This window comes from Choloepus didactylus, chromosome 4, assembly GCF_015220235.1.
Source record: "Choloepus didactylus isolate mChoDid1 chromosome 4, mChoDid1.pri, whole genome shotgun sequence".
Lineage (NCBI taxonomy): Eukaryota > Metazoa > Chordata > Mammalia > Pilosa > Megalonychidae > Choloepus > Choloepus didactylus.
The window spans coordinates 175,515,948-175,588,036 of NC_051310.1; the positions used below are offsets into that span (position 1 = coordinate 175,515,948).

Here is a 72,089-nt window from a genome sequence, read left to right on the forward strand (position 1 = left end):
AAATTTCATTAGCTCCTATTTTCTGGAAAGGCTGTTTAAAAGATCTCGTCTTTGCAAGAGCCTTAAAATGTCACATAATTAGAGTACTTCTTGCTTTTTAGCATTTTACTTTCTCATATTGGGACAAATGCCTGTATGGAGTCAAAGCTTACCAATGGCAAGGTCAAAAGCTTCAGTGTTAAGAAAGACTGTAAGGAAGTTGGTTATGTGACATAATAGAGTTTCTCAAATGATGAAGTGACAGATCATGCCTATTGAATAGACTCATGCCTGCTGAAAGTAAAGCAAGATAGTCAAAATAAAATATTTTCTTAACAAAAAGGAATGAAGGTCTCTGGGGGGAGTTGGAGGTGAAAGATCTGAATTCAGAAAGGAAGAAGAGAACTACCACCAGAGAATAATCTCATAAGCATTATTTACTCCTGTGGTCTTCACACTTTTTGATAGCTTACCTCCTAAAATAGCTTAAAAACAAAAACAAACAAACAAAAAACATATGTACACTTATATACACTCTTAGGTTGACATTTAAAATTTTCCATCATAATTTTCCATCATAATTAGTAGCTGAAAATAATAGAAATTTCAGAATATTATAAATATGGGAATTTAAATACAATGGTCAAACATATACAATAAGTGTTTTTAAGTGTATCTAAGAAAGCCAAAATAATAGCCAAATATAATAGCTTATTGAAATCACCATCATTTTAAAGATATAGGAGCAAGCCTTTTTTCAACAGTTCAAAATTTTTCATCATTCCATTTCCTTTTCAAACTTGTATTCCATTTCACTTCTGCCACAGAATTTTATCCTAATGCAATATGCTTTTTTCCCCTGCAATTTTATTGAGATGTAGTCATATGCCATACACTTATCCAATGTGCACAATCAGTTGTTCACAGTATCATCATATAGTTGTGCATTCATCACCACAATCAGTTTTTGAACACTTTCATGTAATATGCTTTTGTGCTTGGGAGTTTTTTGTTGGTTACTCCTTAATACTTTTCAGCAAATAAAATGTCTATAAAAATTGAAATTGTTTCTTGTGCTAACAGCATCCTAAATACTAAATTTTCTTTTTCTGAATTAAGTCATCAATACAATTGTTACTACAATTGAGCCAAACAACATAAATAAATTACCAATTTTGGTAAATAATTTTGTCATGGATAGATTATGTATTCCAATTTAGAAATGTTTTTGATCTTGATTTGCATTCCTGTCGGAGTGAACTAATGGTAAATAAGACCTCTTAAAGGCATTATTTTAGTTAAGGTGTGGCCTCAGTGACTCAGGTGTGGCTTAAGCAAATAGCAATATATCTGAACTCAGAACATGTCTGCATCAACCAATCACTCCATTTTTAATGTCATGCTTCACTCTGAACAGATATGTATAAGACAGGGAAAGACAAAGCCATTTGCTGGGTTTATGACTTATTGCTTAAAGGAGGCTCTAGTTACATTCAGTTACAAGTTGTCCTGTTCAGCTTTGTGGAGATTTTTAACACCACAGGTCAATGCACCATTTTATTTTTGTTTTGTGAAACAAGAGATGGGTGATTGTGAAAGGGTAGTTGGAAAGGAGAACCAATATGATGTCCCAATGTAGGAGTGTTTGTAAGCACATGTGCTTTGGAAAAAAGTGTAGATGGCATTTGGGGTTTCAGCAATTGATTTCCTTAAAACTATGCCCTTGTAGTCTTAGGAAAATCTTCACAAACACAGAGGATACTTACTGTGCCGGTTTGAGTGTATTGTGTCCCCCAAATGCCATTATCTTTGTAGTCTTGTGTGGGGCAGAAGTTTTGGTGTTGGTTAGATTTGCTTGGAGTGTGCCCCACCCAGCTGTGGGAGATAATTTTGATGAGATGTTCCCATGGAGGTGTGGCCCCACCCATTCGGGGTGGGCCTTGATCAGTGGAGCTATATAAATGAGCTGACTCGAAGAGAGAAAAAAGAGTGCAGCTGGGAGTGATGTTTTGAAGAGGAGCAAGCTTGCTAGAGAGGAACATCCTGGGAGAAAGCCGTTTTGAGGCCGGAGCTTTGGAGCAGACACCAGCTGCCTTCCTAGCTAGCAGAGGTTTTCCGGAGGCCATTGGCCATCCTCCGGTGAGGGTACCTGATTGCTGATGTGTTACCTTGGACGCTTTGTGGCCTTAAGACTGTAATTGTGTAGTGAAATAAACCCCTGTTTTATAAAAGCCTATCCATCTCTGGTGTTTTGCATTCTGCAGCATTAGCAAACTAGGACACTTACCTTCTGTTTAACGACCACTGGCTTATACGACTTAAATATATCACGTCAGTCAAAACCTTGCTTTTAAATTCTTTCTTTCATTTTTTCACATCAGGATCTGCTTGTTTTCTCTAATATGTGGGATATTTGCTGTGTTTTGATGAAAAAGATTTCCTGGAAACTATAATTTAAAATAAAATAGGCATTTACCAAGTGATGTCTGCAAATCTCACATTGTCAGGGAGAGTAGGGGGAAAGAGGAGAAGCAGGAAGATTATTTCAAGTTTCTGAAAGAGGGAAGAAAAATAATTTCTTTTTGTCTCCATTTTCTGTTTCTTAAATACTTTTTAGGGAGGGATCTCCACCCCACCCCCCACCCCCTTGATTGGAAGGATATTAATTAATTTTTAAAAATACCAAGATAGACAGATTTTCATTTTCATTCTGCAGTGGTGTCCTTAAAGTGTCACAACTACTTTATTAAAGAGGAGAAATATCCTGTAGTAGGTTGATTATATGCCCCTGCCCCCACCCCACAACCAAAACAACAACAACAATGCATGCTCTTGGTCTTTGTTCCTGTGGGGGTTAGGGTACAGCCCAATTGAGTGAGAGTGGCTCTTCATCTGATTACTGGAGTCCTTTGTAAGTAGAAGAAATTCAGACATATTTAGAGAAAGTCACAAGGAGGAGCCAGAAGCAGGAAGTCAGAGGGAACCTGGAAGAGAAAGTAGAGGACATTGCCATGTGACAGGAAAGCCAAGGAGCCCAAGGATTGCCAGCCAGCCAGAAAACTACCACTACCAACCACAGGAAGAAGCAAGCCTTCTAGCCTCAAAACCATGAGCCATTAAATTCCTGCTGTTAAGTGAACCCATTGTGTGAAATTTGTCCTAGTAGCCAGGAAACTAAGACATAGGATTAATGAATGTTAAAATGAGGAAATGTTACATGTTGTACAATTGTACAGGCATAAATATTATAGTCCTAGACTCTAAGAAGCAGCATGATATTGTGAAAAAATCCAGGGTTTTGCAGGCAGTTAAAAGCACTAACTCTAAATGGTGATAGCATTACGTGATGAAAAATTTCTTAAGTGCTTTAAGCCTTAGTGTCTTCATCTATAAAATGAGCAACATTGTCTACATTGCAGGGTAGTTTTGAAGATCAAATAAGATGATGTCTACAAAGCCCTTGGCACAGTGTCTGGCATGGGGTAGGCATTCAATAAATGGTGGCTATTATCAAAGAATTCTCTTTAATGTCTTTCACATTATGGGCATAGACTATTGATTGTAATAGTCTGGTGGGATGTACCCAATTCATCTTGATGCCCTGCTAATCCTCTTCTCAGTGTCCTTATTGTTTTTGCCCTGTGCTATTCTTCTTTGGGACATATTTCATTTCCATTTATCAGGACCTCATATCTATTCCTGTAGTCAGAGTGCAGTCTTTATACAGTTGTCCTTCTACAGAAGTTTTGTTTCCCTCTAACACATCATCAAATTGTTTGTCTTTCTTCTGTTGTATACTTCTGCATATCTCTTCTATGACTGTTTAACCATTTCATGCTCACTAATCACACAAACAGTAGATATATTAGAGTCTTTAATTTCAGGGCAGAATATGGCACAAGATGTGACTTTGATATAACTATGTCCTTTCCCCCTTAAAACAAATGATGGGCTCATGTTCTCCTATGCAATGAAATATCAGGGTGTTCTTATCTCTGTGTATCTTTACCTGCTATATCATCACTTTTTCCAAGTTAACAGAGGAGAAAAAAATTAAAGTTGATAATCTGAATATTTGTTGTCTAAAGACAATTTATATTATTTTTAGACACAGTTGAAAAATGACTAGTTTTTTTGTTTGTTTTGAAAAAGTGTTTTGAGAATTTACTGTACAGTTTTTTTAACTATATGCTGACTTGTATATGCTCTTACATGTATAAAATATTTCTACATATTCTGTACAATTTGTACATATATTAAATGGCTGCATTTTAAACACTGTTCTATGGGATTTTATAAAGAAAAAATCAAGTGGGGAAAATTACTTATAAAACATTATCAAAAACCCATGATATTAAAGAACAAGATGTTCTCATATTCATGTTCATTTGATTTCCTCATCTATTTATTTTTTGGTTTCATTTTACTTAGGCTGGCCTAGACTTTCCATTTTCTGTAATATAGTTATTGAGTCAGAAAAATGAAAGCAGCAGAGATAATGTAGTAAGGCAACTCTGAGAAATTTGTCTGCTAGGGTAAGATATTCTGTGGATATGCGAGTGTTTAGGTTTAAAGCTGACGGTGTGTCAAGATTCTGTTTTGCTTTTTGGCACTAACTAAAAATACTGGTAATCAGAAAAGGTTTGTCTGACATCTAGGATATAATCAGGAAAAACACCACACTGTCTTTTTTCCTAAACATAAAAGCCCTGGGATTACTGCACATTTTCCATGTTGCCACCCTTGTCCAAGATCTGGAAACCAGTCCCTAACTATTCCATTTGGTGAGGAGGGACAGATTTCCTGCCTACAATGTGGTTTCCGTCTTTTCAGATAATACCAGTTGGCCTGCTAGTCCACAGTCCAAACCAAGTGGCAAATCATGTTATCACCAGCATTTCTCATCTGTCAGATGGAATAGCTTAAGAATAAAAACAAGAGAATGGGGCAATGAGGAGTGCTATGCCCTGACAGCACTTGCTAGCACAGATATCAGTTAAGGCTGCCCTATCCCCAGGAGCCAAAGGATGGCAATTTCTTAAAACTCCTCTAACTCTTCTGACTTCTTTCTACACAAAACATGCCTTAGCCATGATTAGGAAGGAAGTGCAGAGAGAGAAAACACTGTTCCTCCTGTAGGAATGCATCAAAAAGAACCCCGAGGATAGAGGGTAGGAAGGGGAGCCAGGAAGGGGACTGATGACAATCTGCTCACCAGGCGGCAGGAGTGCGTGACAGCACCCCGGGCCCCTCGCTGCCTCCTCCCTCCTGAAAATGTGAGCCCTTGAGTCACAAATATGGAAGTGAAAGGTATGCAGAGCTTCCTAAATAGACAGGAATCCCCAAAGGACTGAAGTTACAAAAATACACAAACGTATATAATTTTTATTTTGACAGATTTCATATTTTTAAGAAAACAATTAGTAATTATCTTACATTGGGGAAGACCTAGAAGATTGTGGGGGACTTATAAATTAAGATTCTATGTAAAATATCGGGGGGGGGGGCAAATCCCTAATTTTCCATTCAAAATTCTGATAACTTGAAGTACTTTCCAAAAATAGAGACACTTTCCATTGCTTTAAATATTGGAAGCAGAAATGAACAAACGAAGACCATCCTAAATACTTGATGCTTTTGGGCTGGTTAATAAAGTAAACACGAAATTTTTTGCAACTCTACTTTTTGGTTTACTTTTTCCCTTTCCTTTGTGTGTGGTGTGGTGTGGTGTGGTGTGGTGTGTGTGTGTGTGTGTGTGTGTGTGTGTGTGTGTGTGCGCGCGCGCGCGTGTGTGTTATACAGAGGGAAAATAAAAACGACAATTTTAAATTGCATTGCCCCAAGTCAGAAAAGAAGCACTTCGGAGTTTTCTTCATGTTAGGTTCTGTTCTACATAACTGGAAAGCGGCTGAGGACCTGCCTCAGCTTTTTGGCAATCCTTTCCTTAAACTGAACTTGCTGCTCTAGGTACAGGCGGATGACGCTATTGTAATCATAGATCCGGTTACTATGAAAATGATTATCTCAGCTTGCAGTGCATATGACATTGTGCCAACTCGCTTTACCATGGTCTGCTTCTCTTGTGGGGTGATTTTACTAGTGGCAACTAGTTTATCACTTTCTTTCACTTTTTCTATTGCTCCCTTGTGGGCGCCAGTAGTATCAGGGAAGCAGCCAAGGAAACCTTTGTATTCACAATTGCATTCCATCAGGAAATGGAGATCTTTCTTTGGCTGTTCTGCCACCAGATTGGCAATTTCTTCATAAGTCTTTCCTGCTTGTTACTGCGTCATTGAGATCTGTTTCACCTTGATAACCACTAGAACTAAACACTGTTGCTAAACTCTGCAAAGTCTTTCCTATCTTCTGGTATTCCTTCGGCAATGCCAAAAATTCTCGATGAAATGCGCCGTGGCCGTGATGCCCGCCACAACGGGTTCTGTGTTCGTGCCCCGCAGTCGCTGTGTAAACACCAGAAAAATGACTAGTTTTTGAACTCTAATTTCTTTCCTTTGTTTGTACTCAGGGTGACTTTTAACTCTCTTTTAATTCCTTCTCAAAAGTTGATATATGGGAATTTTTAAAACTAAGATACCTGATTTAGGAAAACTTCAGCACTGTCAATGTTTAGGTTAGAATCACAGATAAATTAATTTTCTGTTCTCTCACAAATTCCTTTTTTGTATCATCACTCTCACGCTTCTTTTGGACAAGAGATTTCTCTTGTTCTTGCTTTTTCTAGAGAGACATTTCCAGAATGGCCTGACAGAAAGACAGTGAACTTAATGTAATTTTCTCCTTTAAGTTAAAGGAGCAACCACACCAGAGAATAACCCTGACTTTTTACTTTAACTGTATGCAGTACCCCAGTAGAGTCAGCTCTTTTTAAGGAAAAAAATTCTCCATGAGCATCACTAAGAAATTAAGGGGAAAGGAGGAAAACTTTGGAGGAATTTATGGTAAGCATCTATGTGTGTTATGAACCTAGGATTTTTTTTTTTTAAATTTGAAGTAAAATTGACTTTTTAGAATTACATTTTCAGAGACATCAAAGAAAACCTGTTTTTCAGTTCTTGAAATAGCTCATGTGAATTCCTCTGATATCTCTCAAATTTGCATACTGATTCCACTTCTCTCACATTTGCTAGGTGTACAGATAATGTTTTCCCTTCAAAGTGCAGTACATTAAAAATGAAAATAATTACCATGAAAGCCCTTCCTTTTGTTTCAAGAGGATCACAACGTTTCCAGCTCCATGGTTTCTATTTCAATTTATCTTTAGAAATCAAATTAAATCTTTTTCTTTCTTTGAAATGCCAGGTTCCATTTGTGGTAATAGTTTCTGACAGTTCTCAGCTTTTACCAAACCTTTCAGGGAAAATATATTAGATGATTTCTTTGTTCTTCATATTGTTATTTAAAAACGGAAAACAAGGAGAAGTATCTTTTTCTTTTTACCAGAAAGTCTAACAGAACACTGACATTTTCTAGTAATGAGAATCTGGTATTTTTCTCAACAATTTACTTAAACATATAAGATCTAAGTCTAAATATGTTTTTGGATATACTGCAAATGAAAAAATTCAATTATTACTGCAATCACACTGAAAACTTAAAATGAGTGCTTAAATGTGCATAATCACAACCAGTTACAAGCTTTGTGTATTTTCTTCTTGGAGATTAGAAAGTACATCATTGTTTTACCTAACAAACTTTTTCAGACTTACCTGTTTTTGCGTTTTTACTCTGTGAAAATGCTGGTATATGTTTCATTAATCTTCTAAGTGAATATATGTGTGTGTGTATACAAACATACATATCCACATATGCCTGCACACATTTGGTTGAGTTTACATGCATTTCTTACACAATTAAATTAAATGATGTTTTTAAAAGTATTACCTAAATGAGGGAAGAGAGATTATGGCTAATTTTGTAAAATTCATATTTGACCTTGCATTACAGTCAGAACTGTTTAGATGATTCATAGTTTCTTTATTTGGTCTTATCTAGTGCTGCTTTAGAGATCGTGAATATTTTGATGGTTGGGAATTTAACTGCATCATGGTAGCCATAATATTTTACCAATTTTTCTTTTTCTTCTGGTCTACACTTTTCTTCTTGTTGCCTAACTGGCATATTAAACTAATGGCACAGCCAACAAGTCTCTTGATAAAGGGACTAGAAGACTTCATAAATACAGGGTTTAAGTTTAACCATTAAGTCTCTAGTGCTCAAAAGTTTCCTCTGGTCTCTGTACCTGAGCTCAAGAAGTAGAACTTTCTATAATTCTTTCAGTTACTTCTGAAAATATTTGGATTCTATAATGGATGCTAAAATATTTTTTATCAAAATGTGTGAATCAATGGCTAAATTCTAGCATTGTGTAAGGCTTGCTTATAGAGTCACAGGGAGAAATTGAGAAAGGAGTATTTTAAAAAGTATCAGAAAAGTTGCAAATTAAAGTCCTAGAAAGTTAAAGTCTGAAGGAATTAAAATAGAAAATCAAATTTTCTTGCCCATATGTATTAAAATTGCAAATAAATTTTCATGCTCTACGATTTCCTATTTGCTTAGTGTTAGCTGAGGGGTTTGTGATGTCTGGGGAGAACTGAAGTTCTTTCAGCAGCTGTAGATACGACTATCTTCCGCTTGACTGGGGATAGCTTTTTCAGAACATCCAAAGATAAATAATTCTCTCCTTTGTCTCATTTTTAAAGAGATCAAAGATTGAATGGAACTACAAGATTATCATATAATCTCTACATTGCAATGAGCAGAATTGCCTGAATCATGAGTTAGCTGGGACTGGGCCACTTATCCCTGAAGGAGGATAGCACCCAGCTTTGCTTCCCATGGGATCATATCGTCTCCTTTCTGACAGGCTGGAATGACACAGGCCCCAAGGCCTCTGGCTGCTGGGTTTTAGATATTCCCCCAATGGCTGGCTCCACAGCCCCAGACTGCTGGTCTATTTCCCCAGTGACAAGGCTGCTTCCTCACACTTGCCCTATTCAAAGGGCAAAGACTCAGCAGGTGGCAGTGAGGGGTGAGGAGAAGGGAGAGGAGTCCCCCCACTGGAATGCAGACCCACACTCCGGACCCAGATCCTGGCATACCCGCCTAAGTGATGCTGGGAGTTTCAAGGGCCCAAGACTTCTCTTTCTCTGTTGAACCCTGGTCTATTTTGTGATCCTCTTTATTCATTAAATCTATCCCTTAATCATTTTAACAATGAGGAATTTGTCTTGAACCTTGGTTCATGGTGAGTGAAGAACTAGATATTACCCACCTTTTAAGACAATGGCCCCTTCTCCCCACCCCAAATTTGAGAAAACAGAACATCTAGCTTCAAAAATGCCCAGCTCCTAATACAGCTCAAACCCATTTCACTATTGAAACTCAACAGAATATAAAGGAAAGATAGTAGTCAGAGAAAAAGTTGATTTTACCTGTGTTATGTGCCAGTCAGTTTGTTTCAGTTTTTGGAATAGATGATCTATGAGCTCAATTATAAATGAGGAAAAATACTCCATTTAAGGGATTAACTATTATACTGGGTTTCCATATCTGGGGGAAATCTGCTTTTGCATGTTCTCACTTCTCTCATTGGAGACCTTATCTTATTGAGAAGTTGAGAAATGTACAGTGGTCACAGTCACAGTTACTGGCTTTATTAGAGGAAGTTTTCCAGCATATTCAACATTTCTTAATTTCTGTCCTGCCCCTATGCCCTGGGATGCCGGTGTCCTAGTTCTGTGTTGAATACAATGACATCACCTCCATGTTCTCCTGTAAACAGGCATTTAGTTTGGGTAATTTGCTTTTTAGGAGATATTTTTCCCTGTTCCCCATATATTTTCCAGCTGATTTCTGGACTGGAGAGCCATTGATGCTTCTGAAGCCTGTGTCTACAGGACCCTAGTGAGGGCCAATTACCTCTGTCAGGTGTTTTCCTGGCACTGCCTTTTCTCAGCTTTTGAGAATTTCAGGCTTGAGGAGTGCTTCTTTCTTCTCTATCTTTTTCTCAAGTAGTGAGAGCAAGGTGTCTTAACATTTGGTTTCCCTCAGTTCTTCCTCTATTCCTTGCTGACTGTCATTCTTAAGTTTGTCTCTTTTCTTCTCTCCTAAATGTAGAGTAACTATCATTTGCCAGATCTAAGTATTCTCTTTCCTTTTGCCTTCCCTTGTGCTTTCTGGCCCAGACATTTGTTTCTCTAGAATTTTTTATTTTAGTTTCAGGGTCTCCCATAGTGAGAGATGAAATTAAAGGGTTCTATGTCTGCTAAAAGCATCTTTTGTTCAAGCAAATCCTGTCCACCCTAACCATGCTAAATTGGATAATCTCACCTGAAAGAGAGTCTCCCATCAGACCAATATCTAGGCCAGGCTTGGATTTGCTCCTTGTCCTTCCTGGCTATCCTTTAATATATCGCCTCCTCTTTTTGGTGCCTTTTATTAAATTTCTAATTCCTGATGTTCTCATGCATGTTCTTTAAGAGCATAGGCCCATATTATCTGAAAACACATCCAATAATTCTTTGAAAATTTTATGCTGATCTTCCCATGATTCTCCTTTCCAATTATATATTTTATGTACCGTACTCTTTAGCTTCCACAAACTTCAAAGGGTGTGTGACTAATTGTTCTTACTGTGGCCTTTATCTGCTATTTTACAGGGTTTCCTCTTTGTGGTTGCCTCGGTCCTGACTCCTTCTGGAAGAGTTATTCTAGTGTTCTCACTGGCTTCCTACTGCCTGCCTCCTGTGTCCTTAGGGCCATATCAATCACAATTTCTGTCTGGGAACAACTAAAACATTTTCCCCTTTACTCATATCCTCTCTTAAAAAAGTTAGGGCTGTGGCATCTTTTTTTTTTTTTTTTTTGCCTTTTATGTCTGCCTGTTCTTGCCTTCAGGATCTCACTTTTCCTTTAGTGTCTGTTTAGACTGTCTTTCCTTTATCCTAAGGAAATCTCTTTCTTCCTCAAGTTTAACCAACCAATCTCTCTCCCTCCCTCTTCCTTTCTTTCTTTTCATTTTACCACTGCTCCTATTGTGATAGTAATACTGAAGCCCATTTTTATATTACTCTAGTTCCTTCTGCATTTCTTAGCTGATATGACCCTAAAGAGATAGAGCTTTAGTGGTGCAGGCACTGTCCTTTTTAATTGATTTTTTTTTGGACCTGTGGATTTTCTGTAGTTTCATCTCCACCCCCCAAAAGGTAGTATATTCTCTTTAAGATTAGTGCCCTAATGCCTCATATTTTGTTTATCCATATAACCTACTTAGGGTGAAGTGACAGATTGGGTCTCTGAAATGAAAGACAGAGGCAAAACTTACAAAATTAACACATTCAATCCTGACATGAGACTAAGTGGTGCACGTTAACCCTTCAGAGCCACATAAATCTAAGAGGTTATCTCACCTCAGCTACCTGTGTTGGCCCTGAGCAAGATTAAAGCATAAATTGAAATGGAATTTGGAGTGATTCATCTGTAGCCTACTAGGGTCTAGCACTAACAATTTGAAAAACTTGAATCCCATGAGGGCACCATAGTATGTGCCACTGAAGGATTTTATGGCTGAGGCCAGTGCAGCCACAACTCACTCCAGGCCAGTAAAGAAAAAATCCTGAAGGGGTAGAACATCTGTTAGGAAAGCAAAACTTTTCCATAAATCCACAGCAGCCTTCTGCTTCAGTTTATTGGCCAGAGTGGGTCCTGTTGTCACTCCAGCAACAAGAAAGGGTGGCTGGGAAATATAGTTTTTGTTGTTTGATTTTAAGCTGGGCATGTCACCATCTAGGGTTCTGTAGATGAGGATGAAGAAAGGAATTAATGGGTGGGCAAACTGATATTTGCAACAGGTTTCATTTTTTCAGTTGGCATATCTCAAACTTCTTCAGCAGAATTCTTTAAAAGTTTGTGGCATGTGGACATTCTCTTCTCCAGTGTCAAGTATTGCTATTTGATTTTCCTTATTTCTGGGGATGGACAGTAGGGTGCAGGGGCCAATGAGAGCTGAGGTAGGATGGGTACTTATGCCTATTCCATGTTTTTCCTGGGAGTCTATAAAATGTACTTTTGGACTATATCTTCAATGACAAATTGATTTTCTTTTTTCTGACTAAGAAGAATTTACTCCATTATTTCAAGTTTTACATATTTGGATGAGTTTCTGTCATAACCATGGGAACTCCATAGAGCACTGAGCATCCTACCTATGCTATAACCAACATTTAGTTATCTGGATGCTAGAGCTCCCTGCCAATGGCCTCCCACATTAAACAGGGTGTACCTACTTGTGCATCCTACAATGCTACCTCAGACCTTGCTCCCCACCTGCTTTCCTTGCAAATCCATTCTCTTCCTCCTTAATCTGGTTTGGATGCTTGGACACTAAATATGGCTGCTTATCGGGAACACTCTTGTCTGGTCCTACTTTTCTCTATAAAATCACTGAACTTGAATTTCCTTTCCAAAGCATACAACTTTGCTTTGCCTTCTTTAATATAGTGGGCTTCTGATGCCAAGATATTACAAGAGTTGTGACTTTTTACATATTATCTTTGATATTGAGTTATGAAAAAAAAATTAAACAGAAGAAAAATTCAGTTCCAAAGGTAAGACAATAAATAGAGAAAAATAACAAGTGTTTTTCTATGTTTGTTGGAATTTGATAGTTAAAAAGTCTTAAAAACAATATATATTGGTTTTTGATTTTCCTGATATTGGGTCTTAAATAAAGTAAATTATATTACCTCTGTGTATAAGAATTTCTCATATATTTATAGTAAATCATTTTATAGCCTTTAATTTTGTTCCATTTAATTGTATTCCTTGCTACCCTTTGAACCTTTTTTGGCTATTTTCTATTACCCTGAAGTTATGGAAATAATGCCTTGTGCAGCTTCCTGTTTCTGCATGGCCCTCACAGCATGACAATTTATCTTAACATGGAAATTTCAATCTCTACATCCCCTAGCCCTGGGAACAGTAGGGCCCTTAATAAGGAGAAATTCAAGAAATTTGAGTGTTGTAACCCACATTTTTATCCTCTTGGCTTATTTTAATCTGTTTGTGTTCCTTAATCCAAGACCTGGAACTTGGATTTTTTCCTTTTCTTTTTGTTTTTTTCTTTATGCACAACCCCCCATTTTAAACTCTATTTCAAGAAACACAAGTCCCTCTTTCTCATTCCCTTCCAAATGCACTGGTTTCTCTGGGATTAACTTCCTCTGCTAAATTCTGGGCCTCAGCAGCTGATTCTCCCTATATTTGGATAGCCTTTATTTCATATATGCATTATGGAAACATAGCCTTCTGTTCTAGTTTGCTAATGCTGCTGGAATGCAAAACACCAGAAATGGATTGGCTTTTATCAAAGGGGGTTTACTTGGTTACACAGTTACAGTCTTAAGGCCATAAAATGTCCAAGGTAACACATCAGCAATCAGGTACCTTCACTAGAGGATGGCCAATGGTGTCCGGAAAACCTCTGTTAGCTTGGAAGGTACGTGGCTGGCATCTGCTCCAAAGTTCTGGTTTCAAAATGGCTTTCTCCCAGGACATTCCTCTCTAGGCTGCAGTTCCTCAAAAATGCCACTCTTAGTTGCTCTTGGGGTATTTGTCCTCTCTTAGCTTCTCCAGAGCAAGAGTCTGCTTTCAATGGCCGTCTTCAAACTGTCTCCCATCTGCAGCTCCTGTGCTTTCTTCAAAGTGTCCCTTTTGGCTGTTGCTCCTCTTCAAAATGTCACTCACAGCTGCACTGAGTTCCCTCTGCCCATCAGCTCATTTATATGGCTCCAATGATCAAGGTCCACCCTAAATGGGTGGGGGCATACCTCCATGGAAATATCTAATCAGAGTCATCACCCACAGCTGGGTGGGGCGCAGCTCCAAAGAAACACTCAAAGAAATCTAATCAAAACTGCTAACGTCTGCCCACACAAGATTACATCAAAGAGAATGGCGTTTGGGGGACACAATACATTCAAACTGGCACACCTTCTAAAAGTTAACACCTTGATGGTTTAAATATTGAAATTAGACATTCTTTGAGAAACTGTGATTTGGGAGAGGAGCTCTTTTTAATTATGGCCTACATTCTGCATTGGTTTGACTAGAGAGTGTGCGTGGTGATGAATTGGTGCAGAGAAGTTGACTGCAACAAGAGATATCTTGTAAAGTATACATATCCCTTGCCTGCTTTAGGTTTTGTTATATTTCAACAAATAAGATCATATGTTCTTTTTATACAGCACAGTGAAATGTTAATGTTGCAGTAATGTTGTGTTTTGACATTAATTATGATCAACTCCTCCCTGGAACATGACATGTTTTTCTCATTATATGCTTATGTACAACTCTATGAATACTGTGCTGTAGGGTTTTCACATTGATTTTTTTCTTCTCCTCTTAGGAATTTTTATCTATGATGGCCAAAAGACAGATTTTATTTTGCTTTGGTCTATATTGATTTCTTTCTCTGCCAATGCAGTTATACAGGTTTAGGTCTTAAGCCTTTATTATTTGTTTCTACAGCCTCATGCTTCCTTCAATGCTCTCTACAACTTGCTAATTTCATGTTTTATTTCATTAGTGGAAATGACTATATTTAGTTTTACTTCTCTGACTTTTTTGAAATCTCTCAGCTTTGAGTCAGTATTTTTCTGCACACCCGCCACCCCTGCCCATTGCTGCAATGATGAGGGGTATTTCAAATATCTTTTGGTGAGAAGGGTCATATCTACATTGGGATCTGAGCTGATAATGGATTTCCTATTGGAGAGAAAGATGACAAATATGACACTCTAATATTAACAAGCAAATTGTTTTTTGAGTAATTCAGGGATTTACTTTTCTACTCATTCTTTCATTTGTTAATTAAATATACTATGGGATGTCAACTAAGTACAATACTTGTTCTAGGCATTGAGGATTTAGCAATGACCAAACAAATTCCTGCTTGTGTGGAATTTATAGTCTAGTTCAGTGGTTCTTAAAGTCTACTGCATATTAGAATCACCTGGGGAGTTTTCAAAACTAGATTTCCAGGTCTTGCCATAAATCAATTAAGTCAGAATTTCTGGGGTTGTTTCTAGGCATCTGTACTGCTTTGGAAAACTTCCCGGGTGATTCCAATGTACATCTAAATTTGAGAACTATTAATCTATAGGAGTAGTTAGCACAGTTTCACATGCATCAGAATCACTAACAGGGCTTGTTAAAAGGCAGAATAGTTTCCAATGCAGTAGTGTAGGGCAATGCTGGGAAATTCACACCTCTTAAAATTTCCAGGATGAGGCTGCTGCTGCTGGTGCTGGTACTAAACTTTGAGAACCAGTGAGACAGAGCCTTGCTATGCAAAGCAGGGTAGCCGACCAGCAATATAGGCATTGCCTGGAAGTCTGTTAGAAATGCAGAGTCTCAGGGCCCTAATGAGTCAGAATCTTTAGTTTAAACAATATCTCCAGGTGTGCCAAATGCATATTAAAGTTTGAGTAGGTCTGCTGGAATGGAGCTTTTCACATGCGTGTCATGTAAACTGGAGAAGATTTATTCCTAATTCTCGAATAAATTCCTTTGAAATAAGCTGATGTCATGCCTACTTTGGAAACAAAACACTATAGAGGTGATTCATAATTAGATAATGACCATTATTTTTTATATCTTTTTCTACCACAAAGTATTCTAGTCAGTATTTTATTAACCTTCCAGACTACCCTTCTCGAACCCCTACTCAACCATAGCACACATTCTACATACACGGCATTTTTGAAGGAGGGGGGTAAGTTTAGAGAGGTTACTAGTAGAATACATTATTAGTCATTTATAAAATGAAATAGTCTAATCAGTCTAATTCAGATTTTCTGTCTCCCAAGACTTTTAATAACAGAGTTTTTCCACAGTAAACAAAAATGGTGAGATTAGTATGAATTCCTCTGTACCCATCTCCTAGCTACAGCAATTATCAAGTTTTCCAATATTGTTTCATCTCTATTCACTTTGTATTTTGCTGAGTTATTTGAAAGCAAAATCTAGGTATATCAATTACTACATACTTCAATATGTCTCTAACAAATTACTTTTTTTTTCTTTTTAAAACATAATCACAATAGCAAATGCAGATTGATGCCAAGTAAGTGGCTGGGGCATCTAATTTGGCTCCTTATTATAGAATCACTAATTTCTTATTCAAAGAGCTGCCCTCATAAGGGTTACATAGAACTTAAAATTGAGTTAGTATCTTCTGGTCTTTAGGTAGCAAACAAAAATGAGGAAAGTGGCAAAAAACAAAAACAAAAACAAAAACAAAAACAATACTTATTTGGTTGAAAGCAAAATTGAATGCCTTAGGCTTCTTTGTAATAGCTGACTCTACCATTTTTCTCGTTTCATACTGTATCAATGTGTTTTAGGCATTCCACCAAAGATTACAATTTATTTAACACTTGCTGTGAAAGTTTGTTGATTTCATATTTTAGAATTTATTTGGCTGAACCTCTGATGCTTCCAATATAGAGCTGTGTATGATTTTTGGCAATCACAAGGTGAATGACTTACAAATTATTTAAACACAGGGCATTGTTAATTTATAAAAAGTAGAAAATATTTCACTGGATATACTGGTGAGAAGATTATCCTTATTGCTTTTTGAGAACACAAGAAACAGATATCATATCCTATTTCTATTTATTTTATTTTATTTTATTTTTTTCCCATTAGTAAGTTATTTTTTTACCTAATAGAACTGATAGCTTGGACTTGGATCATCAATAATCTTTTCTACTATATTTCTTCCCTTAATAGAATGTCCTCTCTTCTCACAAAGTTTTATGTTAAAAAAACTGATTTGATTGTAGTAATAATAGCTACAATTTATTCGCTGTTATGATGTGACATTGTGATAAGCACTTTACATTCCTAATGTCCATTAATTCCTCAAATGACCATTTACTTTTTATTATTATTGTTGTTCTCATTGTACCAATGAGAAAACTGAGGGTTGTAAAAATTAAGTAATTGCTCCAGATTACAGTATAAGTGAGACAGCTCGTGTCGAATCCGTGCAGCCTCACTCCCGAGCCCTTGCTGTAAAGGGCTGTGCTCCATCTGTAATCATTATGGTGAAAACTGCTGCAAAACCTCCCACGATTTCTGGTGCCTGGGGACTTCAAAATTTTGAGGCTGCTTAAACAGTAAGTGGTACTTTAAATTCAGGAAGAAAAATAATGACATTTTCTATCTCTCAGTTGCCCACATTAACAGAGGTAGTTCACTTCTGACTAAGCACTGTGTGGAGAGAATTAATGTGGGAAATACAGACAGGTTTCCTATCCTTTTGGAACTTTTATTTTTAAAGGAGAGAGAAGACTGTAGAAGAAAATCAACCAAAGTATCATTAAGCATAATCTTTCATTAGAGTGCTAAAGCATGAGAAGACTATGAATGAGTATTCTAATTTTAGAGAAAGAGAGGGGCAAGAATTTTAGCAAGTTAGTCAAAATGATTAGTTGGGCAAAAATGATTCTCAGAAATGGAGAGAATTGTTCTTTGGTTTAATGGTCAGTTGGGTAATTTGGTTTGACAAGAGGGGTGAGGGGAAAGTTATGGGAAAACCAAAGTGGAAAATTTTCAGTCCTTCAGGATCTTTTATAGGACAATGATCAACATTGTGCCCAGAGAGAAAATAATTGGGAAACTCTTTAGATCGTGAGGTCATGTTAGGCCTTTCTGAGGCTGTAAAAGTTGAAGAAGAGAGAGGCTTCAGCTGTCAAGGGTCTTAAGGTGAAATAGAGATTGGCATGTTTGGAGAACTGAATACGGTGTTGGTAATCGACTTTGTGCAAACTTTCCCTACACTCAGAGTGGCCTTTATCTGGTTTATAGTGTGCCTGGATAAATGGAACTTGACTACTCATATCATGGAGGAATGGCTGAATAAAATGGCTGACAAGTAATCATCTACTCTTATCTCAAATCATTGTGGATTGAGGATGTTTATGTCAGACTGGGGCCAGGACAATTGTAATTTTATTTCTTTATCACTATGCTCATCCTTAACTGAGTGAGGCAAAGAGGTCTGAAAAATGTTGGTCATATTGAGTTGGGATACAATAATAAAATAATAATTTGGGAAGAGAAGGATGGGACGAAGACATTGTGCCAAGAGGAATACCTTAAGAACCTTAAGGCTGGAGGAGGCAGAGGGATGGGAGTAGGAGGTGTGGAAAGATATCTAAGGGAAGGGAAGGAAATCAACATTAGTGTGTGGTGGACAGAAACATGTTAGGCATCAACTCTGACTGCTCTAGCTATGTACCCACAAAGTCATTTAACCTCTGTGGAGAGCCGTCTCCCGGGACGGGCATAGCGCATGCGCTGTAAACCTGCTCCAAAGTCCCCCCGCCCATCGAATGAGCCAAGATGGCGCCCATATCCTGCTTCCGCTTATGACGTGCACACTCACTATTCCTATCTGCCAATTGAGTGCATATGCGCGGCGCTAGATCATTGGTTATGAGTAGAGTACTTAAGAGTTTGCCCAAGCGAACCTCGGGGAGACAGCCCACTAGGAGCCGTACCTGACGGCCACATCGAGGCTGCTCTCCCGCGAGGCACTCTGCCCCGCGTGGAAACCTGTAACAGAGAATGCTTATCTAGCTTCAGTAAAAGACTTGCTCTCGCAACCGCCGTGTGGCTCGAGTCGTGACTTCCAGCCAGGTCAGTTTGCGTGGTCTGCATCTCTCTCTCTCTCATCCCTTGTTTCTCCCCTCGCCGGCCGGGGAACAGGGGTCGAGCGGGGCGGCGCCGGACAAACCTCTCAGTTGTAGAGAGAGAATTATAATAATTTTTTCACTATAGGGATCTTGTGAGACTTAAATGATATGAATGAAAGTGGCTTAGCAGGATGCCTGGCACAAAGTAATCCCCCCACCCTTTTTTTTAAACTTCTTCTATGGATATTACCATTTTTCTTTGTTCTTCAGGTTTTTATACCCTCTCAAATTCATGTTTTGGTTTTATGTTTTTTATACTTTGACTTCTTATGTTGGCTTTCTTCCTTGGCTTTTAGAATTGCACCTACTGTGAAAATTGTCAAAGTTTCTGAATGGCCCATGTTTTCTCTTTAACCTCTCAGTGTATATATATATATATATATATATATATATATATATATATATATATATAATTCATTTTATTGAGAAATATTCACATACTATGCGGTCATACAAAAAAATCTTACATTCGATTGTTCACAGTACCACTACATAGTTGTGCATTTATCCCCAAAATCAATCCCTGACACCTTCATTACCACACACACAAAAATAAAAAGAATAATAATGAAAGTGTAAAAGGGCAATTAAAGTAAAAAAGAACACTGGGTGCCTTTGTTTGTTTGTTTTTTTTCTTCCCCCATTTTTCTACTCATCCATCCATAAACTAGACAAAGGGGAGTGTGGTCCATATGGCTTTCCCAATCACATTGTCACCCCTCATAAGCTACATTTTTATACGATTGTCTTCAAGATTCATGGGTTCTGGGTTGTAGTTTGATAGTTTCAGGTATCTACCCCCAGCTACCTCAATTCATTAGAACCTAAAAAGGGTTGTCTACATTGTTCGTAAGGGTGCCCACCAGAGTGACCTCTCGGCTCCTTTTGGAATCTCTCTGCAACTGAAGCTTATTTCATTTCCTTTCACTTCCTCCTTTTGGTCAAGTAGATGTTCTCCATCCCATGATGCTGGGTCTACATTCATCCCTGGGAGTCATATTCCATGTTGCCAGGGAGATTCACTACCCTGGGTGTCTGATCCCACGTAGGGGGGAGGGCAGTGATTTCACCTGCCAAGTTGGCTTAGCTAGAGAGAGAGGGCCACATCTGAGCAACAAGGAGGCATTCAGGAGGAGGCTCTTAGGCACAATTATAGGGAGGCCTAGCCTCTCTTTTGCAGTAACAGTCTTCCCTAGGGCAAGTCCTGTGGCAGAGGGCTCAACCCATCAAACCACCAGTCTCCTATGTCTGTAAGCACATTAGCAACCATCGAGGTGGGGCAGCCCAATACCCCTGCATTCTCCACCAGCTCCTCAAGGGGTCTCTGCATATTATTTTTCCTTGTTTTTTTTTTTTTTTTAATTAACTCTTTTTTTTAATCAACTGTATAAAAAAAAATTTAAAAAAACATACACTAAAAGAACATTTCAAACAGACCATAACAAGGGAGTAAGAAAAAGACAACTAACCTAAGATAACTACTTTACTTCCAACATGTTCCTACTCTACCCCAAGAAAGTAACCTAATATAGCAACATTTCTGTGAGCTTGTTCCTACTATACCCGTCAGAAATCAACAGACCATAGTCATTCCTGAGCATTCCCAGAACGTTAAGTTTACCCATGATAGCTTCTCTGTTCTTATTGGATTATCTTTCCCCCTTCCTTAATTGCTATCACTAGTTCCCCTACATTGTACAATATAAACCATTCATTTTACATTTTTCAATGTTCACATTAGTGGTAGCATATAATATTTCTCTTTTTGTGCCTGGAGTATTTTGCTCAGCATTATGTCTTCAAGGTTCATCCATGTTGTCATGTTTCATGACATCGTTTCTTCTTACTGGTGTGTAGTATTCTATCGTGTGTATATACCACATTTTATTTATCCACTCATCTGTTGAAGGACATTTGGGTTGTTTCCATCTCTTGGCAATTGTGAATAATGCTGCTATGAACACTGGCATGCAGATAGCTGTTTGTGTCACTGCTTTCAGATCTTCCGGGTATATACTGAGAAGTGTAATTGCTGGATCGAAGGGTAACTCTATATCTAGTTTTCTAAGGAAGTTCCAGGCTGACTTCCAGAGTGGCTGAACCATTATACAGTCTCACCAACAATGAATAAGAGTTCCAATTTCTCCACATCCCCTCCAGCATTTGTAGTTTCCTGTTTGTTTAATGGCAGCCATTCTAATCGGTATGAGATGGTATCTCATTGTGGTCTTAATTTACATCTCTCTAATAGCTAGTGAAGCTGAACATTTTTTTCATGTGTTTCTTGGCCATTTGTATTTCCTCTTCAGAGAACTGTCTTTTCATATCTTTTGCCCATTTTATAATTGGGCTGTCTGTACTATTGTCATTGAGTTGTAGGATTTCTTTATATATGCAAGATATCAGTCTTTTGTCAGATACATGGTTTCCAAAAATTTTTGCCCATTGAGTTGGATGCCTCTCTATCTTTTTGACAAATTCCTTTGAGGTACAGAAACTTCTAAGCTTCAGGAGTTCCCATTTGTCTATTTTTTCTTTTGTTGCTTGTGCTTTGGGTGTAAAGTCTAGGAAGTGAAGTGGCCACTTAATACAAGGTCTTGAAGATGTTTCCCTACAGTATCTTCTAGGAGTTTTATGGTACTGTCTTTTATATTGAGATCTTTGATCCATTTTGAGTTAATTTTTGTGTAGGGTGTGAGGTAGGGGTCCTCTTTCATTCTTTTGGATTTGGATATACAACTGTTCCAGCCCCATTTGTTGAAAAGACTGTTATGATCAAAGTGACTTTGGGGACCTTATCAAAGATCAGTCAGCCATAGATCTGGAGGTCTATCTCCGAACTCTGAATTCAATTCCATTGATCAATATGTCTATCTTTGTGCCAGTACCATGCTATTTTGACAACTGTGTCTTTATAATAAGCTTCAAAGTCAGGGAGTGTAAATCCTCCTGCTTTGTTTTCTTTTTTAGAGTGTCTTTAGCAATTCAAGACACCTTCCCTTTCAAAATAAATTTGATAACTAGCTTTTCCAAGTCTGCACAGTAGGTTGTTGGAATTTTGATTGGGATTGCATTGAATCTGTAGATGAGTTTGGGTAGAATTGACATCTTAATGACATTTAGTCTTCCTATCCATGAACATGGACTACTGTTCCATCTTTTAAGGTCCCCTTCTATTTCTTTTAGTAGAGTTATGTAGTTTTCTTTGTGTAGGTCTTTTACATCTTTGGTTAAGTTTATTCCTAGGTACTTGATTTTTTTAGTTGCTATTGAAAATGGTATCTTTTTCTTGAGTGTCTCTTCAATTTGTTCATTTCTAGCATATAGAAACATTACTGACTTAGGTGCATTAATCTTGTATCCCGCTACTTTGCTAAATTTGTTAGCTCTAGTAGCTGTATCTTTGATTTCTCAGCGTTTTCCAGATATAAGATCATATCATCTGCAAACAATGACAGTTTTACTTCTTCCTTTCCAATTTGGATGCCTTTTATTTCTTTGTCTTGCTGGATTGCCCTGGCTAGCACTTCCAGCACAATGTTGAATAGCAAGCATCCTTGCCTTGTTCCTGTTCTTAAAGGCAAGGCTTTCAGTCTCTCTCCATTGAGTACTATGCTGGCTGTGGGTTTTTCATATACACTCTTTATCATATTGAGGAAGTTTCCTTCAATTCCTACCTTTTGAAGCATTTTTATCAAAAAGGGATGTTGGATTTTGTCAAATGCTTTTTCAATATCTATTGAGATGATCATTTGATTTTTCTCTTCTGATTTGTTAATGTGTTGTAATACATTGATTGATTTTCTTATGTTGAACCATCCTTGCATGCCTGGAATGAAGCCCACTTGGTCATGGTGTATAATTTTTCAATGTGTCTCTGGATTCAATTTGCAAGTATTTTGTTGAGAATTTTTACATCTATATTCATTAGGGAGATTGGCCTGTAGTTTTCCTTTTTTGTAGCATCTTTGCCTGGTTTTGGTATTAGATTGATGTTAGCGTCATTAAATGAGTTAGGTAGTGTTCCATTTTCTTTGATGTTTTGAAAGAGTTTAAGTAAGATTGGTGTCAGTTCTTTTTGGAAAGTTTGGTAGAATTCCCCTGTGAAGCCATCTGGCCCTGGGCATTTATTTGTGGGAAGCTTTTTGATGACTGATTGGATCTCTTTGCTTGTGATTGGTTGGTTGAGGTCTTCTGTTTCTTCTCTGGTCAGTCTAGGTTGTTCATATATTTCCAGGAAATTGTCCATTTCCTCTACATTATCCAGTTTGTTGGCATACAGTTGTTCATAGTATCCTCTTAGAATTTTTTTAATTTCTTTGGGATCCACAGTAATATCACCTTTCTCATTCATTATTTTGTTTATCTGAGTCTTCTCTCTTTTTGATTTTGTCAGTCTAGCTAGAGGCTTGTCAATCTTGTTGATCTTCTCAAAGAACCAACTTTTGGTGTTATTTATCCTCTCTGTTATTTTTTCTTGTTCTCTATGCCATTTATTTCTGCTTTAATCCTTGTTTCTTTTCTTCTACTTGGTTTAGATTGGTTTGCTGTTCATTTTCTAGCTCCTTCAGTTGATCCATTAGTTCTTTAATTTTGGCTTTTTCTTCCTTTTTAATATATGCATTTAGTGCTATAAATTTCAGTACCACTTTTGCTGCATCTCATAGGTTTTGGTTTGTTGTGCCCTCATTTTCATTCATCTCTATATATGTAGCAATTTCTCTTGCTATTTCTTCTTTAACCCACTGATTGTTTAGAAGCATGTTGTTTAACCTCCAGGTATTTGTGAATTTTCTAAGTCTCTGATGGTTATTCATTTCTAATTGTATTTCATTGTGGTCAGAGAATGTGCCTTGAATAATTTCAATCTTTTTAAATTTATTGAGGCTTGTTTTATGTCCCAGCATATGATCTATTCTGGAGAAAGTTCTATGAGCACTAGAGAAGTATGTGTATCCTGGTGATTTGGGATGTAATGTTCTATATATGTCTGTTAAATCCAATTCATTTACCAGATTGCTTAGGTTTTCAATTTCCTTATTGGTCTTCTGTCTGATTGATCTATCTATAGGAGAGAGTGATGTGTTGAAGTCTCCCACAATTATTATGGAAACATCAATTGCTTCTTTTAGTTTTGCCAGTGTTTCTCTCATGTATTTTGTGGCACCTTGATTGGGTGCATAAACATTTATGATTGGTATTTCTTCTTGTTGAATTGCCCCTTTTATTAGTATGTAGTGGCCTTCTTTGTCTCTCATAACATCCTTCCATTTAAAGTGTATTTTATCTGAGATTAATATTGCTACTCCTGCTTTCTTTTGGCTATAGCTTGCATGAAATATTTTTTTCCATCCTTTCTCTTTCAATTTCTTCATGTCCCTGTGTCTAAGATGAGTCTCTTGTATGCAACATATTGACGGTTCATTTTTTTTTTGATCCACTCTGTGAATATATCTTTAAATTGGGGAGATTAATCCATTTACAATGTTATAACCATGAAGGCATTTCTTGAATCAGACATCTTATTCTTTGGTTTATGTTTGTCATATATATTTTTTCCCTCTCTCTATTAATATCCTTTAATGTATCCATACTGAATCTCTTTAGTACTGAACCTTTCTCCATGTCTCTCTCTCCTTTCTTTGTTTCTCTGTCTATAGGGCTTCCTTTAATATCTCCAGTAGGGCAGGTCTCTTGTTAGCAAATTCTTTTCTCTCTCAGAATTTTAAATATGTCATGCCACTGCCTTGTCGCCTCCATTCTGGCTGCTGAGTAGTCACTACTTAGTCTTATGCTGTTTCCTTTGTATGTGGTGAATTGCTTTTCTCTTTCTGCTTTCAGAACTTGCTCCTTCTCTTCTGTATTTGACAGTGTGATCAGAATATGTCTCAGAGTGGGTTTATTTGGATTTATTCTATTTGGAGTTCGCTGGGCATTTATGATTTGTGTATTTATGGTGTTTAGAAGATTTGGGAAGTTTTCCCCAACAATTTCTTTGAATAGTCTTCCTAGACCTTTACCCTTCTCTTCCCCTTCTGGAACACCGATAAGTCTTAAATTTGGATGTTTTATTTTATCTGTCATATCCCTGAGGTCGTTTAGTTTTTTTTGACTTTTTTCCCCATTCTTTCTTTTGTTCTTTCATTTTCCATTCTGTCATCTTCCAGGTCACTGATTTGTTGTTCAACTTCCTCTAGTCTTGTACTATGAGTATCCAGAATCTTTTTAATTTGTTCAACAGTTTCTTTAATTTCCATAAGGTCATCTATTCTTTTATTTACTCTTGCAATGTCTTCTTTATGCTCTTCTAGGGTCTTCTTGATGTCCTTTATATCCTGTGCCAAGGTCTCATCATTCATCTTTAGTTCTTTGATTAATTGCTCCAAGTAGTGTGTCTCCTCTGATCTTTTGATTTGGGTGCTTGGGCTTGGGTTTTCCATATCATCTGGTTTTTTCAAATGCTTTATAATTTTCTGTTGTTTTTGACCTCTTGGCATTTGCTTAACTTGATAGGGTTCTTTTAGGATTTGTAGACCAAATAAAATCCTTATCTCTAATTTGTCAGATCTACAGCTTCATGGAGTACATTTTCTCTAACTAACCACCAGGTGGCATCCGTGAGCCACCTATTCCCCTCAAGCCAATTCTCCCCCACTTTGTCTTTGTGGTGAGTGGGGGTGTGAGTCTTGTGGGGTCCAAATGGTGTACCAAGCTTGCGTGTGTAGTTGGTGTTGCCCACCCTGTATATGGGGCATCTGTCTGGGTGGTCAGGGAGGGGGTGTGGCTCTAACAATGAAATCTCCCTGGTATTCCTGGGAGCTGCTGCAATAGTCTAATCCTTTAGTTCAGTCCTGCCACAGTTTGTCACTGCTGATGACCCACAAGTCATTTGTATTGGTGTATGGCCCCTGAGACTTGCGAGTGGGTCCCTCTTCCAGGCCATACATCCCTAGATCCTCTGTTGAGGGATGACTGTGCTATGTCACAGGTGAGCACTATCCCCCCAGGGTGGTTCTGGGCTGCATGGCTATGTAGGGAGGCTCCCAGTAGACTTCACTGTACTGAGCCATTCCATGTGTTCATGAGTGTTATATGAAGTATGCCCAAAGTCACATTGCTCTGTGGTGTCTGGTCCTTGCAGTTTCTGGCTTTCTACCTACTGCCCTGGAGGAGTAACTAAAGTATACACCTCACCACTCCACCATCTTGCCTCTTAGTATATTTTAAGTAGATGAGAAGCTTCTTTGTTACCAGAAATTATGTTATTGACCATAGTCAATGCATTCACATCAGTCATTCAAAGAGCAAAGCAGTTGTTGAATTTAACCCTTATTCAAAATCTTCAGTTGTTTGACTGAATTAAATCTCTTAGATGCTTTTGTGTGTACAAACTCTGTCTTACTTGGTAGCATTTAAGTACCAGTTGTAAACAAAGCATGGTGCTAGATGGTTTTGGAGAGGGTGGGGATGAATTAGATACTAATAACAGGCTTAATATTTCTAGCACTTTGCTAGCATCTTTTGCATTTTTAATTTGGATTTTTAGCAAGTGTTATGAATTTGTTACCTTTTATGGATTTTTCTTATATTATATGCAGAGATAAAAGTTCAGAAAAGAAAAGTGATTTGCCCATGAGTAGTAAATTGTAATATTAGGATCTGAATTTAGTTTTTTGACTACTAAGACCAGTGTTCTTTTTACCACATTAAAATCCAGGGAGATAAATCATGCTCAATTACTTAGCAACTTGGGCTGAGCAAAACTTCTTCAGCTGTAAATCTGCAAACTCTAAAAACAGGAGTTACTGAATATGGTGCAAAACTCCCAAGATTTTACAGTTCAAAGATGTGTGCCCATGTCTCAACTCTGCCATTTATTATCTTGTAATTTTGTTATTATCTTGTTGGGAAGATAAAATTAAATGATGTGGTGATGCTTCTGATAATACTAAAGTGCTCTACAGCTATAACAGCTTCCCATTGATTTCAAGATGTTGATTTGTTGTTTGTACAATAACGTATTAATTTTTGAGAATGTTCATTGATCTTTTTTAAAATCTCAATTAAAACATTTAAAGAATACTTTATAGAACTGGTGTGGGATAGGTTAAACACTTTCATACATAATGGTTTTGCTGTGAAACACTTCTACAGTATGCATCTGACTCATTTTAAGAGACATTATTTACCCTGTTCTTGATCTGAATCCAGGTAATCAGAAGTCATGTTATAGTTTGTCCTACCCCATGTATTATTCTTTAAAAAATCTTTAAAACTATCCCTTTTCTCCCCTCCTTTGGATTTTAGGGGTAAATAGATAAGTTCTTCAGTATATTAAATACTTTACAAACAATATTCTTTCTTGTTAGGTCCTCAAATACTTATAATGAAGAGTTATTTCAGTCCACCATTTGGGTACTTTAGTTGCATGAAACCGTCAATACATTTCTAGAAGTGCCAATTAGGGAATATCCTGCTAATTGCTTTTGATCCACCTTAAAGAGTGCAGTAAGCAGTAACTCAACTTTTGCCTTTGGGGATATAAACAGTCTCATGACTAAACTTGAGTTTTTGGTCCTGAAAATTTATCCTAGAGAGTATGATGCTTCTAATCCTATGAACATATTTGAAGAGTTAAGCTGATATTTTTCTCAGATCTTTTTCCATTGAGACACATAATACAGCCTTCCTTCATAAGGGGTTGGCTTTCAAAGGTATTTAAATATTTAGTATCTGTGGGAGTCTAAACTTATTATTAATGGTTGAGCATCATTTAAAAAATGTATGGCTGAATGTAGAAAATAAAGTGCTTATTGGTTCATTAAGCAATTCAATCCCAAACTGTAAAAAGTCTAACTGTAATCCTGCCTGAAGCCTGCCTGATCCTGTCATAAACAACTTTTCATAAACCTTCCACTTAAACCTGGTCTTACAGTTTTATTCATCTAATAATAATTCAAAATGACACCCTATGCAGCAGTATAAATCTATAAAATGGATATCATAAAATGTATACCAGTACAAAACCATGGGTAATTAGGTAAAAATGCAGTTTAAGTTAGGTCTGTCTCTCTGAACTGCTTCTTCTGTATTGTTTGAACAGATGTGTTGACCTTGGATGAATCACTTAAACTTATTGAGCTCTAATTTCCTCATTATTTTGTCTGTCTCAATGTATTATATTAATTGTATGTATTAATGTATTGAACACTGTCTTGGCACACTGGTATGTGTAAAGGGAAAGAAAGACAAATTTAGATAGTCACTGCTAAAAAATTCTGAGTTTTTGAGAGACTTATTTCTAAAACTCAGGGAACAATTTACAAAGACCTGTATTTGTGGTACTCATATTCTCTAGGAGGATTCGTCTTCTGTATTGCTATGTGGAATTTTTAGCTCTTGGATTTAATGGTTGTATTGATATACTGTAGATACACTAGAGGCTCTGGGCAATAGACACATTTTCAGAAACTCAAATGAAGTCTCAACTGTCAGAATTTTTTTCCTCCCTTAGTTCTCAGTGTAGGGGTAGATGAACTCTCAAACTAGATCATAACAGACTTAACCTTAGAAATATTGTACTACCCCAATCTTGTTATTTGGAACAGAAACTGCATTTCTGTTTTATATGGAACAGAGAGATATTTCAAAGAATAAGCTTAGAAGAAGCAGCCCTTAAGAGCTAGAGGGCTTGTTCTCATATGCCTGTTATAGTCACTCAACAGCAGCAATCTGCTCTCAAATAAAAGTGAGCCTCGAGGGAGTGTTCAAATATATACTATTGGACCCATGGGACATTTATGCTTTCATAAGACAGGTGTTGGAAAAATATCTGAAGCCATAGGATTTTTTCCCCCAGCATGTGCTTTATGGGTCTAGATTGACTATACATGAGAAAAATGATCCATTTTGATACAAGGGATGAAAATCAAAGTTGCATTACACATTGTGCTTTTCCTGCCTAATACTATCACAACTATAATTTCAGCAAGACAAGTGTAGTTATTTGCTGGGGATCTTCTTCCCTGTTAGATTTTGAACTTCTTTTTGGTGTTCAGTACAGTGCTGGCATACAGTAGGTGCTCATTTAGTATTTGTTGAATGATTTCATCACTAAGGCTATATCTAATAATGAAAAGAGAAATAGATTTTAAATGTGCATAATTCACGTAAGCAAACAACTGACATTCAAGCTTCATTCTTAAGCATAGCATTTTAACGTGTGTGTGAGAGTGTGTATGTTTGGGGGACACTTGTGTAATGTTTCAGGGGCAATTAACTGGAAGATTAAAACAATCACTGCATTTTGTTTAATAATTTGTTGAAAATATAGTAATCAAATAAAATTTGGCATTCTTACATGAAAGTTCAAGACATCTTCAGCTCCTATGCTTGATGTACTTTGGCCATAGATTTTTCTCTCAAAAAAAGTTTAATTCATTCAATATTCCAAATATATGAATACCCAGCAGTAATGTGAATTTGAATGTAACAAACACTGGGGGCAATTGGCTCCCATTTTTGTCCAGCCCGATCTCAAACAAGGCATGGCTTGCCGCAATCCACTCCTACACAACAGTTTGCATTGACTGTAGGACAGACTTTACATCCATAATTTACAACAACAATACAATAAACAACATAGTAATCTTATACTGGTACAGAGAGATGATAAACCTGTTACTAAGTGGTGCTATGGCCAGGTTAATGAGTTCTACCATTAGTACAAGTACTGCCTGGGCTAAAATAGCTAAAGGATAACACTACCAGGCATTTTGCTTTATTCTACATCTAGTTTTCCTCCCATGCCTGCCATTGGTGGGTATTCTGCCACCCTAGCATGGCATCCCAGGTGGTTGGGTGGCCAGAGTGATAGTCCACGGGAGGCCAGTGAAGCCCGATTATGGCAATTCAGCACATACCCAGCACTGGTGCCTATTGTGGGCTGAGGTTACAGTAGAAGCCCACCATACAAATGTATTTCCTGCAGTGCTATGAGTGAAAAGAAAGATGTTTACGGGGTACAATAGGGGTAAATCTTGGTGATCTAAGAATACACAAGCTACATTTCCATCTATAGATAACAGGGTTCCAGGCAAAGGAGCATTGTGTGGGAGTTTGAGATACCACACCTTTTCCCCCTGAAGTTGTACAAGGCTTTCAGGGGTTAGATCTATAGTTGACCTGGGCATGAGAGTCCACATAGTAATACACATCATTCCCTGGGGTATAGGGGGCCCAGGATTAACAATATACACCACCTTAGGCATTTTTTGAATAAATTGTGGTCAAATATTTAAGTTTTGGGCAACTCCAAGCCTTAGGATGCCCAGCCAACAAGGCTGCCTAGGCCAGGAGCAGGGCCAGTTGACCTATTCTCCCCAATTTCCAGTGTTTGTGGCACAGGCTATTACCATTGCCTCACTGCAGCTTGAGAGCAGCTGGTCCCTTATTTGAATTTGTAAGGCCTGCATGGGCCCTGTGGTTACCATTTCCACAGGTGCAGGAGTAGCCACTCTGGGTCTGGAGTTGATGTTAATCAGATCTGGATGCAGTCGTGGAGTCCATTGTTGTAGGGAGATTTTATCATCCTTTAAGTGTTCTTTTAAAAGACCATTCATTCTTTCAATTAACCCTGCTGCTGTGGGGTTATAGGGCAAGTGAAATGTCCAAAGGACATCATGTTCTGTTACACAGGCCTGGGTTAACTGCCTGGTGAAGAGGATCCCCCATCACTGTCTACATGTGTGGGGACCCCAAAAAAGGCACTTAACTTTTCTAAACTACATATGGTAGCTTTTTGGTTGGCTTTTCCTACTGGGAAAGCTAATAAAAGTCCCATAGCCATGTCTACAGCCATAAAAGCATACCTTGCACCTTCTGATAGAGGAAGCAGCCTGATGTAGTCTACTTGCCACCAGGTAATAGGAATTTGGTCCCAGCTGATTTGTCCAAGTTGGTGAGAAAGCATTCTGGGCCATCACATTGAACAGGAAGAATAGGCGTTTACTACCTCTTTTAGTTCCTGCCGAGTAATGAGCAACTGGAACTGCTGTGCCAGTTTCCACAGAGTTAGGTGCCCTCGGTGCCCAGTTTTCTGATGTAGTCATTCAGCTGCCTCATGTGTCATTGGTGCCAAACTGCAGATTTTTCCCAGGGCATCTGCTTCGATGTTGCCAGGCAAAGAGTTAGCATTATGGGCTGATACATGGAAAACAGTTATCTTACGCCTTTGGCAGGCTGTCCAGATGTCTTCCCAAATTTCTTTCCCCCATAAGGGGTGACCGACCACTGTCCATTGTTCTTGTTTCCATGTAGCCATCCGTACTGTCAGGCCTCAGTAAACAGCCCAATTATCTGTACAAACAGTTAAAGCATCCCCTGGCTCATGGACAATCACCATCCACATCACCCGTAACTCTGCCCATTGACTGCTTTGCAGAGTTCCCGTTTCCCACCAGATGGTATCAGTGCTCGGCTGGACAGCCACTGCTGTCCATTTAGTTGGCTGCCCATGTGCTGACCCATCTGTATACCAAGCAGAGTCAGGTATACTTCCCTGTCCATCAACAGTGGGCATTGGGGGAGGAGCTACCTCAGGAAGGCTGGGAGGTAGTGAGATAAACTGTTCTTCTATACAGGAGACTGGTCCAAGATTTCATGCATTTCTGCATTTAAAGGGCTATTGCTAGAAACACTGCATTGTAGGAGGTAAGCTTTCCACTTTGTTAATGTGCTCAACTGAGCACTCCAGAATGTGGCTTGCTTACAGTGTCACAGATCCACTCCTGTATAGGTATGACTGTTCATAAAGTCACTGGACATTTTTGAGTTAGCCCTTCTACTTGATAATAGAAGCACACAGTTGCTTCTCTAAAGGACTATATCAAAACTCTTCACCTTTCCATTGTTGTGACCAAAATCTGATTGGTACATGTTTAGCCTGTTGCCTTTGCCACAAACCCCACCCAAAGCCAATGTCGGTACTGACCACATCCAATTCACAAGGCACATCAGGGTCCACCCCCTCTTAAGGCTGGCGCCTGCACCACAGCATGCTTTGATGTCTCAAAACCAGCCTGTTGGGGAATGTCCCAGTCCCATGTTTTTCCCTTTCAAACTAACAAATACAAAGGTTTAAGAATTTGTGCCAGGTGAGGTATAAAAGACCTCCAATAACCCAATAGCCCTAAATAAGCCATTAATTGTTTGGGGGTACGTGGGGTAGGATAATTCTGCACTTTATCAATAACAGCAGAAGGAATAGTTCCTGTCTTACTCGATGAGACAACACCCAAAAATTTATTAGAACACCCAGGTCCTTGCATTTTTTCTCGGTTTATCACCCATCCTCTACTCTCAAGGTGGGTCACCACTGTTTTAGCAGGCTCTTCCAGGTCTGGAAGAGAATTGCTAGTTAACATTATGTCATCAATATAATGGAACACAGTGACAGCTTCAGGAGGCCTCCATTTTATTAAATCTCTAGGCATTAGGCTGTGGCAAATAGTGGGGCTGTGAATATATGCTTGTGGCAACACTGTGAAAGTCCACTGCTGTCCTTCCCACGTGAAGGCAAACACAGGTTGACTGGAAGAATCTAGAGGAATGCTGAAGAAGGCATTAGCAAGATCTAACACAATGAAACAAGCCTAATTTTGTGCTAATATCCTGGAGCAATGTGACGATATTCAGCACTACTGCAAAGAAGGGGTTACTTTATTTAACTCTCTATAATACCCACCCTTTCTAACTCCTTTATGTAATTTCCTGGTGCCCTCCAGGTAACTTGTGCTGGCGAACAGCAACTGTGCGCCTAGGAGGAGGCATCTTTACCAGTGACCATTAAGCGTGTCCTCTCAGGACTGCTTTTACAACTCACCACCAGAGGCAGAATTCCCCTATAGTGGTGTACAGGGTGACATTCTGCAGAATATCAATCCCCAGTATATATTCCGGTATAGTGGATATATATACTGTGTAAGTTTGGGGAGGTAGCCAGCCAATTTGCATTAAAACCTGTTTTTGAGTTGCTTTAACTCCTTGGCCCCCATAAACCAGCAATAGTGTGGGGCCTCCACTTCATGGTTTCCTCCCATATATTAGGGTACATTCCACTCTTGTGTCTACAAGGGTTAAAACTCTATGTTCATTAGTGGGAGACCAAAAAATAGTTAATTCAATGTGTGACCTTTGATCCCCAGTGCTCCCATCAATTGTTCTTATCTGGGGATCTTGGCCTTGCCCCTAATCCAGGGGAAATGGGGCCTCCCAAACCTCCTCTGCTGGTGGAGCAGTGGGCTCCACTCACATACCGCGTGCCTGATAGCCTAACTTTTTTTTCCAGAAGGTTTAATTTCCTGCTTAGTAAACCTCTGCTCTTTGGGCAATTTACTCCACAGTTTAACTAGTACAGGATTTGGCTGCCCATCAATTTCTTCTATTTCTGTTCCAGCTGCTATGAGACCTGCCGACATTTGCTTACGTGACACCCTATTTGGCCCATCATGCTCTCTGGGGACTTGCCTTATTGCTCTAACCCCAGCCTTGTTTTTCCACAGATGGTCCATTTCTCCCAACTCCATGATCTCTTGGGCAACTTCCACAAGAGGCTTTCCTATTAGGGGCTTGAGGAGGGGTATTAAAGTTCCATACCATTGATTAGGGGCCATGTGCAGAATTGTTCCACACAAACCTTGAGTGAAAGTGACATCATCTGGTCCCACAGTTTCATTAGCGTAAATTGAATGTTTCATGCCTAAACCCCAAAGTATATCCTGAAGCTCCTCTATGCTATTCCATTGTAGTGGGGTGTGGGGTAGGTCCCCTTCCTGTGGCCACACAATTTTACATTGTCTGACTAGCCACTGAAAAAGTAAATGAGTCTCTATGGTAGTTCCAAGTGAGTACAATCGCTGGTGTAGGGAGGGGTGAATGGAAATGGTGGCTAACTTACTCATTTCCCACCCAGTGAGCACAGTGCTGTCTGCTCCATCATCCCATAGCCATAGCAACCAGTTTACTAATGACTCTCTAGGCTTTAGTCAATATTGATTCCCAATATCCCTTAATTCTGCTGGGGAGAATTCCTGTGATGTGACAAGCACCTTTGGTTCATCAAGGGCCTGCTCTGCCTCACCCTCCCCTCCTTCAGTAGAGCCTACTGGCCTTTCTGATTTAATTTGGCACTGAACCAAAGGATGGACAATCTTATGCTCCTCTTCAACCTCCCATTCTGACTGTGACTCTTCATCTGAAGAGAAATCCACAGGGTCCCAAACCTTAGGATCCCAGTTAGGTGAGGATAGAATGCATCTGACTTGCATTTTGTGCAACTTGCGCCCTTTCACTTTATTAATGGCATGCAGGCATGGCTATATTTTCATCTACTCACTTTAACCTTTCATTCAAAGCATCCATCAGCTCAGCTTGTGCCAGCCTCATATCCTTTTCCAGTTTTAGTTTATCCTTCAGGCAGCATATGGCTGCCTTTGCTTCCAAAGCTTCCTCAGTAGTGGCATGTGAGGCTTCTAACAATGGCCATCCCACCACAGCCACAATTGGGCATCCCCTTTTCTCTTTCTGGACTCCCAAGACACCTGCCATCTGCTTCAGGATATCTAATAGTCCCACTGGGGAGGTGCACACACCTCCATAGTCCCTCAGTGGGCCCCATTCATCCAGGAGGGTAGCTACCCCTCTCCACATTGAAGTCTCAGGCCACCCCAGTATCCCCCCCGGGTTCTCTCCCTTCCCCAGGTTCATGCCTGCAGAAGTGGGGGCCCCTTTGGTCTCCTGGCTGGCTCACCAATTGTCACAGCCCGAGGGGGCTTTACCAGTCAAAAGACCAAAGAAAACACCCAGCATTTGCTGAAACATGAACTTTATTTAGGGCTTACTCACAGGGAGGCAGAATTTAAACAGCTTTTCTCTCACCAGGCAGGTACTGGTTTTTCAGGGAAAATCAGCTGCATGATTCAGAGAAAAGCAAGCCCTTTTATAAGGGTTTTAGACAAAGACATTCCTAAGGGTGGGGGGAGCATAGATGCAGGAACAGGTCACTCTGACCTGAGGGGTGGTGCAGGAAGGACTAGAATAACACTTGAACAATTACATTTTGCTCTTTTTCTGAGACTAAGAGTTTCTCACTTCCTGCCTGCTTCCCATAAAGGTACATATGAAGGTTAATTTACCCTTTTTCTCCTTACTGGCTTACAAAGACAATAGGTTAAGCATTTAGCTGCCTTGGTCATGCAGACTGCTGTGTACCAAAGATCTGCAGGCCTGTTTTGTTCAGGCCATGGCTTGCCACATCTTGCTGTCAAAATTTAATATAGAAAAGCCTATTTAAATTATTAACAAAAATCTCCAAGGGTCTTATTGTAATATTTTTTTCTTCTTTTTAGGTCATAAATAATTCTAGAGATTATTTGTTGTTGGTATACTAAGGGTTCCATCTGTCACCCATCTTCTGAGAGGAATGATGTATAGTTCTTAAAAGATTAAAGAATGTACAGTTCTTAAAGAGTGTATATTCTTAAAGTTTAAAGAATGTTCAGTTCTTAAAGAGTGTACAGTTTTGATGTAAATTCATATATGACTATATGAATAATCATATAACTACTGCTGCAGTGGTTATAAGGAGTGGTTATATGACTATTCATGTACTGTCCCTATTTAGTCCAGCCTTTCACCATCGCAACCCTAGTAACCAGCAATCTGTTCTCTGTCCCCACCATTTGCCTTTTCCAGATGTCATAAAAATGGAATCATATAGTATGTGGCTTTTTGAGTCTGGCTTCTATAATTTAATACAATACACTTCAGATTCATCCATGGTGTTTTGTGTATCAATAGTTTGTTTCTTTTTATTGATGAGGTACCACAGCTGTTTTATCCATTCACTCCTAGTTGAGACATTACTGTTGTTTTGAGTTTGGGTGTTTATGAATAAAGCCAATATACACATTGGCATACAAGTTATGGTGTGACCATAATTTTCATTTCTCATGCGTAAATACCTACGTGTGATTGCTCTGTCATATGGTACATTTATAGAAAATTGCTTGCTTTTTCCAAAATGGCTATACCATTTTGCATTTCTAATGGTAATGTCTGAGTAGGTGTGTAATAGTATATCATGGTGGCTTTAATCTGCATTTCCCTAAATGATTAAGAAGTTGAGCTTCTTAGTTGTGCTTATTTGCCATCCATGTATTTTCTTTGATACTTTAGCTACATTTCACAAATTTTAATATGCTGTACATTTTATTTTCATTTCATTCAAAAATTTTTTTAAAAAATTTCATTTGAGACTTATTCTTTGATTTATTTGTTAATTTGAAGTTTGTTGTATTTTCTAAAAATTTTTTTGTTATTGATTTCTAGTTTAGTTTTGTTATGGTTTAAGAACATACTTTGTATGATTTTAATTCTTTCAAATTTGTTAAGACTTTTTTAATGGTCCAGAATATGGTGAGTCTTGTTGAATGCTTCATGTGTCCTTAAAAATAATGTGTATTTGAGTAAAGCATTTCTGTAAATGTACTTTGTTCATATTGGCTAATAATGTTGCATTGGTGTGGAACATTTGTTACAAATGATGACAGCACATTTTTATAATTGTACTATTAACTATAGGCCATATTTTATCTTAGGGTTCACTGTTTATGTAATGTAGTTCCATTGATTTTAATTTTTAATTTTTATTGTTACCATATATATACAACCTAACATTTCCCCTTATAACCACATTCATATTTTTATTTCAGTGCAGTTAATTACATCCACAATGTTGTGCTACCATCAATACCATCTATTACCAAAACTTTTCCATCATTCCAAATAGGAACCCTGTACATTTTAAGTATTAATTTCCCATTTCCTATTCCTACCCACCCACTGGCAACCTATACTCTAGATTCTGACTCTATGAATCTGCTTACTCTAATTGTTTCAAAACAGTGAGATAATACAATATTTGTCCTTTTTGTGTCTGGCTTATCACTCAACATGATGTATTTGAGGTTCTTCCATGTTGTTTCATGTATCAGAACTTCATCCCTTTATAATGCTGAATAATATTCCATTGTATGTATATACCATATTTTATTTATCCATTCAATGGTTGATGAACACTTTGGTTTTCCATTTTCACAATTATGAATAATACTGCTATGAACATTAGTGTGCAATTAACTGTTTGGGTCCCCGCTTTCCATTCATTTTTGGGTGTATACCTAATAGTGGGATTGCATGATCATATGGTAATTCTGTACTTAGATTTCTGAGGAACTGCCAAACTGTTTTCCACAGTGGCTGTACCATTTTATATTCCCACCAGCAATGAATGCGTGTTCTCATTTCTCCACATCCTCTCGAACACTTGTTCTGTTTTTGTAATTGTGGCCATTCTAGTGGGTGTGAAATGATATCATGATATCTCATTTTGGTTTTGATATGCATTTCCCTAATAGCTAATGATGTTAAGCATCTTTTCATGTGCTTTTTGGCCATTTGTATATCCTCTTTGGAAAAATGTCTATTCAAGTTTTTATACATTTTTAAAAAATGCATTGTTGGTCTTTTTATTGTTGAGTTGTAGGAGATTTTTATATATCCTAGATATTAAACCTTATCAAATATTTAAAAAAATATAGGTTATTTTACTTTCATGATAAAGTCCTTTGATGCAAACAAGTTTTAAATTGAGGAAGTCCCATTTATCTATTTTTTTTTTTTCCTTTTGTTGCTTGTGCTTTGGGTATAAAGTCTAAGAAACTATTGCCAAATGCAAGATCCTAAATATGCTTCCTTACGTTATCCTATAGGACTTTTATAGTCCTGGTTCTTATATTTAGGTCTTTGATCCATTTTGGGTTAATTTTTGTATATGGTGTTAGATAGGGGTCCCCATTCATTCTTTTGCATATGGATATCCCATTCTATCAGCACCATTTGTTGAAGAGGCTATTCTTTCCCAATTGAGTGTTCTTGCCCCCTGTCAACAATCAGTTAGCCATAAATGTGAGGATTCATTTCTGAGCTCTCCTTTCAATTCCATTGGTTTATATGTCTGTCCTTGTGCCAGTACCATGCTGTTTTGATTATTGTGGCTTTGTAATAAATTTTAAGATTGGGAAGTGTGAATACTCCAACTTCATTCTTCTTTTTCAAGATGGCTTTGGCTATTTGGGGCCCCTTACACATACATATAAATTTGATGATTGGGTTCTCCATTTCTGCAAAGAAGTTTGTTGGAACTTTGATTGTGATTGCATTTAATCTATAAATAACTTCAGGTAGGATTGATCCCTTAACAATATTTAGTCTTCAAATCCATGAATGTGGAATATACTTCTATTTATTTAGGTCTTCTTTGATTTCTTTTAGCAAGGTTTTATAGTTTTCTGTGGACAAGTCCTTTACATTCTTGGTTAGATTTATTCCTAGGTATTTGAGTTTTTTAGTTTCAATTGTTAAGGGGATTTTTTTTTTCTTGATTTTTTTCTTCAGATTATTCATTTCTTGCATATAGAAACACTGCTGAATTTTGGATGTTGAGCTTGTACCTTACCTCTATGCTGAATTCATTTGTTAGCTCAAGGAGTTTTGTTGTGAGTTTATCAGGGCTTTCTGTATATAGGATCATGTCATCTGCAATAGGAAACATTTTACTTCCTCCTTTCCAATTTGGAAAGTCTAAAAGTCACCATTGATAATGCATGGCCTTCTTCTGCCATTTTGCTATTTAGTCTTTGTAAGTTTTATACCCTTTTTGAACCTCAATTCCTCTGTTAATGCCTAATTTTATATTTATTTGACTTTTTATGTTGTACCATATTGAGTGCCTTCTCTCTTATATTTGGATACATTTTTCATATATATTCCTTATGGTTACCATAGGGTTAAAATTTAACTGCCTAAATATATAACAATCATATTTGGTTTGATACCAGTTTAATTTCAGCAGCATATACACAAATTTTCCTGTACCTATCCATCTCCCCACCTTTTTTTGTACTTGTTATAAATAATATCTTGCACATTATATGCTCCAAACCATAGATTTATCATTACTTTTTATGCATTTGTATTTTAGCACATGTAGGAATTAAGAAGTTGAGTTACATATCAAACACTACAATAATACTGACATTTATTATTTCCCAAATAGTTACCTCTACCATAGGTCTTTATTTCTTTATGCCACTTTGAGCACTGTGTAGTGTCTTTTCCTTTCAGTCTGAAGAACCCTTTTAGCACTGCTTGTTGGGCAAGCAGGTCAAGTAGTGATGAACTCCTTCAACTTTCATTTATCTGGGAGTATCTTTATCTTTATCTGTCTTCATTATATCTTGCTGGATATAAAATTATTGGTTGGCAGTTCTTTTATTTTGGCACTTTAAGAATTTCAGTTCAGTGCCTTCTTGCCTTCATGGTTTCTGATGAGAAATTGACACTAAATCTAATTGGGTCTCCCTTGTCCACAACTCATTGCTTTTCTCTTGCAGCTTTCCAAACTCTCTCCTTGTCTTTTGCATTTGATAGTGTGATCAACATATGATAGGGTATATTTTTCTTTCTTCTTTATTTTCCTGTTTGGTGTTTCTTAGGATTCTTAGCTGTGCACATTCACATCTTTTGCTAAGTTTGGGAAGCTCTGTGTCATTATTTCTTTGAATATTCCTTCTGCCCCTTTTTTTCTTTCTTCTCCTTCTGGCACTCCCATAATGTACATATTGGCATGCTTCATGGTGTCCCAGACATGTCTTAGGCTATTTTTGCTTTTTATAATTCTTTTTCCTTTCTGCTCTTCAGCCTGACTCATTTCAAGTGTCTTGTCTTTGAGTTTGCAGATTCTTTCTTCTCCTAGCTCCAATCTGCTGTTGAAACCCTCCTTGGAATTTTTCATTTCAGTTATTGTGGTCTTTACCTCTAGTAGTTCTGTTTAGTTCTTTTTCAAAATTTCTATCTCTTGATTCTCATATGGCTCATTCATTGTTTTTATGATATCTTTGAGTTCTTTCTCTGTATTTTCTGTCATCTCCTTGAGCAGTTTTAAGATCATTTTTAAAAATGTCTTTGGTATGTCTACATTCTAGTCTTCTTCATTAGTGTTTTCTGGATTTTTTTATCCTCTTTCTTTGGATGACCATAATTTCTTGTCTTTTTTTTTTTTTTTATTTTGTACACATTTGTTGCTCACTCTCCATTTTAATATTTTAAAATGTGAACTCAGTGATTTATTTTCTGCAGTTTCTTGATTTTATAACCAGCTGGTGATAAGACAGATTTTCTTGATCTTCAGCCCTCCTATCAGGAAGGTCTGCACAAGGTGAATCCAGTGTGAGTGTCCTTCCTGTCTTTTCTGGGCCTGTATCGTGTCTTGTTCTGGGCTTGTGCTAGTTTGTGGTTTTTGAGTTCCCCTGCTTACAGGGGTATGAATGCCCTCACTATTTTGCAGGAGACTGACTTCCCTCTCCTGGCTGTTTAAACAGGCAAGACTTTGCATTGGTTGTCTGCCTCTAAAGTTTCTTACATTTCTTTAGTTGTCTCAAGCTGCTTTCATCTGGAGGGCAAATTCTGGGAGGGAGGCAAAATCAAAGTGGAGTTTCTCAAGTCAGTCTTTCCCAGACAAAACTGAGCAAGAACCCACAAACGGGGCACAGACTGGCCCCAAAGTGCCCTAGAGAGGTGATCAGAAAGGGTGCCAAGAGCTTCTTCCATGGCTCCACAAGACTGAACTTTCTTGACCTTCTCAGCAAATGTAGCCCTTCAACTAACTGTCCGTTGCAGCCCTGCAGAAGCATGGCATTTTTAAATCCCCTTTGCAGCCATCTTTGTTTCGGGAGGGTTGGAACAATGGCCACTCTCAGAGCGAGGCCCCCAGTAATCTGAAGTTGCTAATGAAAAACCCTGATCAGCAACTGGTTGTGCCAAACCTTGGTCTTGGGGAAGAGAATTTTTAAGTTGCCTTCTGTCACCAGCAATTTAAATAGATCCTGGACCCCACAGCAGCCTGCTCTGAGAGTGGGAGATGGACACTAGTAATCACTGCATAGGGACAACAATTTGTTATTCTTTACTGTGCTTTACCAATCTCTTCCTCCTACTCTTCCCTGGATGTTGTACAGTGTTCTACTGTCCTATGGATTTTCCAAATAGTTGTGTCAGAGAATTCTTGCCTGCTTAATAGTTGTTCTCATAGAAGAACTGAATCCTGGAATTTTCTACCCCACCATCTTCCCACAATCCTCTCCCTATATCCTTTTTGAGTTTTTATTCTATCAATTATTAACAGAGGATTATTTGATTCTCCAAGTATATTTGTGGGCTTATTTCTTCTATGAGTTCTATCAGTTTTTGCTTAATGTACTTTGAAGCTGCATCTTTTGGTAACACATATTTAAATTATAATGTCTTGCTTGTGAACTGACCCCTTTTGCCAATAAGTAAAGTCCTGCTTTATTTCTCTCAATGTATTTTCTTCTGATGTCTATTTTGTCTGGTATTACTATAGCTACACTAGTTTTCTTTAAAGTAGTGTTAAATTTTCCCTTTTACTTTTAACCTATCTGTATCATTATATTTGCAGTGGGTTTCTTTGTAGAGTAGATATAATTGGGTTTTATTTTTAAAATCTAATCTAACACTGTCTTTTAATTAGTGTATTTAGACCATTTTCATTTAATGTAATTGTTGATGTGGTTGGACTTAGGTGTATCATTTTAATATTTGTTTGTTATTTGATTCCTATTTTTTCCTCTCTTACCCCTTTCCTGACTTCATTTGGAGTATTTCAATATTTTATACTTTCCCATTTTAATTTGCCTATTGGCTTTTGGCTATATTTCTTCTTATTTTTAAAATACATTGTGTTAGGGATTAAAATATACATGAATAATATTTCAAAGTCTACATAGAACTAATATTTTACCTCTTAAATAAAATGCAGAAGTCTTACAACCATACTGGTCTTGTTACCCCTCCCCCTCCATGATCGAGTTGTTAATTTATTATGTTTACATGCATTGAAAACTCCACCAGAAAATATTATATATATATATATATTTTCATAAGTAGCAGGTATTTTGAAGAACTTAAGAGGAGAAAAATATTCTATTTCTTACCCAGGTATTTGCCATTTGGGTTGTTTTTCCTTCCTTCTTAAAATTTTAATTTTCCCTCTGGTAACATTTTCCTTAGTCTAAAGAATTTCCTTTCTTTTAGAGCCCATCTGCTGGTAACAGGGAGTTTTATTATGTTTTATATTGTATTCTTCAAAAAATTTCTAAAATTAATTTTTATTTAGAGTTTTTATTTCTACATTGTCTTTTGTATTTATTTATATTCACTTTGCCTTTATGTCCTTGAATTTAGTTAAAATAGCTGCTTTAAAACCTTTAGCTGATGATTCTAACATCTAGGTCATCTTTGGGTTGGAATCTGTTGGTTGTCTTTTTCAGTGATAATTGATCACATTTTTAAGTTTTTTATGTTTCAGTAGATTTATATTGTAATATTTAAAACATTATGTCATTTGTATCTTATACCTCCAGATAATATTGACTAAAAACATTGTAGGTGATAATTCTACAAATAGTTTAAGTTCAGATCATAAGTTTTGTTTTACTTTCTGTTGGTGACAGTTTTTAAAGCTGTTGTTATACTTTTATACTGTTGTTATACATACAATTCTGTGTATGTGCCAATCAGGCATTATTTTGAGATGTGGATATTGTAGTTTGATATTGTAGTTCAGTTTGGAATACCCTTATTATGCTAATTTCGGTTTGTATTGTGCATGTACAGTTCAGGGGTGAGCTCTAGAATTCTGCTCATTTATAGGCAGAACTGGAGGATTCCCATTTCCAGCTCTCTCTACGTTATAGGCATCCCCCTATATTCCTTGACACCAGGAACCTCTCTTCCTGAGTCCCTTGCCAAAAAAGACAGGGCTGTTCTTCAAGTATTTGGCTACCTGGTCCCACTGCACTTTTCCACCACTGAAGTTGCTCTCAATTCAAAGCTGGGAGAGAAAAGATGAGGAAAAAATTAAAGAGGAAAATTGCCACTGTACTGGGTCACTTCTTCAAGTTTTGATTACCTTTTCCAATTTTAGGTAGGTGATTTATGTGTTTTATCCAGAGGTTTTTCTTGTAATCAGTGGGAGAAAGCATCTGTAGTGGGCTTGGTCCATCTTGGCTGGCCAGATGAGATTCAGAATATTTGAAGGAGAAGTTTGAGATCAATATGCAAGACACTACCCTGGGATTGAGATGAAGTGTTTTCTGATCTCTGAAACTTTACATGACTTGAAGCAAGTCAGCTTCATCCTCCAATTCTCTTTCAGTGGTGCTACTATTTATTTAGCTATTGATTGATTGATTGATGAGGGTTAGAATTTGGCAGTGGGTTAGGACTAGAAAAATAAGTTGCCTATTACTCCAAATTTGTTGTTATGTGTGACAAAGGACCCTTCAATTTATCGTATATTCATAAATTGCTTTCTGGGATTACAAAGATGTATTATAAATGGTTCCTGAGATTAAAGGAGTCATAGTCTAGTAATTATAATATTGATGTGCTAAGTGTTCTAACAGAGGTAAATGGGGGATGGAGGGCTAGGATAATAGTTAATACTGAAGCCAAGAAATGAAGACAGAGAATGAGAAGGATCTTATCAGGTGAACAAAAAATGGGAACAGAAAACAGCTATCTAGGCAGAAGCAATCTCTGCTGAGCAAACAAAAGCTTCAATGCAAAAGACTTTAAAAGTTTGAAGGGTGCTCTGATGCACATCTCTAAAATATTGTTTATGAAAAAGCATTATGTATTGGTGCCCTAAGTCTTTATGCTATTTGGTGGCTAAGACAGAGAAGAATAGTAGCATAAAGGAAAAACCCTTAGCTACAGAAAATACATTTTAGGTAAAGGACTGAAGCATATGCTATTGTTTTTGAAATTTTCTTTTAAGAATTGATCTGAGAAATATCACATAGGATAGAAATAGAGAAAGACCTCAGGAGAATAAACTTTTATCCCCACAGAAACGTTTTTATTTCTTTGGTTCAATACATTCAGTAATTCAGAGTGGTTCATTCACAGTTTGATCTGATCATAATTAGGCAGGCAGGTGGGAGAAGTAATTTATAAATGCTACCCAGAGTTAGGCTGTGCCCTCAAGTCTTTTACTGGAAATCTTATTTTGTTTTGCAGTTAATTGGAGAACAGTGTTGGACAGTGCAGGGTGGAAAAAATTAAGTTTCCTTGAAAATTGACTCAGGCCTTATGTGAACCAGAAAGGGCAATGATTGTTACTTACAGCTACTGTCTAGTACAATACAGTGGGGATCTATTTATTATATAGTAAACCTGCTATCAGAGCTGTTTGGGATGTCCTGTGGTCCCTTTTTCTAGAAGGTTTTAAAAATATTGTTTGAATAGCCACAATTTCAGAAGGCACATACTAAAGTTATATTGAATTGATAATGTTTCAACCATCATATTCAAAGGCAAATAATAGGTAGTTCTCAACAGCATCAGAGCAACTCATAAGCTGAGAAGAGGAAGATTAAACAAGTAAAATCAGTTTGTGGTTAGATTGCAGAACTCTTACTATCCCATTGTAGTTCGCATAGTCACTAATCTCTAATTTCTTATTTAAAATAATATTAAAGGGGCATAGAACAAATTCCAAAGTCCTAGAATTTGACAAATCCCTAGTCAGTCTTCCTGTTTTCACCTACAACAGCTCTACAACATTCCCCACATCAGCCACAATTCAGAACTTCTTACCAATCCCTGCATAAAATATGGTTTCAAATTACCCTGCCTTAACACATATTGTTCCCTTGTCTAGAAATGGCAGCCATTCTTATTGGTGTGAGATGATCTCTTTATGGTCTTGATTTGTGTCTCCCCCACTTTACCAACTATCCTGCCTGAAAAATTTTCTCTTCATTCTTCAAAACTCAGTTCAAATGTCACTTCTTCTCCAATGCTTTTTTGGTTCTCCCATGCAGAGTTAGTCACTTTATTCCCTTGTAAACCCACAGCAACTTAGTGATAGTTCTTTTGTAGCCCTAACTGAATTGCATTTAAATTTTCTCATGCCATCTTGGCTGTCAGCTCCTTGGGGATTTCGTGTCTTTGTATTCCTATTGTGAAATAGAAGCCCTACAAAATAGTGAGTACAGGATAATCTCTGATGAATAAATAAATTAATGAATTAATATATACTATCCCTAGAATGACATATATGTTTACATCTATCATGTTCCTACTCAATAGATCTCACTTGTAGTAATAGTCTGCTGGGTTTTTGTCCCTCCACATCCATGAATTACCCTTTTCCATCCTTCTCTATGTCCCAGGAGGCTGAACTTATGGCCTGGATCAACATGTTTCCTTGCTGTCTGGCTTCTGTTGGATTTGGTCAATGGAGCAACTGACAGGAGTTCAGAGGATGAGAAAAGAGTGGGTCTGCATATTTATTCCCTCAGCTTGACCCTTGCTATGTGTCATTGGGCTGGCTAGGTTCTTCCACTAAAGTCTCCATATAGTAGCTCCCCTCTCTGGGAACCAGTCCTTACTCCTTCCCTTTGCTCCTTGAGGCCTAGGGGTAGTAATTCAGAAATAGACCCCCAGATATATGGTTGACTGATTTTTGATAAGGCTCCCAAATCCACTGAATTGGGGCATAACAGCCTTTTTAACAAACGGGGCTGGGAGAATTGGATATTTATATCTAAGGGAATGAAAGAGGACCCTTACCTCATATTCTATACTAAAATTAATTCAGCATGGACCAAAGATCTCAATATAAGAGACTGCACCATTAAGCTCCTAGAAGATAATAATAGGGAAACATCATTAAGAACTTACACCTAAAACATAAGCCATGAAAGAAAAAATAGATGAATGGGAATGCCTCAGAATTAATTCCTCAAAGCAATTTGTCAAACAGGTTAAGAGGCAGCCAACTCAATGGGAGAAAATATTTGGAAACCATCTATTTGATAAGAGACTGATATCTTGTATATATAAAGAAATCTTTCAACTCAATGACAGCACTACAAATAGCCCAATTACAAAATGGGTGAAAGAAATGAAAAGACATTTATCTGAAGAGGAAATACATATGGCTAAGAAAACACATGAAAAAAATGTTCATCTTCGCTAACTATTAGGGAGATGCAAATCAAGACCACAATGATATCATCTCAAAATGAATGGCTGCCATTAAGCAAACAGGAAACTACAAATGCTGGAGAGGATGTGGAGAAATTGGAACTCTTGTTCATTGCTGGTGGGACTGTATAATAGTACAGCCACTCTGGAAGACAGTTTGGTGGCTCCTTAGAAAACTAGATATTAAGTTACCCTATGATTTCAATTCTCGTTATTTACCCAGAGGACCTGAAAGTGGTAATGTGAACAGATATTTGCACACTGATGTTCATAGCAGCATTGTTCACAATTGCCAAGAGATGGCAACAACCTAAATCTCCTACATAGATGAGTGGATAAACAAAATATGGTACATACATATGATGGAATACTATGCAGCAGTGAGAAGGAGCAAGGTCATGAAGCATAAGACAGCATGGATGATCCCTGAAGACATAATGTTGAGTGAAATAAAACAGACACAAAAGGAGAGACATTGTATGTTACCACTAATGTGAACTCTTATTGTAGAATTCAGGGGACCTAGATATAGATAGTAGTTAGTGAAGGGGGAACAATGATCTAATAACAGATAGGATATTGAGGGTAATTTAAATGATATGGGAATGTTCAAGAATGACTATGGTTTGTTATTTTTTTTGTGGTGTGGTAGGAGCATATTGGAAGCAATGAAGTTATATCAAGATATTTGTTTTTCCTGTTCCTTTGCTTTATTTTATTTGGAAATTTTATTTAAAATTTTTTGATAAAGTTAATAAAAGCAAAGAGTGGGTCTGGGTATCTATTCTCTCCACTTGCTCCTTGCTATATGTCATTGGGTGTCCGGCGCCGCCCCGCTCGACCCCTGTTCCCCGGCCGGCGAGGGGAGAAACAAGGGATGAGAGAGAGAGAGAGATGCAGACCATGCAAACTGACCTGGCTGGAAGTCACGACTCGAGCCACACGGCGGTTGCGAGAGCAAGTCTTTTACTGAAGCTAGATAAGCATTCTCTGTTACAGGTTTCCATGCGGGGCAGAGTGCCTCGCGGGAGAGCAGCCTCGATGTGGCCGTCAGGTACGGCTCCTAGTGGGCTGTCTCCCCGAGGTTCGCTTGGGCAAACTCTTAAGTACTCTACTCATAACCAATGATCTAGCGCCGCGCATATGCACTCAATTGGCAGATAGGAATAGTGAGTGTGCACGTCATAAGCGGAAGCAGGATATGGGCGCCATCTTGGCTCATTCGATGGGCGGGGGGACTTTGGAGCAGGTTTACAGCGCATGCGCTATGCCCGTCCCGGGAGACGGCTCTCCACATCTCCCCCTTTATTATTTATATCGACCCAGTGTCCCCAGTGATGAGTGTGCTCCCGTGAACCCAGATGGCTCACAATTTGTTCCGGTGCTTTGGGGAGTCTGGACTAGGTCTCAGCCATTTAGCGGCGGAGCCTCTAGCACCGACCAGAATGCTCACCTCATATGGAGACAGGAGAGTCCGTGAGCTGGAAACAACATGACTCTCCCTGCAGTGCTTTGCCTTGCAACTGGGGGACAAAGGCGGGGGCAGGGATAGCATTAACCAGAGTCGGAGGCGTCACTAGGCGTCCCTATGCATTGGCTAGAGTCAAGTCTGGCCACAACTATGACTCTGCCTTAGGGACCTACCTGAGACAAAAATTATGACTGCTGGCGTCGCCCGTTATACCCGGGACACAGCTGCGCGCTTAGCTACAAACCTCGCTCCCGAGTGCCCCGCCCGAGGCGGCCAGGATGGGGTATGGCCATCAGAATGGTCGCTGTTGGGGGTATCAAAGGTGGAGGACATAGCCATCATAGTGGTAACACGGTACTGCCGCGCTTGAAACAGGCGTTCTAGCAAAGATTTAACAATGACTAATCCCACCAATGGTCCCACCATCAAGAGAATCCAATTAGTCAAATTGGGCCAAGAGAACCAAGAGGTGACTTGGTCCCACAGATTTTTTACAGTCTCGCCCAGTGTGGAAAGGTCGAAACTAACAGGCTTCAATTTCCTAATGTTCTCAAGTCCCTGAAGGTCGGATTTCACTTGGTCGGAGAGATTGGTGAAGTTGGGGAGATAAGTGTCCTTGAGCCACTCGGCGACATCTTGCTGCTCCTCTGTCAAGTTCACCCTAACCGGGGTGACACAAAGCCTCCCGAATAACCATCGGGTATCACACGTCTGCTGGAGAACTCTCCAGAGTCCATCTATTTCTAGTCCAAGTTCATCTATCTCCGCTAGGAGTTTCTGAATGGCCTGGAAATTTAAGTTCAGCATCTGATTGTGGCGGCGTAGCACGTCTCGGGTAAGGTATGCCTCTTGGACGCCTAGACTTAGAGAAGGGGATATTGTTAAGTGAAACAACTTGAGAAACAGGGCCAACCCAGTCGGTTGCCTTGACGGGGAGCCAGACATAACTTGGGCGATACACTAGGATAGCGGGGCGGCGAGGCATCCGGGTCTTTGGAACGGTTGCAGACTGTAGGAGCAAACCCCGGAAGGAAAAGGCACCTTTGAGTCTCATTTTTACTCAAGATCCCTTCACAAGACTGGCGGCTCTTCCCTGTAACGTTAAGAAATTCAAGCAAGACTCCCTTACTTAACTCGCCATTACCAGTTTCACAAGTAGCATTCGCCGCAACTGTGGTGTTGACAACCTTGACAGAGAGGTTAGCAAAAGAGAGGATCAGTGTGTCATTGGTGAGGGGGAAGGACTCGTTGAAGCTTGTGGAGGAAATATTTCTGTCAGAAGGCAGGTGGTGGAGACCTAGAGACAGGGTACGAGTGAAAAACACAGGAGAGGCGGGAGACCCAGCAGAGAATGGGGCCAGGGTCGGGGGATGATGCCACAGGCCCCAAAGACCACTCTCCTGCGCTACCACAGTTCCACTAAAAAAAGAAAAAGGCAGATTAGAAGGATTGCTATAGGAGAGCAAAGAACAGAGTTACCGATCCTCTTTTTGGGCAACCGCGGGGTGGTCAGTCCTACTATTATCGTCTTGTCGGTCGTCGCCATCATCAGCAGGGTCGGAGGCTTGGTCTAATGGTTCAGGTTGTATATTCGTTGGCGTTTCTGACAGCTGTTCCTTGGCTTCTTCAGGTGATGTCACGGTTCTCACCAGTCTTTCCGGAACCCACACTGGTTGACGTCCTGGTTCCTGGGGAAAAACACAAACAGAGCCTCTGGCCCAGCTGAGCACCGGGTCAGGGCCTTTCCACTGCCCCGACAGGACATCCTTCCAACGGACTAGACCTCTATGCTGAGGACTCGGGGTGGTGTGTTGCAGGGCAGGTGTCACTCCCTGTGAATTTTCATTTAAAAAATTGTATGTAAATAAGGCTATAGACAATTGAGCCTTTGGGGACAAGCCGTGACCTATCCCCCCTTTCTGTTTCCTAAGCAGGTCTTTGAGCGACCTGTGCGCTCTCTCGATGATTCCTTGCCCTTGAGGGTTATAGGGGATGCCATGTTTCAATTGGACACCCATGTTGTCACAAAATTTTTGGAAGGATTTACTAGTGTAGGCTGGTCCGTTGTCTGTCTTTAACGTTTTTGGCTTACCCCAAGCCGCCCATGCAGCCAAGCAGTGTGCAACGACGTGGGAGACTCTTTCTCCTGGTTCAGCAGAGGCAAACAAAACTTGGGAATATGTGTCTATCGACACGTGTAAGTACTTGACCTTACCATACTCTGAATGATGAGTGACATCCATCTGCCAAGTATCCCCTGGGGTGAGACCCCTAGGGTTGACCCCAACCGAGGAGACTGCTCTCTGCTCCGCACAATTGCTGCAGGCTCGGACAATATCTCGAGCAGCTGCACGTGGTATGCTGAACCGCTTAGCTAGGGTGCCTGCATTGATGTGAAACTTGGCGTGGAACTCTCGGGCCTGTTGATATGGCACCAGTGTGGGAAAGATGTGTAGCTGTCGAGTGGCCACATCTACGATGTGGTTTCCCTGGGCCATGGGGCCAGGCAAGCCCGTGTGGGCTCTGATATGAGTTATGTAGAAAGGGTGTCGCCTGGCCCATATAACTTCCTGTAATTTGATAAAGAATGTTCTTACTGTAGATGAATACCTAATAGTGCCCACTGTCTCTAGTATCTGTACAGAGTTTACAACATAAGCAGAGTCCGAGACAACATTCAAGGGTTCAGAGAGGCTTTTCAGAACAGTGATGATAACCTGTAGCTCTACCCATTGAGGCCTTTGTGGATGGAAGAGTACTGTTTTGGGAGTGTCCCCCTCGACACAATACGCCCCTGTGCCGGAGCTGGAGCCGTCTGTGTACACAGTGGGGGCATCCGCTAGCGGCTTAGGCGAGGTCACCTTAGGAAAAATCACTGGGTGCCGAGCGACAAACTGCAAGAGGGGAGCTTTAGGGAATTGATTGTTAATGCTTCCGAGAAATGTACACCGGAGGACGGCCCATTGATCGATACATCCAGTGAGTATCTCAAGCTGTTGGGAAGAATAAGGCACTCGGAGATTTCTGGGTTGCTGGCCGAAATGCTGTACCGCTCTTTTAATACACTCCAGGGCTAACTCTGCAACCGCTGTAGGATAATGCTCTAGAACCTTCCGGGGGGAAACCCCAGGGTGGATCCAGAGCAGCGGTCCTTGCTGCCACAGCACTGCAGTGGGCTGTAATTCTGTTGGCAGCACGCAGGCCTCAAAAGGCTCATTGGGGTTTATTCTTTTCAGAGTGGCGCAACTGAGCGCTTGCTCTACCCGGTACAGTGCTTGCCTCGCCTCGGGAGTAAGGTGCCGGGGCGAAGTTATGTTTGAATCTCCTCTCAACAAGTCAAATAGGGGCACCAACTCAGCGTTGGGTAATTTCAAATACGGGCGGATCCAATTGATATCTCCCAAGAGCCTTTGCAGATCATTCAGAGTACGTATATTGTCTAATCTGAGAGATACCTTCTGGGGGGAGACATGAGTAGGCGTGAGTTTCGCTCCCAGGAAAGTGGTAATGTCAGTCATTTGGATTTTCTCAGGGGCTACTTCCAGGTTAGCTTTTCTAAGGTCACAGACCAAGTGTGACAACACAGTTTCAAGGATTACAGCATCCTTATGGGCTAACAGAATGTCATCCATATAGTGAATGATTTTTACGTGAGGGAATTGTTGCCGGGCGCCAACTAGCTTTGTAGCAACATACAGCTGACACATGGTAGGACTATTAGCCATACCCTGGGGCAGGACCGTCCATTCAAAGCGTTGACAGGGCTCCTCTTGGTTACGAGAGGGCACAGTGAAGGCAAACTTAGGGGTGTCTTCGGGGTGGAGTGGAATAGAAAAGAAGCAATCCCTAAGATCTAAGATGACAACCGACCAGTGCCCTGGCAACGCCGAGAGGAGGGGCAGTCCCATCTGAACGGGTCCCAAAGGCTCCAGGCAATCATTGATAGCCCTTAAATCATGCAGCAGTCTCCATTTTCCAGATTTCTTTTTTATTACGAATATGGGGGTGTTCCACTGTGACGTGGAGGGAGCGATATGGCCCTTTTCTAGTTGTTCTGATACTAGGGCGTGCAACGCTGCAAGTTTTTCCTGTGGCAAGGGCCACTGAGGCACCCACACCGGAGCCTCGGTTTTCCATTTTAGTTTTATAGGTGTGGGTGGGAATCTCTCCTCAGTGGCCCCTATGAAAAACCCAAGCCTCGTCTGTCAGACTTGGGGGCAGCTTGTATAGGCTCCGCACGTCCGTGCAGTGAAGCTCCTAAACCCTTGCCGGGGGTATACCCCATTTCTTTTAGCAGTCGCTTAGAGGTTGGGGAGTAGCCGCTAATTAAAGTAACGTCCATTTGGGTCAGAATGTCTCTTCCCCACAAAGACACAGGCAGGGCTAATACATAAGGCTGGAAACTGCCTTGGTGTCCTTCTTCATCGGCCCAATGAAGGGCAGCTGCACTGAGCATGGGCGCTGAAATTTGGCCTATTCCTCTAATGGGCTCTTCCGCCCTGCTCGTTGGCCAGGTGGGGGGCCATTCTTGTTGTCTTATGATAGACCGATCGGCCCCTGTATCGAGCAGGCCCAAGAAAGATCTGCCTTGCACCTTAATGGTTAGCATAGGTCGAGACTCCAGGGACATATGGAGTCCCTCAAAAATCGCTCCACTGGATCCGAACCCTTTTTCCCCTCTCTGTCTGATTCTGCTTGGAAAGACTGCATGTAAGCTGGGTAAGAGCAGGAGCTGCGCCAGCTTATCACCTTCTGCAATGACTAAGGTGCCCCGCTGAGATTGAACCATAACTTGGGCACGGCCTGTGAAATCTGAATCTACAAGTCCTGGTATAACTGTTAATCCTCTCAGGGCCGTGGATGCTCTCCCCAATATGAGCCCTACAGTACCAGCCGGTAAGGGCCCCTTGAAGGAGGTCCCTACTAACTGGACACCCATGGAGGGGGTTAGTACGAGTCTGGAGGTGGCACAGAGGTCCAGTCCTGCTGAGCCGGGGGACGCACGAATTTGATCGGATCCTGTGTTGTCGAATGGCATGCAAGGGGGTCCGTCGAAAGGGCGGACCCCCTCTTCCCGTTTTTTGGAATCTGCTCGGGGCGGCCAGAGAGGCGTCTACCCTGCGCATCGAAAACCGATTTACAATCTTCTGCGCGGTGGGGGCCTTTGTGGCAACGGCCACACGGCCTGGTTACTGCACCTGGTTCGCCAAACCGTTGAGTGGCAGGGGGCTGACGTCTATTGGGACAATCTCTCTTAAAGTGCCCTGATTGGCCACAGCCATAGCACCCGTTAGACTTTGCCCCTAAGGTTCTCGGGCCTTTTGTAGCCACCTGTAGGGAGCTAGCTAGCATGGCAGCTAGACCTGCATTAGTTAAAGGGCTGCCAGTATCTCTACAGAGCCTGACCCACTCTGTCAAATTTTTTGCTCTGTTTTGTGCCAGGATAACTTTGCACTCCTTGTTGCACTGCTCAAAAATCATTTGCTTAACCACAGTCTCTGCTACTCCTGGATCTGAGAAGATTCTCTCAGCTGCGGTTTGCATCCTGGCTACAAAATCCGCAAATGGTTCTGTGGGGCCTTGGTGTATATTGCTGAGTGAGGCCTGAGCCTCTCCCTTACCTGTTAGCTTTTTCCAGGCACCCACAAAACAGCGGAAGATCTGGGCGTAGACCTCTTGTGGGAAACCCGTTTGGTTCTGGGCATGGGCGCCTCTCCCCAACAGCATGTCAGCATTCCACCCGCCACGTCTCCCCGCCGCATTCCTTGCGGCCTGCTCTTCAGCTAACTCCTCAAACCATGCTTTCCAATCTATGAATCGGCCTGACGGCAAGCAAGCACGGGCTAGCTGAAAAATATCTGCGGGTGTATGATTTAGAGCAGAGAGGTTCTCGATCATGTTCAAGGTATAAGGGGCATTGGGGCCATACTGATGGACGGCCTGCCTCAATTCCCTCAATAGTTTGTAATCATATGATTCGTGCTGATTGCCACCTTGGGGATTGATAATAACCGGGTACATTTCTGAGACTGGCTGCGGCTCAAGTGGCTGGTAGCCACCCAGCATGCCAAAAGGTCTAAATGTTGTGAAAGGGTTCCATCTCCAGAAATGTCTCCCACCACTACCTAATGGCAAAGGGTCCTGAGGGCCTGTGTACTCGGGCGGGGGGTACGGCAAAGGTTGCCCCTCCCCTGACCGGCCCATCGGGGTTTCCGGGTCTGGCAGCAAAGGATAATTACATTTACTGGGCATGGCCACTAGAGGGAGCTCTCGGCGAGGTCCTTTGGTGGGACCGCCCAAGGCGTCAGTTGGGAGCTGGGGTGTCCCTGGGGGTGCAGCGGTAGACATTGGCGGGGCGGAAGGCCGCACGGGTGTGGCGGGAGGCTCCTCCCACTCAATTAGCGGGGATGCTTCCGCCTCCTCGTCAGTATCGCTATCTGACTCTGAGTCAGAGTCACTGGACTCCGGCGGTTTGCCCTTATAGGAGCCGTCCGCTGACGAAACTGACTGGGTTTCTTGGAGCGCGCACCGTGCTTCTTGCAAGGCAGAGGACGGGCTTAGGCCGGCAGCCGATTCTAGTTCAAGGACCGCACGGACGGTCTCCCATATGGGTACTAGAATCGGGTCCATACACACGCCCGTCTGGCGCGCTCGGTCTATGTCGCGACCGAGCTTCATCCAAGAGGGTAGGCTAAGGCTGCCGGTGCAGGCAAACCAAGGGGCAAAAGTATCAACATCATCAAGAAAACGCTGAAGGGAGCTTTTCCTGACCGAGATACCCCGTTGTTTCAAAAGGTTCTTTAAGGGAGCTAAGAGAGGTGAACTTCCGGACTGCCCCATGATTGCAGTCGGCACTATACTTCAGTCACTCGGAGAGCTCTTCCGAGTCCCCCGGGGTCACCTGAAAACCCACGGGCCCTAACTATCATGTAATAAGACGCACTCACCTTCTTGCGTTGATCAGGCGCGGGAAGTCCGCCGTAAGCTCGATGCGCAGCGCTGCTCTCCTCACAGAGGGACCGTCGAGAGCGAGGCAGGAGGAGGAGCGTTCCCCGTACGGGCCACCACTTGTCCGGCGCCGCCCCGCTCGACCCCTGTTCCCCGGCCGGCGAGGGGAGAAACAAGGGATGAGAGAGAGAGAGAGATGCAGACCACGCAAACTGACCTGGCTGGAAGTCACGACTCGAGCCACACGGCGGTTGCGAGAGCAAGTCTTTTACTGAAGCTAGATAAGCATTCTCTGTTACAGGTTTCCACGCGGGGCAGAGTGCCTCGCGGGAGAGCAGCCTCGATGTGGCCGTCAGGTACGGCTCCTAGTGGGCTGTCTCCCCGAGGTTCGCTTGGGCAAACTCTTAAGTACTCTACTCATAACCAATGATCTAGTGCCGCGCATATGCACTCAATTGGCAGATAGGAATAGTGAGTGTGCACGTCATAAGCGGAAGCAGGATATGGGCACCATCTTGGCTCATTCGATGGGCGGGGGGACTTTGGAGCAGGTTTACAGCGCATGCGCTATGCCCGTCCCGGGAGACGGCTCTCCACAATTGGGGTGGCTAGGTTCCTCCACTAAAGGCTCCATATAATAGCCACCCTCTTTGGGAACCAGTCCTTGCTCCTTCCCTTTGCCCCTTGAGGCCTAGGGGTAGTAATTGTTCCCTGATATTGCCAGATTCTGGGTATTGCACTGTCTCTTACTGGTTTCCTTCAGCCTGTCAACATTTTTGTAAATAGTCCCCTTACCAAACTCTCTTCAATTATCCAGTTTGAGTATGCCATTCAATTAGTGCCAATTCCATTGGGTCAGATTTAAAAAAAGAATGTTTCATGGAATACTTTTCCTCAGGATATTACCGGATGTATAACAAAAAGCATTCTGTGTTTATATGAGTTCAACAATTTTGTTTTGTTTGCTTTGGTTTGGTATTACAGTACCAAAGTACAGAGACTTTAATTTAATATATCTCTGAGAGTGAGATACAGCCTACAGTGTTTAAATACTTTTGACCACTGTAAAGTTTACTTTGATTGTTTATTTAAAGTTTACTTTGATTGTTTACTTTTAGTGCATCCATTAATATCTTTCAAAACTAGATGTTTTTTATTTTTATTTTTATTTTTGGAAAAGTGAATTTCCAGAACAGTGATTTAGTTCACCAAGACAGAACATGGTATAATGTCAACTTAAACTTCTTATTCTATTATCATCAATTTTCCTGTTTTTTTGGGGGGGGGTATTTCTTTTATTCCTGTCAATATATAGGACCCTAAATTGCCATTTGGATTGAAATTGATTATCTGCTTTTGTCTTTAACTCTAAAGAATATCTTAAACTGCTGTCTATTACATAACTTTAATGGTCAAAGAAAATTATTACAGCTAAGAATTATACTGATATAAGTACAGTAATACATAAATTATTCCTTTTTGAAAACAAAATAAATTGAGAACTATAAACTTCTTGTTGGCAGATGTGAATATAGAGACTGCTAATTTGTTTTAATGGCAAGCTCATAACTAGATATATCAAGACTGACAATATTTGCTATTATGTTTATTAATTAGATTTTCTCAACAGGAATTAAAAATTATCCTATATAACAAATTGCCTTCTCTTTGGCTGATAAAATAAGTAATTTTATAATAAGTGATATTTGTCAAACCTAGCTAGATCATAAATTATAAACTTTGATGGAAGCATCAAGTTGCTCTCTGTTGATAACCTAAGTGGCCATTAATAGTGGCAGTGATATTAAACCATTTAATATAGATATTTTAACTTACTAAGAAGTACTAGTAAATTGCATACTTTATCAACACTACTTAAATCAACTCTTAGTACACTTGCTCATATGCTCAAAAATTCCAACTCTTAGCTTTTTCAATTATTATGATAAGTTTTGAAATTCTCTCTCCATATGTTACATTTCTAAATTTCAAACACTGGACTTATAAAAAGAACATTGGTTTTGAAAGTATGTTTGTCAGTTATAGCAGAGCTAAAAGATGATAAATATGGATGGCAAAGAGCACAAAGTCTTTTCTAGAATTATATGGTATTTTTTGTTATAGAAATCATAGCAATTATGATAAAACCAATGACTAGACATAACAGAAGGAAAACTACCCTAACCAAAAAGAATTGAATGAAACAAATTTTAGCTTCCATATTGGAAGTATTCATTTTATTTTAAGCAAAATCTATGCGGAGTGATTTATACCTGGTAATATAATAGCAAAATATTTTAAATTCAAGACTATGGAGACAATTCTACAATTATCAAGAAATATGTACCAAGAAAGAATTGAGTTGGTTGGAACCTTCTCTGTAACACTGAAGATGGTCTTTTATACCCTTTCACACAGGACTCAGAAAACAAATTACTTAAATACTTTCCTTAAAAATATTTCTTGAATAAGAATTTAAACCAAATGGGAAGTGTGCCAGTTTGAAACTGTTATGGACCTCAGAAGAGCCATGATCTTTTAACCCAATCTTGTTGGATGAAACTTTTTGATTGAGTGTTTCCATGGAGGTGTGACTCACCCAACTGTGGGTGACAACTTTGATTGGGTTATTTCCTTGGAGGTGTAGACCCCACCCATTCAGGGTGGGTCTTGATTAGTTCACTGGATTACTTAAGAGAGTTCAAGAGCTGACACAGATGCTGACACTTGGAGATGCAGATGGAAGGATGTTTGAAGAGTCTAAGTTAAGTGATGAAGCCCCGAGTTTGCCCCGGAGAAGCTAAGAGAAGACTCCCAGATGCTTAGAGAGAAACACCCTGGAAAAAAGAAGCAAGGACACCGAAAAGATGAAAGGGAGGAGCAAAGACAGAAGCCAGAGACATTTTGGAGAAAGCCATTTTGAAACACAACCCTGGAGCAAAGGACGAGCAGATGCCAGCCATGTGCCTTCTCAGCTGACAGAGATGTTCCAGATGCCATTGGCCTTCCTTCAGTGAAGTATCCTCTTGTTGATGCCTTAGTTTGGACACTTGTATGGCCTTAGAACTTTAAATTTGTAACCAAATAAATCCCCTTTATAAAAGCCATTCCATTTCTTGTATTTTGCATAATGGCAGCATTAGCAAACTGGAACAGGAAATAACTCAAAATTGAGAATCAAGGTGAAAAATATATGCCAAAATAACTTGTGACTAAATGTGCTGTGTGTTCTGTTCACATTAAGTAATAGCCAAGGGGGCTGGTTTGTTGATGAGGAGCAGGTCAGGAGGAAATAGGTAACACAGAATTTGCTGAATGGCTCCTTTCCTTTTGGGTTGATTGTCAGTGTTGATATCCTGTATCACAAAGCTTGAATTGTGTTATCAGGAATCAAATGTCCAACCCTATGGATAAAATAAAAGCCCGAGTAGCTGAGATAGTCACCTGACTTGCAGTAGCAAACCAAAACCAGCAATCACCTCCAAATGGAGCTGAGATCTATAGACCAGTTTAATCCCAACATTTATTGTTGATCCATTAGAACCTCTAATTTAATTTGAGTGCCAGATTTAAATGTTCTCTTTACAGATGATACATATCATAAAACAAATTCACTTTCAGACATTTGCACATAGAATCCGTCTCTACAATATGTGAACAGAGTATCAAATATTGTGGTATGTTACTGATATATATGCATGGCCACTCCAGAAGTAATGTGTTGTCCTGAACAAAACCATGAACTATTAAGTCTCCAAAGGAAATAACATCTGTCCCCTGAGAAATGTAGGCATAGTCGAAGAGACTGGTGAAGAAAGTCTCCATGATCATGGCTTTAGTTGTAAACCACTTTTAAGCTCAAGAAGAAGAAAAAAGGCACTCACACCAACCAGATAACAACAAAGAACATAGGTAGAAGACTACTGATCTTGACATTTTTCTGGTAGTTGGGGTAAATGACACTATAATGGAGAGTACACTAGGAGGATTGTAGTATACTTTGACCATCTTGTAAGCATACCAAATGGAATCCATAAATTAATTCATTGCTTCCCCCTGCGATGCTTTTCTTTCTAACATGATTGTATGCAAGACTCACTAGAATGCCATTACACATGATTCAAAGTAAATCACTGTAAAAATGAATGACATAAATATGCTTCTGGTTATAGCTCGATGTGGCAAATCTAGCAGTAGTTACCAAGAGGCAATAGTTCTCACACTTCAGCAGAACATAAAAATTACCTGGGGTGCTGGTTGAATTTGGATATTCTTTCCGATTTTGACTTAGAAGGTTTGGAGTGGAAGTGTATGAATTTGAATTTTTAACAAGCACCCCAATTTATTATTCCACAGAATATGTTTTGACACACCCTATCAGGATGGCAATATCTCCATGTTATAGTTTCTGTATTTGTAAAATTAGGATAATAATAGTAATTACCTTAAAAAGTGTTTGTGATGATTAAATGAAACTACTCATGTAAATCCCTTAACAGAGAAGTTGACACATTGTAAATAGACAATATATGTCATTTTTTAATGAAAGTATACTCAAAATTAGGCAGTACTTAATCTGTAATTTAAAGTGGAAAATCAGGTTATAAAAGTGGACAGACAGTACAATTACAATTATGTAAATGTACTGATTGAAAAGGGTCTAGAAGAATAATTAGTAGCATGTTAATATTTGTCATTAGCCTTTTTGATCTTTTTTCCTAAATTTTATCTGTATTGTGAATATATAACAATAAACATTTATTACTTTCATAATAAAAATAAGCTTTTTAAAAATATAAAGGGAGCCAATAGATATACCATATTGCTTATTCTTTATATTATAGATCCTTACCTCTCTATGTACCATTTTCATGATCATAAGTAACTATGTATAATTACTGCATATTTACTGGCAAAGACTATTTCTGGGTCTTACAGAATAATTGAATATTTTTTTATAACTATTCCAAAGACATTAATTAAGGGGAGCAAGGATTTTTAGTAGGGAACATTATGAAGACAATGAAATCTGAATTCTTTACAAATTTTATTTCTATTCTTTTTGAAAAATGAAAAAAAGAACCCAATTTCCCCATCCTTTAAAAAAAGCCTTGCCTGTGAGAAACCTGACATGGGGTTTCCCATGGGGGAAGTGTGCTCTGTACCACTTGCACAGCTTTTATCACTTGCTACCGCAAGAGATGCAGGCAGTTTGAAGGGATGGGCAGTAAATTATCCAAGACTTTGAAAGTAATAAAGAAAACCATGGTGTGAAAAACAAAGATGTTCTAGACATGATTCACAGATTTATTGCAGTCATTTTGGAAGCACTGAAACAGACCAAATGTGTGGAGAAATTATTTCTGATTGCAAACTGAAATTCTAAAGGCACTCAGATGGCTGAGGTTTGTGTTCCATGTAGAAACTGACTTTGAATACTAGGTTTGGGAATTGGATAGAAAAGGGAGGAGATTCACATTCTGGGCAAGCTTGAGAGCAGAAAGGCAGGAGAAACTTACAAGAAGAAGTCAAAAACCTAAGGAGATTAGAGTGAGAGCACAGTGAAATAGAGAGTGGGATGTAAAAAGATCTATCTGGAAACAGAAAGGGCTCAGAAAACATTCATTGTAATGTAGGTAAAGGGTATGGTGGCTAATTGTACAGTCGTGTACAGTATCTGAAGCAAAAGGCAGGCACATATATTTATTTGGAGGGAAAAATACTGGAGACCTTAGTTCTATTTCCTACTCTACTCTCTGTTCACAACCTCAGGAGTCACATGTTCCCTCTGAAATGTGGACAATAATACCTTATCTATATATCTCATAGAGCTCTGTATGGGTATACATGAGTAAGACTTTTAGATTGATTTTCATAAGTTATGTCTTATTTGTTTCAAAGAAACAAAGGTATTCTAATTTTAGTGGCAGCAGTAGTGGTAGGGTATTATAAACAAGTAACTACACTTCCAAATAATCAACCCCTCCCCACTAAGAGAACCCCAGAAAAGAAATGTTGAAATGGAACAGTGAAATTATCTTCCCATTCACCAGAAGTCTGTCCATACTATATCCAGAAGATGGCCATCTGACCGACCTCTGCTTGAATTAGGATATGCTGTATCTATGTCATCAATCCTGATTTTATCATTTTAGTAACCCTATTTAAAGAGAATGAAAGGTTAATTGGGCATGAAATAATCTTAGTGAATTTAATAGTCTTTGAGAATTTGGGGGGATCAATATCACACATAAATTAAAATTCGTAAAGTCTATTTTTTCCCATAAAAATTAGGGACTTTTCATAGATCTTAATTCTCAGTGATTTACCAAAAATGGCTAAAAGCAACTCTGACATCAGATTCTTTTTATCTCTGGAGTTGTGACTTCAGGCTTGCTCTCTTCTAATCCTTCTGCCATATTGCAGCCTGAATAATTTTTTAAAAGAAAATTGATCCTAAATGTCTCCTGCTAAAAATCATTCAGTGACTCCTCATTAAGGTCATGATAGATATTTAAACTACCTAGTATGGCTTACAATATGTTCCATAATCTGGATATTTCTTTCACGGTTATATATTGCTGCAAAAATGCTGCATAACAAACAACCCCAAAATCCAGTGACTTAAAACAGTAAGCATTTATTCTTTATGAGTCTGCAGGTCTGCTGAGGAGTTTTGCTGATCTTGCTTAGGCTTGGATGACCTCACCTGGGCTCACTCCTGCATCTGTGGTCAGCTGGCTGGCATTTGGTGGCTGGCTTTTTGCTGGGATGATGGTGTGATTAGGTCAAGAGTCCCATTATCCGGCAGGCTAGCCAGGCTTGATCTCTGGGTGGTTAAGTAAGGCTCCAGGAGAGGGAGTGGAAGTGCATGGGCTCCTTGAGGCCTAAGCTTGGTACTAGCACACTGCCATGTCTGCTGGATTCCATTGGCCAAGGTAAGTCATAAAGTCATCACAGATACCAGGGGTAGGGAAATAGATTTTTGATGAGAAGAACTACAATCCGCATTTCAAAGAGTATAAATATAGGAGGGGTGAAAGCTGGGGATGTTTTTGCCTCCAATCTACCACTTTTGCCTACCTCTCCATTTTCCATTCTTGCTAAGTCCCAAATTATTTATTATGCCCAGCAATAAGGGACTCCAGATAGCTTTCTAAAAGTGGTATGACATCACTTCCTTTTATTTTTGTACCTACTATTCCCTTTGCCTGAAATTCCTTCTGTGTTTAACTTCTATACTACTTTCAATAAAAAAAGTAGTAATAATCACAATGATAATACCTAATGTATTAAACTTACTATATATGGGGCACTATTCTAAGTTCTTTACATGTAGTAACTCATTCAATTCCCATTTTGAGATACGTACTAGTATTTTTTGGATTTTACAGATGAGAAAACTGATGCACAGTGAGGTTCTATAACTGTCCAAAGGCATAGCTAGTTTCTGGTAAAGCCAGGATTTGAACCCAGGCAGTCTGAGTCCAGTAGCCACTCGTGCAACCAGTGCTAACTGCTGATGCTGATTCAATGTGCCTTCCTGTCAGAGGCCTCTGATCACCCACCTGACTAGTTTTAACATTGCTTCTCCTATTTTACATAATCCCCTATAGTCCAGTTGGTTCTTACCATATTGTGCTATCCTTTGTGGTTTGTTTCATTGTGCTTTCTTGTGCACCTACAAGAGTTTCTGACACATATTTCTTGAATGAATAAATCAGATCATGATTTCCCAACCTCAGCACTATTGACATTTTTTGCCAGATGATTCTTTGTTGTGGGGGGGGGGTTGTCTTGTGCTTTGAAGGGTATTTACCAGCATCCGTCCATTAGACACCAGTAGCACTGCACACTTGTGACAACCAAAATTGTCTTCAGACATTGCCAAATATCCCCTGGGGTGCAGGAAGTAAAAAACTCACCCCTGGCTGAGAACCACTGAAAAAAAAGAAAGACCTCGAACAATAGTTTTCAAAGTTGGCTGAATTCTAAAATAACCTGGGGAACTTTTTAAAATCCCCAGCCCTCTAGACCAATTTAATAAATATTTCTGGGGGTGGGCCCAGACCTCAGCTTCCAGGACACAATTCCAATATGCAGCCATATTTGGGAACCTCTGGACCAGAGTTTTAAACTCATAGTTATTGTCTTACTAGTTCCTTACCTGTGAAGCCTTGCCTCATAGTTCTAGCAGGAAGTTGAAATTTCTTTCTTATCATATACCTTTTTGAAGTCTGGGACTACATTGTGTATTTCTTTGATTTTCCTAAGAGGCTAGCATAGTGCTTTATACAGTTGGATTTTTTTTTTTTTTTTTTTTTTTTTTTTTTTTACTGTTAATGTGAAATTGAATTTGCTTTAGTTAAAAGATAATCATCCCCCAAAGTCAAGGCAAGAGTGGGCATAGCAGGTTGTCTGGAGAACATTTCTTCTTCCTTGGCAGTTATTTGGCTAACAGTGCTTTCTCAAATTCCTGAGCTTCTATTCACTGAACTAACAGAGTATGCTGGAGCGCCTCTGCTTTCATGTGCTGTTTGTGTGGCACACGGGGTAGGGATATTACTATTGCCTGCTTTTATACTTCTCAGTGTTCCAAACATTTATCTTGTATTGAAAGAGGCCCACTTTACAGATGATGCTTTGAAGGTAGTTGTGAAAATTTTCTGCACTTCAAATGGACCCAGGCATAGACTTCCCCATGCCACAGCATAATTTAATTCCTTTACATTTTTCTAAAAATGTTTTTATTTTCTAATAGCTTTTCCAGTTATATTTAAGTTACATTGTATTATGAAATAATTACATCCCAGAAATTGGGGTTCTGTACTTCATTCTGCATTCAGTGGAATATTTATCAGTACCAAATTATAAAACAGCTTCCAAGAAAACCACAATATATAAGGAATACAATTCCTGGAAGAAATTTATGATAATTTGTTCTTATTACAATGACTCAATGACAACCACTCTTAAAAGGAACATAAAATAGATAAAGTGTAATAAATTGAAAATGGTCTTTTTTATTGAGTACAAAGAAAGCAGTGCAGTTGCAAATGTTGACCATCCGTAACATTATATAAAGGCAATAGATTGAAAAAGCCACTGAAATATGTTTACGGCTACATTAGCCTCAAATACTTCTTCAGGGTTGGTTTAATTAAAAATCTCAATCCTTTGGGGGATAAAATCTCATCTTAAATGGACTAAAATATCATGCTAGAGTCTAGATATAGTAAAGCTGATTTTTAAATTGATAATTGGGTTTTAAAATGAAGGGTTTGAATTGCCATGATGTTCTGTCCTCTGTTAAGGACCTTGGACTTTTAAGCCTTGACAAATAGTGTTTTTAACTTTACACTCAATGATAAGAGGTCAACATTTTAAACCCTAGCTGTAACACTTTAAAATTTATATTTTCAGCTGGAAAATATACCTGTAATCATGGTGCTCTTTCACTAGAAATAGCAGGCCTTAGTGAGCTTTCCTTACTGCTGTAAATGACTTTGCCCTAATTAGGCCAAACAAATGTAGGTTTCTACTCAGTGGCTATCCTCCTGGTTTCTTTGTTTTTATTTGATAACTCCATCGGCCTGTGGTTGTTTTCTTGGGAACTGAACCAGTATCCCCCATTTTCATTAAAATCTATTATAAGAAAAGTAAGTGTAACCCCTGTTTTAGATTAATGAAAGTAGATATATTCCACAAAATCAGATCTGGTTTTTGTCATGCTGATGTGATATTTCAAGCCAGTGTGGCTTGTCAGTCAGATGAAGACCACTTTTAATCTGAAACTCATGCAGAAAAGAATGAGATAAACAGGAATATAGTATTGTTTGCTCAGGGGATAAGGCATAATCACCTGGATCAGATACAGCTTTGGAAAATGAATAGAAATTGGTTGATGTCCATAAACCAACTTATGATGGAAAAGTGATTCAATCAAAGCATAGATGGTTGGTTTTTCCAGCTTTTGATGTCTGCTGGGCAGTCACTTCTGGCATACTTTTAGTACTGGTTCAGAAGTTGCTAATACCTTCAAGAGGAAATCTTTCTTGTATTTGAACACAGTGCTTTCCTTACTTACAAATGGTGTGTCATGTTTGTACAGTTGTGAAGTGGCAAGTTAGGTACTAAAACATCTGAAATAATAAATCAGAAAGAACTGTCCAGCTCTTAAATGATGAACAACACTATTGTCATATCATTTTGACCTTCCTTTACCAATAACAACCTCTGTCTGTATAGCACAGATTGGGTCAAAGTGAGCCAAAGAGAACCCAAAATCACATGTAATGAATTTTTAAATGTGTAATGATTTTTTAAATAAAAGGCAGAAAAATTTTAGAATAATTTTTTAATGCTTCCAGCAAGTCTCCAGAATAAATAATCTTGTAAATCTTGTAAACAGAAAAGCCACAGTAGATGAACCTTCCCCAAAGTTATCACTGTCCATCACCCATTCTTCTTAAGATGTAACAAAGATGCAAATAATTCATTTTGATTTTTTATTAACAAAACAAAAGGAGAGAAATGGTTAAAATAGAAATGTTCACAGGAAGATATAAAGCCCTGCTTTATTTCTGCTACGGAATGGAACATTACAAATACTCCTCCACCTGCACAAATTGCTGCATCCGCAGCCTGTCTTTCCATTGTTGAACAGTCACTGGATAATTGGGCAGGTCCAGACTTGCTTTTTCAGCATAGACTTACCCTCAAATAGATTTTAAATTGCTCCGAAAGACTTGGTTAAAATTTGAAGGTGCCAAGTATGGATTAAAATGAGGTAGAAGTTAGCTTCAAATTCTTTGTCCAACAGAATGAATGATTAGTGTAATAAAAAAAAATGGGGTGCAGCAAGAATTCAGAGTTCATCAGGCTCCTTGACGAACTGCTGAAAGATTGTGCATTCTTACAGTGCACGTGGCTGCTCAACAAAAAGTAAGAGGGCACCAAGAAACGAAGCCTTTTCTAAGCCTCAGACATTCAATAAATATTCAGTAACCCAGTTGAATTGGTGGTGAGTCTATGATGTAAAAAATCAAAAGCACTCAGCAGGATTCCTCCCTATTAAAGCATTTTTGGTGTCTCCAAAATATCAATCTTCTTTTGCAAAAGATATTTTTCCCATGAGTTGTCTAATTCCTGTTTTACTACAGAAAAGTGTATTTTTCTTCAGACAATATTTTTAACTGTATTTTTATTTCTCAATTTTCCAAGATTCAGTTATTCTGTTAATGGTTACAAAAGTCTTCTTCCTTCATTTCCTTCTCCCGTCTTCACCTCACTGAAGACCTTTACGACTCCCTCAATCTGAGGGTGAGACAGAGTCAGAATACAATTTGGTAGGTCCTTTCTCTAATTGTGAGAAGCTCTGCTTAGTCTGGAGGAAAATAATCAATTCCATGATTGCCAACTGTTTATTAAGTGCTTAGCTTTATCTTTGCCAGGCATCATGCTAGGTGACATATATCTATTCTCAGTAATCCTTACAAGGATCCCTACAAAATAAGTCCTGGTATACCTATTTTGAAGATAAGCAACTGAACACCAGAAAGTTTATATAATTTGTCCGATGCTCTTGGGTAGTTAAGCGGCACGTTCAGGTCTAATTCTAAAGCCTGCGTTTTTCCCAGTATGGTACATTGTGTCTTTGGGTATAATTAGAATTGCCTATACTGTGGAATTTACTAATTGGAATTAAATTGGACTATGAAGGGGGCAGAATAGCAAAGGGGCTTTGGAGTCAAATGAATGTGTGCAAGTTTCAGAATCATGTTTGACCTCTCCAACCCTCAATTTTGTAGTCTGTAAAATGGAGATATGAAACCTAACTTTACAGGGTTGTTGTAGGAATTAAATTAGGTAAAAAAATTTATAACACCTAATACAGATCCAGCATTCAGTAATCTTTTGGAGTTGGGGTTTCTTTCCTTCCCTTCCTCTTTCAATTAATTGTTCAGCCACATTTATAAAGTGTATTTTTCTAGGTGTGAGGAACTAAAGGAAGAGTAAGACTGTGCCTTGAAGAAACTCAGAGCCTTTGGGAGGATTGAGACACAAACTTATATATAATGAAATGTAGAAAACACATGGGTTTTATTTGCCCCCAGAGAGGGGCACATGATGGTCTGGTGTGATCAGGTGAGTATTCCTAGATTAGGTGATATCTGAGCTGAATCTTAAAAAATTAACATTCCTAGGAGTGATCCAGACATAGAAATATGAGAAGGCAATGCTCTATCAAAGACATGGGGCTGCAAAACAGCATTTCTTTTTTTCTGAATCATCGAGTTAGAGGAGGAGATGATGATGCAGAGAAAGGCGGGAGTCATATGCTGTGAGGTAAAAGCATGAATATTATGTTGGAAGTGGGGAAGTCATAGAAGGGTCAGATCTTAAGTGATAGGTCTCTCTGACAGATCTATGTGTAGGGTAGACTTGAGGTGAATAAAATGAGATAGGGAGTTAGAAGTCTGGTGCATTACTGCATGCAACAGAGGATGGGGGCTTGAGCAGGGAGAAGTAGGAGTGGGGGATGGGAAAAGAAGATGGATTTGAGAAATGCTCAGAAGTTGATTTTAATTTAATGGATTTAGAAGGTAGAAGGAAAGAAAAGAGGTAAAGATAACTGCTGGGTTTCTGTTTGAGTAAATTGGAGCTGAGAAAGAGCATGAAGCAGAGGAATATGGGGCCAATGGAGATGGGCCACTCAGGTACCCTTCAAGAGAACCTGTTACAGTGAACGTAGTGAATGACAGCCCCAACTATGGCACTCTTGGATCTGTAATGGCAAGGGATTCTCTGGGTTGCCATCAGCCAGTGCTTGATCACTATGGTAGTACCAGATCCAGGTCATTGCTGAACTAATGTGGGAGTCCTCTATGGGAAATCTTTGCTTGACTACTTTCTATTAGTCTGGCCATGACTCTCAGAACCTCCCTGCAGTATGAGGCTCTTCTTCCCCATTTCTAACCTCCTCCCTTTTACAGGTGTCAGACCTTCCTCGTCATCTGAAGGGTCTCCATACACCTTTATCCTTCGCAGGTATTTCTTCCAATAAATCTCTTGCACAGTTAATCCCTACTTGGCATCTGCTTCTTGGAGGACCCAAACTGACATAAGGAACATTTGAAAGTGGGGTGGAAGGGAGGGAACATGGCGTGGAACATGGGGATATCAGTCACAGATTTACTGTATTTGACATGCCCAAGAGAAAACTGGCTGGAAATGGCCAGTAGACAGAGGGATAAACAAGTTAGAGAATCAGAGAAAGAAGAGGATTACAATTCATGGTCTGATTTCTTTACCCTCTTAGACATTTGAAGGCCCAATTCCCTGCCTAGAGCAGCAGGTATTTGCTGTAAATTGTCTGATTTTGTTCCCCGTTTTCTTGGTTTGATTCCTTAGATTTTCAGAATTTCTAGGTTTATTTTCACCTGATATGATCAGGATTTCCATTTGTAGCTTCTGGTGATTACTGTAGCTGTACAATCAGTCTTGGTTTCTGGAGGATGAGGTCCCTTACCTTCATAGCTCTAGCTCTCAACTGAAGTCCCACTGGAAAACTCATGTGCCACAGGATTTTTTGATCTGCTCAGTTCTTTTTTTGGAAGAAGCTACAGCTACTTCTATAGTTTTATATGGGGAGCCCCTTATGGTCCTTCTTTAAGCCAGGTGAAACTGTTTCATGACTCTCCATGTGTTCATAATTCTTTGTAGCATTACAACGGGTCTTGCCCAGGCAGCAGTAATGTGAAGTGAATCCTATGGTCTTATTTATGATGGCATTGCGGGCATACAGCAAGAAACATGTTGTGGATCTCTTTGTTTTTGACCCTGGTCTCATGTTCTTGGCATATTTTACAGCATAACCAAAGAGTGGCCAAAGATACCTCAGTGGTGGGCTGGGGCAGAAACACACCGAGTTATTCTACATATACTTGAGCAACTTGCTTTCACAATTTCACCTTGAACAAAGTAGATTCTGGTGGGGAAGAAATAAACTGAAGATAATATTTCCACAATATTCTTGACATGGTGGATGCCTTATAGATGGGTGAGGCTTGGTCATAGTGAAAGAATTAGCCCCTAATAAGATACTACCCATGTATTTTTTTTAAATTTCATATTAACTTTTTTACTTTTTAAAAAATGTACCAACCAAAAAATTTGAAATTATACACATGGCTCATGTTATATTTCTATTGGATAGTGACTATATTTGACTATATGAATATATGACTATATGAGTATATGACTATATTTAAGTGAGTCTCCAAAAATGCACAATGACCTTTAAAGGGGCTGCTTTACATGGGTCAAAAGCTATAAGGCCTCTGTTTTCTCACACCTTGTCGTATGAAATTCTCTATAGCTGAGAGCTACAAGCTACAGGGCCCTCTGGCAACAATTAGGAATGCTGTGGTCAATCCATTGCTTCCCCTGCTGACAAAGACCCCAGGGAAGTGTTCCTCAATGAGGAAAGGGCCAGCCGCCCCAGGAAATGAATGTTTTCTCAGCATCTCCCTAAGCCTATGGAAGGCTGACTCTAGGATCCATGGGAGGGTTTGTTTGTACCGAGCCCACTTGCCATCTCTTCTTGTGCAAGCCTCTAGTTCAGAACTTTAGCCTCCTCATCTTCTTGTGCCTCAGAGTGCAAGAAAGGGCTCTCACTCTTCCTCCCTTTGTTTCTTCCTCTTCCTTGGAAGGTTTTTTTTTTGTTTTGTTTACCTTGCAATTTTATTGAGATATAGTCACATACCATACAATCATTAATGTGTATAATCAGTTGTTCAAAGTATCATCGTATAGTTGTGCATTCATCACCACAGACAATTTTTGAACATTTTCATTACTCATACCCCGAAAATAAAAATAAAAATAAAGATAGAAAAGAACACCCAAAACAAGCCATACCCTCCTATTATTTCATTTACTTTTTTGTCCCCATTTTTCTACTCCTCTGTGCATTAACTGTATAAAGGGATTGTGAGCCATAAGGTTTTCACAATCACACAGTCACAGTATATGAGCTATATAGTCATACCCTTTTCTTCAAGAATTAAGGCTACTGGGTTGCATCTCAATAGTTTCAGATATTTCCTTCTAGCTATTCTAATACACTATTAACTAAAAAGGAATATCTATATAATGCATAAGAATAACCTCCAGAATGACGTCTTGACTCCAAATTTGAAATTTCTCAGCCCCTGTAACTTTACTTTGTTTCATTTCTCTTCCCCCTTTTGGTCAAGAAGGCTTTCTCAGTCCTATGATGCCAGGTCCAGACTCATCCCCAGTAGTCATGTCCCATGTTGCCAAGGAGATTTACACCTCTGGGACTCATGTCCCATGTAGGGGGCAGAGGCAGTGAGTCCACCTGCCAAGTTGGCTGAGAGAGAGAGAGGCCACATCTAGCAACAAAAGAAATTCTCTGGGAGTGACTTTTAGGCACAATTATAAGTAGGCTTAGTCTCTCCTTTGCTGTAATAGGCTTCATAAGAGCTAGCCCCAAGATCGAGGGCTTCATCTGTGAAATTGCTAATCCCCAATGTTTGTGAGAATATGAGGAATTCCCCAGGTGGGTAAATTTAATATTTCCACATCTTTTCCCAGTCCTTCAAGGGGGCTTTTCAAATGCTTTTTTATCCTCTGCCCAAATTTCTCTGGGATGTATCAGGGCTTCAAACTTCTGTACAAACAAACCAGATCTCATTCCCTATTCATGTTTCCATGTAATCATGCTGTTTGAATAAACTGACTATACAAGTTAAATTATATAACATGCTACAGAAAATAAAGTTTTTCCACCAAATAAACATCTCTACCTTTGGTCTTACACAGAAGTTGAACTTTTAAAACAAAGTCAATATCATCCTCTACCATTTAGTCTGAGTTTCCTTAGTCCTAACCAAGGAAGGCCATTTCATTAATATCTCTAATTGAAGTCTGATCTCTTTTTCAGCTTCTTTAACATTTGCTGTATGGGATAATGTTGACATTCCTAGCTACCAAACTCTAGCTCTGAGTTTCAGGTGTCTCCCACAGATACCTGAAGTTCCAGGGACCAACAAGGTTTTACCCAAGAACTCAGCATCTCAAAATCTAAAAATAACCATTACACTGCAGGAATAGAGGTAACCTCTGTAAGAGCTTGCAACCTAGGAACTATTACAATAAGCCTTCGCCAGATAATCTATGTTCTCAGATTCAGTTCTCAGAGTTTGCACATTATAGTTAGTCCATATTGGTGAGCTGTTATAATATCTATCTTTTCATTTCTGGCTTATTTCATACAACATACTGTCCTCAAGGTCCATTTACCTAGTTGCATACCTCACAAATTCATTCCTTCTTGCAGCTGCTCAATATTGCATTGATCAGTCAATGTACCCTTATGCCACCTTAATCCATTGTGAATCATGAATACTGCTGCCATAAACAACAACGTACAAGTGTCCACTTATGTCTCCGCTCTCAGTTCTTCCAAGTATATATCCAATAACAGGGTTGCAGGACCACATGGCAACCCCATGCTTAGCTTCCTGTGGAACCACCACACTGCCCTCCAGATGGGCTGCACCATTCTACTTCCCTACCAGCAGTGATTAGGTACATCTCTCTCGTCACATTTTTTCCAGCACTTGTATCCCTCTGTTTATTTTTTAAACAATCAATCCTAAGTAAACAATCAGTGGTTCCCAGTATAATCATGTAGTTATGCATTCACAACCAGAATCTATATGTGGACATTTCCATTTCTTCCATAAAAAAAGAGGAAGAGGCGAAAAAGACAAAAGAAAAAAAAATAAAAGGAAGAAATGATAAGTAAAAAAAAGAAAAAAGAAAAAGAAAATACATTCAGAAGTGCAGACAACACCACCACCACACCACCAAGAATCCCATACCCTGCTCCCGTATATCCCCTTCTTATAGACATTTAGCTTTGGTATGTTGCTTTTGTTACAATTAGTGGAGGCATATTACAATGTTACTGTTAACTATAGACCCTAGTTTGCATTGATTGTATTTTTCCCCCTGTACCATCCCATTCTCAACCCTTGCAAAGTTAACATTCATTTGTTCTCTCTCATGTAAAAACATTCTTATATTTGCACATTTAATCAGCATCACTGACCTCTGTAGGTTTCACTAAGTTATACAGTTCCAGTCTTTAACTTTTATCTTTCCTTCTCATGTCCTACATGCTCATAGCCTTCTTCTTTCAACCATTCTCACACTTATCTTTGTTCAGTATACTTACAATATTGTACTACCATCACACAGTATCATGCTATCTATTTCTAGATCTATATAATCTATGCTGTTGAACATTCTATACTCCTTCAGCATCAAATGCCCAATCTCTACCCTCTTTCTGTCTCCTGATAACCTGTGTTCTCAACTTTAACTCTAGAAGTTTGCCTATTAATGTTACTTCATATTAGTGAGACCATACAGTATTTATCCTTTTATTTCTGGCTACTTTTGCTCAACATAATGTCCTCAAAGTTCATACACATTGTTAGATGCTTTGTGACTTTCAGCTGCATAATATTCCATTGTATGTATATATCATAGTTTGTTTATCCACTTGTCCATTGATGGACATTTGGGCTGTTTCCATCTCTTGGCAGTCATGAATTATGCTGCTATAAACACTGGTATGCAATTATTCATTTGCGTCCTTGCCTTCAGTTCCTCTG

The 72,089-nt window shown here is 39.2% G+C and overlaps 1 pseudogene; it reads right to left on the bottom strand.

The window, feature by feature from the left end:
- Positions 1–5,868: 5,868 nt before the first annotated feature.
- On the bottom strand, positions 5,869–33,520 carry LOC119533009 (annotated as a pseudogene).
- Between the last annotated feature and the right edge of the window lie 38,569 nt (positions 33,521–72,089).